The sequence below is a fragment of the Sphaerodactylus townsendi genome, linkage group LG10 (assembly GCF_021028975.2).
Source record: "Sphaerodactylus townsendi isolate TG3544 linkage group LG10, MPM_Stown_v2.3, whole genome shotgun sequence".
Taxonomy (NCBI): domain Eukaryota; kingdom Metazoa; phylum Chordata; class Lepidosauria; order Squamata; family Sphaerodactylidae; genus Sphaerodactylus; species Sphaerodactylus townsendi.
The window spans coordinates 8,525,260-8,597,348 of NC_059434.1; the positions used below are offsets into that span (position 1 = coordinate 8,525,260).

A 72,089-nucleotide genomic window follows, 5' to 3' on the forward strand; every position below is an offset into this window, starting at 1 on the left:
TCACCCTCTGCTGACTACGCAGAGGGAGCTGAGCTGGAACATATGGGGTACTGCTGTCCCGGCAAGAGTCTGAGGGTCCCGGGGTCGCTGTGAAAGGGACCTTTTAAAGGTCAACAATTCCACACCTCTGAACATGGATTCTGGAATTCGATAGGGTAACCAATGCAGGCGGCGGTACAACGCACAGGGAGGAGATAAAGTGTTCTGAAAGGCTAGCACCCTGTGGAGCAACCGGGCCGCCGCATGTTGGACCAATTTCAGTTTCTGGATCAGGCGCAAGGGAAGGCCCATGTAGAGCGAGTTACAATAGTCCAGTCTGGAGGTGACCGTTGCATGGATCACAGTGGCTAGGTCAGTGTTGGAGAGAAAGTAGTGTTTATTGGAAGGCAACGAAGCACCCAGCTTGTAAAAAGCCAATTTTGGCAAACCTGGATTTTGCTATCCCATTTATTCAGAAATAATCCCCCCTCCCATTTCCCCAAAGAATGTGATAAAGATTTACTTCGGAGCCAAGGCGCCCCAAAGTTGGCAACAGATAGAGATAAAGTCACCTGGACTCCTACCCCCACACAGCAACAAACACATCCCGTTTGAGGGTGTCAGGGGTAAGCCTAGTTATCTACAAACATGTGAAACCATAAAGAAGAGATCAAAGGAAGAATGTCCCATTGCAGCAGGGGTAACATATAGCATATATCTTGTAGCGATTACATTGACAGGAGTGGATCTCAATCAACCAGACACAATCACCGCTCATATATTTTGTAACAATTACATTGAGCTAGAAATGCATCTTAATCAACTAGGTGCAATCCCTCACACACTGCACTCCACACAGCCATCTCATCGCAGTCAGGAAGAGTGCTTTCCCAAAGCTTTCAATTACTGTGGCCCTTTCCGCATGGGCACTGAGTGGGGGTGCGTCGGCATAAACAATGACGACGCACCCCCCTGGGACCGTTCGCACAGATGCCTTCCCCAACCGACTTACCTGCTCCTGCTGGCTCCCGTCATGCTGTGGAGGCCAGGGGAAGCGCCCCGTGGCCAGAGCAACAGCGCTAGAGATGGAGGCCAGGGGGCGTGTCCGCTGGCTTCCACAACATGACAGGAGCCAGCAGGAGCAGGTGAGCCGGCTGGGGGAGGAGGGAGAGAAACGCCACCTTCCACCCACTGCCGTTCGCATGGCAGCGGCTGGAAGGTGCCCCTTTTGAAAAAAAACTCGCTCGTGGAGCGAGGTTCAAAAGGGGCGTTTCCATGCCACGTTTTTGCCGTTCCCTGGGATGCTCTATTCCGCCCGTGCGGACAGAGCCTCGGAGAGGAGCAGCATACATGTTCAAGAACTGATCTAATGTTGAAATTAATCTGTATAGAGTGGAGCAGGGGGTTTATAGTTGTGCGATTTCACCAACCATGAATATTCACTCAAAGGCTATCAAAAGGTCTTATACAACCCTCCAAAAGTTACAAATATTATGATGTTTATAACAGAATCAGTGTTCACTAGTTTCATAAGTGTAAAAGAGAAAACAACAACAATAACGGACTGCAGTCAGCCAAGCAAACACAGGTCGATTCTGCACAGGGCAAATATAACGGGAGCAGGTTATTATATAACCTACTAGCATGCCCAGCCACGCATTGCTGTGGCTGAGTCTGGTGAAGTGGAAAGGAGGAAGGAAGAAAAGAAAGGGGAAATGCCAACGGTTTTGAACATAGCCAATCATTGGGTAGTAACAATGATTTGGGTGGCAGGGAGGGAGAGGCAAGGGGTCCCTCGCTCCCCTCCCTCTCTCATGTTCCCTTGCATGGCAACCCTGCAGGTCCCTCCCTAACGTTCCCCTTCCTCTGTTAGGGTGGATGGGCCATGTCCAGGTGGGCTGGTCCTGTCTCTTTCACTCCTCCGGGTGCAGGCCGAGATGACTATTCTAAGCGTAAAACACGCTTGGGAGGCATGAGCCTACGTTGCCAGGATTCAAATTTCAGAGCGTTTGGTCCAGCAAACCCCTGGACCCTCCCTCACATTCCTCTTCCTCCACTAGCGTGGGTGGGCCATGTGCAGATAGCCCGCCGCATCCCTTTCACTCCATAAGGCAGTGGTTTTCAAGGAAGGCATGGCTGGTTCCCTTGTATCAGAGGGTGTTGCTTTGATGGCCAGCAGATGGCGCTGTTGCGGAACAGAACTGTGGTTCCAACTGTCACAGGTATAGCATGTACACAATAACTGGCACAGTTGTGACATGTACACAACAGGAGGTGTGGAAACAGTATGGAAACCTGGCCGCACGTGAATGTGACGTTGTGTGAACATTTCAAAGCAATCGGTCCAGTAGTTTGGGAGATCACCTGTCAGCAGAAAAACGAACTGATAGATTTTTATATATATAGATTTGTGTGTGTGTGTGTGTTTGGGGGGGACTTAGTACAGCTCCCACCCCCCAAATGAGCCTCTGTGTGAAGGTGTGAAAGCAACCCGGATTGTTTCTGTGGGCTCCAATCTCTTCCTCAACGGCACACATGTGAATGGGAAAAAGGAAAATGGGTTCCTTTATAATTACTGCATTTGTTGTGTGGAATCAACCAAAGATGAAAGTAATGTGGAAAGAAGAAAGGGAACTTAGTCTTTGCATAGATACATGACAAAACATGCACCTCCTAGGTTTATTTTAAAAAATGTTTTGAAATGTTCTTATGCAGAGCTATTCCCACTGCATTTTTGTCTTGAAAATTCAAGGCTGGTTCAGCAAAACGAATAGGAACCCATTCAAACTCACCTCTGTAACTTAAAATAACAAAAGGATTTTTTAAAAAGAAGTCAACCAGAGAGAAGAATATGTTGCACAGTTTGTTTAGGGGCAAACTCTTACCAAGTTGTGTGTCAACCCTTTGGCTGTCTTTTGATTTCAGGATATTACTAAAATCCGGTTCTGTGGGAGAGTTGATTTGTACCTCACAATGCGCCAACACACAGACTTTGATGAAAAATAAATCATTCGTCGTTTTCGATCTCACACACCTTCCTATCTCTGCGGATTGTGATTTACAAGAAAAGTTTTGTGCTAAAGAAGAGGTCAGCAAAACTGTTTGGAACACTGGTAGAACAAATAAATATTGCATGTCTGATGTGTTCTCTCTCTTACTGTCTTCACAAATCTCACAACTTGAACTTCCGCACCTGGCTCTGTACTCTTGGTCTTTTCATTTCCAAACTTCTGTTTTAGACATATGTTATTTGTTCATTTAGGATTGCATTTAGGACATTTAAAAGCCCAAGAAACTTGACTGAGAACAGTGCACTTTGTGATGTTCATTCCTCCTGTATCATTTTATTTTCAGTGGGATGGGATTCCCAGAGTCTCTTGTTTGCTTTTATATTTGTTGCACTTTATGGATTATTTTATTGAGAGGGATGAATCAATTAATTAGTTGCAGTCAAACTTCCAGTTTGCATTTTATTCGTTATGGTGTTCAGCTCTTGATTTTACATTTTAATCTTATTACAGTGATAACAATAAAACATTAAGTAAAATGCATTCAGATTGTTGTGAATTGGCTTTGCATTTCATTTTGTTGTTGATTTTTGCTGTTAAATTAATGATTAGAAGAGGAAGAAGAATCAGAGCTTGTTTTATACTAAGGTGATCAGATTTTCACCTTTTTAAAGCGGGGCGCGCGCGCCCGAGCCCGCATCCACAGGAGCACACTGCCTTTTGGGGCACCCCCTCTTTCCCACCCTGTGACCAGATGGGAAACCGGGGAGCGCCTCAGAAGGCAGTGCGGCAGCCTGCCAAAAATCGGGAAATTTAAAAAACCCTGCGGGATGCGGGACAAATTGCTTAAAAGTGGGACTGTCCCGCCAAAAGCGGGACGTCTGGTCACACTATTCTATACCCTCTTTTCTCAAGCTTTAAGGTGTTCCAAAGAGGCTTACAATCACCTTCCCTTTCCCTCCCCACAACAGACACCTTATGAGAAAGGGCTAAGAGGATTCTGAGAGAACTATGACCAGCCTGAGGTTACCTGGCAAGCTTCATGTGGAGGAGCAGGCAAACAAACCCGGTTCACCCCATTAGAGTCCACTGCTGATGTGGAAGAGTGGGGAATCAAACCCGATTCTCCAGATTAGAGTTTGCTGCTCTTCACCACTAGGCCATGCTGGTTCTAGAATATGGCTAGCGATATGGGATGGGCCACTGGTTTCTTGCTGGCTCCCGACACGCTGTAAAACCCTCCAAAGCCAAATGGACCTTTAAAAGGCTTGGGTACTTTAAAAAAACCCAATGGTAATAATCATTTGGGTGAATAAAAAAGCTTCACCCAATTGGATTTTTCTCTCCATGGAACAAGCCGTCTTGAGAACGGAATCAAAAACAAACACTTTTCAGAGATTTTAATGGCTTCTGATCTAAGTCCTATTATGCATAGAATGCTTACCTCGAGGCTTTTAGCTGCCCAGTGGGGTATAGTGTGGTCTCCTCATGTTTTTTGTTTACACGCAAGGAGACATTTACTGCCTGTCGCGAGACTGCTTGCTGAAGTCTCAAGGGGCCTCTGCTTTTCCTTGTTTTCTAAACTCCACCCATGAACTCCCTCTTAAAGGCACAGATCTCATTGCACCCAGTAGTCGCAAGTAAACAACTTTGCTAAAGCCCTTTAAAATGCAGTTATATCGATATACCTGTGATTGCAGTTATATTGATATTTTAGCCCCTTTCCAAAAATAACCCCCCCCCCAAAGAAAGAGGCAAAGCAGTTCCCTGAACCACACTTTGCTGAAGAAGGGAAACAAGTCCTAGAACTGATATCTCTTCCCCTCCCACACACACACACACACACACAGACACACACAGAGACAATTCCTGCTTTTTATGCAATAAAAGACTGTTTATATTGATATATCAATAAAATAAATAACAAAAACTGAAGTAATAACAAATCTGAAAAGTGTGAAGGGGAGATGTGTGCCTGCAAGTGCGAGGAAGTGAGAAGGGCTGGTGGTGGGTGGAGGGAAGGTGTCCAGGGCAAAGCTGTGCTCACTGGCAAATCTCACCCACTCTGGTGGTGAAGAAAATTAAATTCATGCTTAAAGTAACGGTGCAGGGAAAATTGAAATGGAAAGCGAGGAAATACATCCATACAAGAAATCTTGCTGTGATGGACATTTGCCTCTGCTGCGCAGCATAATGGATCTAAGTGTCCCCTGCCCCTTGTTTGATTAACATTCACAATACCCAGAGGTGGGATCCAGCAGGTTCTCACAGGTTCCTGAGAGTAGGTTACTAATTATTTGTGTGTGCCGAGGAGTTACTAATTGGTGATTTTGCCATGTGATTTTTATTTATTTATTTATTTATTTATTTATTTCATTTTTAAACCACCCTCCCCCGAAGGGCTCAGGGCGGTGTACATCAACATAATAATACAAATATAAAACAATCTATAACAACTTTAAATTAATAGAATTTAAACAGTTTAAAATTTACAATTTACAGATGGCGACTTTTGCCTTAGTTACGCCCCTCCTCTCAGCAGTAGTGTGCAGAACTTGAAGCAGTCTAGCAGGAGATGCACCAGCGTGTGTGGCAGCCTGCGCCTGCGTTTATTCGTTTCCCGCCCAAGGACCGGCGCAGCAGCTGCATCCTTGCCACAGCCCCGCCCAGGAATGCCCGGCCATGCCCCTGTCGTGCCCTGTCCAGCCCCATTGGCGCTATGCCACAGTTTGAATTCCCCCACCATGGGAACCTGTTACTAAAATGTTTGGATCCCACTACCGACAATACCTTAATGTAGGGTTGAAAATTCTGGGTTGGGAAATTCCTGGCAATTTTGGGGCGGAGCCAGTGGTGGGATTCAAATAATTTAACAACTAGTTGTTTACAAGCACCATTTTAACAACCGGTTCTGCCGAAGTGGTGCGAACCGGCTGAATCCCACCACTGGGTGGAGCCTAGAGGGGTCAGGGGTCTCAGCAGGGATATGAAGCCTAGCCTTTCAAACAGCCGTTTCCTCTAGGGCAGGGGTCTGCAACGTGCGGCTCTCAGATGTTCATGGACTACAATTCCCATCAGCCCCTGTCAGCATGGCGAATTGGCCAATTGATTGGCCACCCCGGGCATAGAGGAATGACATCCTGGGATCTCTCATAGCAATACAAAAACACAATCGGGACCAGACAAAATACTTGCTCCAGCGGAGAGGCATTAGAGAGACATTTGCTAGTCAGGAACACAACGGAGGAGTGGTACAAATTGCCGCATCCCATTTGGAAGGCATACACAGGGAGCACAATGGAGAAAGTTATTGAAAAGGAGTTAAAACTTGAGCATTTAGGCTGCTGTGATAAAAGCATAAGAAGGGGGGGAAAGACGGATTAGCCTCCGATTGTGCCAATCAGGACAGATTATAGACTAGCTAGCTAGCTTTTAAATTGTTAGCATTTTACCTACTGTTTGTTTGCAGTTCTGAGCAATAGCACATGCCTGCCAGAAATGGGACCAACACCTTCAAAAATGACCCTGGGGAAAAAGTTACTGCGCACAATTTGCCAGCAACTTATCCTGTACAAGCTCCATTTTAATAGTTATCGGTTAAGCAATCTCCATTTCTTCAACCTTGCTTCTGCAGAATGTGCTGGTAAATTGTACCCATTTAATTTAATGCTCTGGTCTTAATATTTTTCACCATGCATCTGACAACAGGTAAACTTTAGGTAAACAGTGGCTGTTGGTAGTGTGATCCACTGAGGCCAGCCTGCTTCCATTATCAACTATGGAAGACAAAGGGCACTTTCGCACATGCCAAATAATGCATTTCCAATCCACTTTCAATGCACTTTGCAGCTGGATTTTATTGTGCGGAATAGCAAAATCCACTTGAAAGTGCATTATTTTGCACGTACAAAAGTGCTTTAAGAACCATGGGTACAGGTTACAGTGCCCCCCAGTGGGGCACTGTGATATCTATCTATCTATCTATCTATCTATCTATCTATCTATCTATCTATCTATCTATCTATCTATCTATCTGTCCGTCCGTCCGTCCGTCCGTCCGTCCGTCCGTCCGTCCGTCCGTCCGTCCGTCCGCCCGCCCGCCCGTCGCCCTGTCGCCCAGCCCTTCGCCACGCCCGCTTCGCCGCCCGCCATCACTACCAATCTATCTATCTATCTATCTATCTATCTATCTATCTATCTATCTATCTATCTATCTATCTATCTATCTATCTATCTATCTATCTATCTATCTATCTATCTATCTATCTAATTTGATCTGTACACCACTCTCCCCATAATGGCTCAGAGCAACTTACAGTAGTAGATAACATATGAAATATAATTTAGTAGACAATTAAAATGATTAAAACGATTAAAATGATTAAAACAGTGATAATAATTAAACTAAAATTAAGTAAAATCTTCATTTCAAATCAGAGTAAAAATAAGATGGGCAACAGATGCCCCATAAAGCAAACAGGGAATTAGAATTTGGGCCGGCAACAAGTGCAACTGTGAATAGACAATTACAATTTCGATCTCAGGCCCTTTCTGCACGGGCGGGCGAGAAGGGTGCACCGACATAGTTGCAGTTGGTGCCCCCCCGGGGCCGTTTGCACGCCATTCTACGAACGACCCCAGTGCCTTAGCAGCACAGGGGGCCACCTTCACACGGGGCCATCGCTTTTTCCCCGCCTTTACCTTTTCTTGGCTGCCACCGCTGTACAGAGGCCAGGGGAAATGCCCAGTGGTGGGATTCAGCAGGTTCGCACCACTTTGGCAGAACCAGTTGTTAAAATGGCGCTTGTAAACAACCAGTTGTTAAATTCTTTGACTCCCACCACCGGAACCGGTTGTTAAATTATTTGAATCCCACCCCAAGGCCATGGCAACACCTCCAGGGATGGAGGCCAGGAGGCATAGCCCCTAACCTCTGTACAGCGATGGCAGCCGAGAGGAGGTAAGAGCGGGGGGAAAGCGGCGCAGGGAAAAGCACCGCCTTCCACCCGGTGCCGTTCGCTCGGCACCAGGTGGAAGACACTGCTTTCCAAAAAACTCACTCATTGAGTTTTGAAAGCAGCATTTTCCTGCTGTTTGGGAGGGGTGAGCGCGGCGCTGCTGTGCTACAGCAGCGGCAGCTGTGTGAACAGCATCCCAGGGACTGTGTTTTTACCATCCCTAGGGCACTGTTTTCTGCCCATGCAGAGACAGCCTCAGTTTCCAGTTTTTCAGGCCTCAACCAAAAGCCTGGCAGAACAGCTCTGCATTACAGGCCCTGCGGAATTGCATCAATTGCTGGGGGTGATTTGTGAGAGATTTACATGCTTAAAACCCACTTACACTTGCTTGGAGTTAACCTGTTTCTCAGGTTAACAACTGACTCATAGGGTTGGTGTGAGGACAAAGTTAGGAAAGAGAGTTGGTGGGGAGAGAGCCATGTACGTTTTGCTGGGGGTGGAGGGTGATTTGTGAGAGATGATGGTGACATTTGTTTGGTAAATGTTTTGCTGGAGGTGATTTGTGAGAGATTTACATCCTTAATACCCACTTGCACTGTTTTGGAGCAGTTTCTCAGCCTACATCATAAGGTTTCTCAACCTATCTCATAGGTTGAGAAACCTTATGACGTAGACTGAGAAACTGCTCCAAAACAGTGCAAGTGGGTATTATAGGGTTGGTGGGAGGACAAAATTAGGAAAGAGAGTTGGTGGGGAGAGAGCCATGTATGTTTTGCTGGGGGTGGGAGGTGTTTTGTGAGCTGGTGCAAAAAATCATTGTTTGGTTGTGGTGGGGGAGGGTCGCCACCCATACCGGGGGGGAGACAAACTCAGGTTTTGTCCCCAGGCTCCAGTTTGCCTAGATACGCCTCTGCAATATCCCACAGGTTGCTACCCACTTTATCCTCACTGGCCTTTATTAGCCTAGGCCAGTGATGGTGAACCTTTTCGAGACCGAGTGCCCAAATTGCAACTCAAACCCCACTTATTTATCGGAAACTGCCAACATGGCAATTTAACCTGAATACTGAGGTTTTAGTTTAGAAAAAAACGGTTGGCTCCGAGACGCGTGTTACTCAGGAGTAAGCTTGGTGAAGCAACTGTGCAACCCTTTGAATGGGTGTATTATGACCCTAGGAGGGTTTACTCAGAAGCAAGCCCCATTGCGAGCAACCGAGCTTACTCCCAGGTAAAGGATTGCGCTTTAGTTCTTCCCATGAAAATCAGTGGGATTTAACAGCACTTAACAGGGTTACCTACACTGCTTTTCCAAAACTAGGTCTTAGGTTTAATGCTAATAATCTCCCTGAAATAATTAAACTATTATCACACTGGGGGTCTGGCGGGGGAAGGAGGAGGGGTGTGGGGGGAGAGGGAAGTAAAACTTTCACTTTCCAAAACCCAATAACCCCCCACCACAAAATAGAAGTAAAAAGGCAGTCAAGGAAGGCAATCCTAAGCAAGAATGCTGTGCGAGGGGTGGGATAACTTCAGGAAAGCAAAATTGGTGGAGTAGCCATCTGATGTGTGGTTTTTTCTTCACATGTCATCACAGCACTTGACTTCTCACAAAAATGCAACAGGAGCAGAAAAATAAAAGCAGTTCTAGCAAAGACCTTGGTGTGCTTTTTAAAAAATCCTAAATGCATCTCGGTTCCTCCACCCTAGGCTTGATCCGCCCAGGCAATCGGCAAAATCCTGGGTCTGAGCGTTTTCCTGGTGTTAAGAAAGGCACACGTTTTGTTTGTTCAACCCTTCGAGGAGCAGTAGCTAACCTGCTCCAGCCTCCAGCAGGTTCTGCATGCACCTGCCGTTTTGCCCTGTGCTGCTCCAGCGCCTCCGCCCCACCCCTCTTCCTCCGCCCCACCCGCTCGAGCAGGGGCCAGCCTGTTCTAGCCTGCAGCAAGTCCCATGCACACTGCTCTGTGCCTCTCTAGCATATCTGTCTTCTCTGCACCCACCCCCCGCAGGCAGCAGCCACCTGGAGCACAGGCACCAGTCCTCCTTGCTCACCATGGCGCGCGCATGTCATGCCCAGCGGCCCAGGCCAGCCTAGATGAGTGTCTGTGTGGGGGATGATTTTCCACCCCGTGATGAACTCTGTGTGCACATGCCCACAGAGAGGGCTCCAAGTGCCACCTCTGGCACCCGTGCCATAGGTTCGCCATCACTGGCCTAGGCGGACAGGAATCTAGGAGGCAAGTAGAAGAAGAAGAGTTTGGATTTATTTCCCCCCTTTCTCTCCTGCAGGAGACTCAAAGGGGCTTACAATCTCCTTGCCCTTTCCCCCTCACAACAAACACCCTGTGAGGTGGGTGGGGCTGAGAGAGCTCTGAGAAGCTGTGACTAGCCCAAGGTCACCCAGCTGGCGTATGTGGGAGTGCACAGGCTAATCTGAATTCCCCAGATAAGCCTCCACAGCTCAGGCGGCAGAGCTGGGAATCAAACCCGGTTCCTCCAGATTAGATACACGAGCTCTTAACCTCCTACGCCACAGCAGCTAAGACCCTGTTGACGTTGTCTGGGGAGAGTAAAGAGAAGTGGTCAAAAATGGGCTGGAAGATGGCAAAGGAGCCTCAAATTCCACAACTATATCAAAAGTGGCAGGAAGATCATGGCGGAGGGACGAGACTTAATCCGCAAAGAAGCTCACAAATGCCTCTCAGCTAACAGCCAATTGATCATGTTTTGAACTCAATAATGTCAAAAGTTGCTGAATTACCCTAAATAATTGAGCTGGGCGAGACCTAGCAGATGCAATCTAGATGCGAAGAAGTCCTCTTCGCATCCTTGGTTGTCATCTCATACGAGGCTAATGATACCGCTGTGCCATTCAAGGCCATTATAAGGATTACTCTGATGATGTCTGTGGAAAACTGAAAGTGGTACAGAAATGCTAAATAATGCTAATAAGCCATATTTGGCTGCCACATGCGATTCCCTTCCTGGATTACTGTCATTATCTATCTTATGCTCAGTCAAGCATGACAGGGGTTTTGCTGAAATCTGAGAATGTGCAAATATTTATTTATTTATTTATTTATACTTTGGGCTTCTAGACCGCCCCATCCCCGAGGGGCTCTGGGCGGTGTACAGCAGATAATAAATACAATTTTAAAACATCATAAATAGGCTAAAACTTATAAAAGCAGCGAAAACTAGCTAAACATTAGCATTTAAATGTAAAATAAATATAGGCATAGGTGTAGGTGGCGCCCGGTGCCTAATATTAAATTCTTCCACCCCCAGGGAGAACGGTAGGTCTAGATAGATGTTATAGGCCCAGATGTAGAGGCCGGCGGAAGGGCTAAAGCAAAAAGGGGCCAGCGGAAGGGGGCTTCAGCTGGAAGTAAAGAGCACCATCAAGCTGGCTGGACTCTCCAAAGGCCGGGCGGAACAGTCTCCGTCTTGCGGTGGCCCCCAAGCTTGGAACTCACCAAGGTCCCAAGAGGGTGCCCAAGGAGCAGCTGAGTGGGAGAGCTGCTCCATTCAGGCCGGGGCCAGGGCTGTAAAGGCCCTGGCCCATGTGGAGGCCAGCCGCATCATCGAGGGGCCGGGGACCACCAGTAGATTGGCCTCTACCGAACGAAGAGGCCGTGTGGGAACATATGGGGTGATGCGGTCTCGAAGATATATATAATTACGATGTGAACGAAAGTAGCTCAATATAATATAATTACGATGTGAACAAAAGTAGCTCAATAGATTTGTAAATTTATCATTTTTGCTTCCAAAGCACTCAATCCGCCCCAGATTCTGCTGGGGATCAATATTTCTATAAACTCCAGTAACCACGTTGTTATTGGCAGTGTGTAAGGAAACATCATTTACAGAAGCAAATGATTGTGAAAGGCTCAAAAATTACTTCAGCCCCCCCCCCCCGTCCCCCGCCAACAAGTTTCAGAAACAATTTTCAAGTATGATGGGTCACAGGCTCCGGCCCCTCCAAGTAAAATCAATCTGGAAAAGTGCTACATGAGCTATTTCGTGCTGGCTTTTTTTAATAAAACGCTGCAAGATGCAGAGTTCGCTCCGACAAGGGGCACGTTCAGTACGAAACATTTTGGAAACTGGAGATCGGCAGACTTGTTCGTTTAGCAGATGTTGGAGAAGCTAAGGACCACTACTACAAATTATAAAGGCAGTAACACAATACACGCATTAGGTTCCTCTGGCAAGTATCCATTATCAGGAGTTAATGAACTAGAAGATGAAGCCGGGCATTTTCTCTATCTCGTTTTCTCTCAGCAACGCTCTTTTTCATTTCATTTTGTCATCCTAACAGCGAGGGAGATCATTGTCTTCCGAGGTTTCATCCCATTTCCTCTTAGAAATGTTTTTCTCTGGCAGCAGTAACAAGCAGCCACAGCAATTGCGGCTGGGTGTGCACCCCAGAAACTAAGGATGGGGCACACTGGATGATCTTTAAAACACCAAGCTCCAGACTACAAGAAAGCAACTAGTGGTCCATTCCAGATTGTGTGTGTGTGTGTGTGTGTGTGTGTGAATTGGCTGGGGAGCTAGTATGGGCTTGCACCAGTGGATTTGCCCCCTTTGGGGCAGTTACCCCAGCAGATGAGCAATCACACACACAGGTGGCTCCCGCAGCCCTCTAGGGTGCTTGGGTGTGGTGTCCGGTGTCCAGGGGGTGGAGCGAGGGGGAACTGCATCCAGGGCACACGTGCACCCCTGCCCCTGCCATGCCCCTGCCTGCCCCCAGCCCACCACGGAATACACCCTCCACACAGGCGCACGACTGGGGCGTCCCCCCTTGCTCCATTGGTGCTCCGCCACTGCTGGTGCCACACCAGCAATCCCACAATGGCAGACATGAAAAATTTCCAGGGGATGAATACAACAAACATTTTGCTAAGGGTGAGGGGATTGAAAATGTTTTTGAAACGTTTTCGAAGATTTGTGTGAAAAGGGTCTATGACTGGCCAAGGAAATGAAGGTTGGAAAGATGAGATGTAGATAAAATGAATTCATTCACAAATGACTGATGTTCTAATCATGCATTTCTTGCAGGATTGCCAACTTTTAGGTGGCATCTGCAGATCTGGAGTTACAAATGATCTCCAGACTATAGAGATTCATTCCCGCAGTGGAAATGGGGGCTTCAGAGGGTGGACCCTGTGATCTCACATTTCTACTGAACTCCTCTCCTCAAACTCTACCCTCCCCAAGGGGTCAAGCACTGACTTCAAATCTCCACGAATTTCCAAGCCGGAGTTGGCAAACCTAAGCAGATTTGATTGTTGTGGGTTTTCCGGGCTGTGTGGCTGTCGTCTGGTAGATCTCGTTCCTAATGTTTCGCCTGCATCTGTGGCTGGCATCTTCAGAGGTGTATCACAGAGGGAAGCATGTTGTTTCTCTCAGTGATACACCTCTGAAGATGCCAACCATAAATGTTAGGAAGAAGCTCTACCAGGTGAAATGTTAGGAAGAAGCTCTACCAGGTGAAATGTTAGGAAGAAGCTCTACCAGGCCACATCCACACAGCCCGGAAAACGCACAACAACCAATTGACTTGACAAACTGTGTTATGGTGTAACACAGGGGTAGGGAACCTTTAACACTCAAAGAGCCATTTTGACCCGTTTTCCACAGGAAAAGAAAACACTTGGAGCCGCAAATAATTTTTGACATTTAAAATAAAGATAACACTGTATATATTGTGTTTTTTTTACCTTTTACTCCACTCATTCTGAGAAGCGCATGGATGCGCCCGCCCTGCTGCCTGCAGGGCGGGCAAGGATGAAGCCAGTGGCTTGGCCTCACCGTCCGCCGGGAAAGTGCCCGCCCTGTCCCAACGGGGCGGGCAAGAGGGAAACCCCAGGGCACGGCCCAGCCGTCCGCAGGCAGTTGGTGCGCCTGCCCTGCTGCCTGCAGGGCAGGCAAGGATGAAACCAGCAGCTCGGCTAGTGGAGCCGCAGTGCAAGGGCAGAAGAGCCGCATGCGGCTCTCGAGCCGCAGGTTCCCTACCCCTGGTGTAACACCTTGATTAGGGAGATCAATCTATTCTCTACACCCATTTTTCCAAGTTTAGCCCATAGCTTATCTCTTGGGACAGAATCAAAGGCCCCCTTGATGTCCAGGAATGCTGCATACAATGGCCTTTTGATTTTATTACAGGTTTTGGTTATTAGTTGGTTAATGACCATTATGTGGTCAAGGGTAGATTTACCTTTGCAGAATCCTATCTGCTCGGGTCCTAGAACTCCATTTGAGACGACCCAATTATTCAATCTGGTTAGTAAGAATTTAGCATAAATTTTCCCCAGTATTGATAGTAGGCTAATTGGCCTGTAGTTTTCTGGAGCAAGATGGTCACCTTTTTTGAAAATAGGGACTATTATAGCCTTTGTCCAGGCCTCTGGGATTAAGCCAGTTTTATTGATTGCACGACAACCAATTGAAAGCCTTCAATGATACACTAAACAAATTCGGTCCTAACAGCAGCTTCAGATATCAAAAAAGCGATGGTTAGGCTTCCGCTTTGTTGTATGCCTATTCTTTATTTCAAACAGAAAATCTGGTATTTAGGGGGGGAAACGACAGGATTCTTTTTATATACAGTTTGTGGCTCGTAACAGTTGGGAGATTATCATTTATCTCAGTCAAGGGCTCAAGCAGGCAGTAAACAGTCTTGAAGGAGGCCTCTCGCCTATTCAAAAAGGACACATGCTTGAATACAAACAGCTTTGCAAAACAGTAGGCTGGTTACCAATGGTGCCATCATTCTGGATGCAACCCAGAGTCCGTTGTCTTTAAAAAGCTCTCACACTATTTTGTGTTGTTTTGGTCCTGATAAAAGGCACTACACAACATTGGCTTTAGAAATAAAACCAGTGGGAGATCTGACATAGAATCCAGCAGAAGCAAAGCCCTCGTTGGCAGAGTACCGTGGAAAGAAATGAAATCCCGCCCCGAGCCTTTTTCAAGAAAGGAGGATTACTTTCCATTTAGGCTTCCATAAGCTTATTTATTATATTAAACTGAGAATTAATTCTATTCACCCAGTGCCACCAGACAATTACAAGAGCTATAATGTGTCACAGCTTTCAAGTCTCAGGGTGTTATTGAATTAACAGGAGGATATCCAATTTGTCTCCGCACTTGGATGCTATTGTAGCTTCCTCATTTTGTATGTAGAAAAAAAGGCCTTCTTCCAACCATATCGAACAAAATGTCGGATGATTAGCAAATCCAAGAAGAAATATTATCCATTTATGTATGCTGGGTTTATATTGTCTTTGTAACTAGGGGACGGGAGAAATTCTCGCTAAATTCTTTTGCTCGTTGGCAATTCACTCACAATGGCCATCTAGCTTTTTTTTTACTTCACTTAAAAATATGGCATTTTAAGTAAATGGTATTTTAAATGAAGTATCCCTCTCAAAGTCTGTGGCTTGTTTCTAGGCTTGCCAATCTCCAGGTGGGGCCTGGAGATCCCCTGCTATTACCATTGATCTCCAGGCCTCAGAGATCGGTTCCCATGGAGAAAATGGCTGCTTAGAAAGGTGGACTCTATGGTACTATAGGCTGCTGAGGTCCCTCACCACCTCAACCTCCACTCCCTCAAAAGGTTTGGAAGGTCTGTGTTGGGAAACACCTGGAGATTTAGTGGACGGAGTCTGAGTTGGGAGACATTTGGAGAATGAAAGGATTTCAGTACTGTACAATGTCATATTGGGCTATTCCCCACTGCAGAGACAACTTAGGTTCGACACGGTTCCTTTAACTGGTACTGACCCTAGGCAAACTCTTGTCACTCCCCACAGCAACTGATTTCAACTCAGTTTGTCCAATTTGAACCGAGCTCAGAGGACAGGATCATCTTCAGTACTTCTTTCGCTCCTCGTTCCCAATTGGCTCTTGTTTTACGGCGGGAAACATGAGCGTGCGTCCTTTTAAAAAAAAGTTTTTATATGTCGCAGCTACGTAGAATTGGGAGAGTGGTCGCATCATCATAGCTTTGAAAATAGCCATTGAAATTAAAAAAGGCACGCTTTCCCACAGACTCTGCCGTTCATGCATGCCTGTCACAGCTCTTTGGATTGGCTGGAACGGGAGAGCTAAGCACGGATGATTCCCCACTGTCTAGCTTCCAACTGAGTTCGACCTAGGTTCGGAGGAAAAGCTGTACCTCAGAACTGGGAACCAGCCTCCAGTGCCCGAGTGGTGAATTGAAACGAACTCCAGGTCGAACTCCAGCAAGTGGGGAGTCAGCTGGGACGAATCCTAGGCTCTAATCTAGGTTGGGATTCTAACCAGTGGGGAATCACCCAAAGCATCCATTTTCTCCAGGAGAACTGATCTCTGTTGCCTGGAGATCAGTTGTAATAGTGGACATCTTCAGTCATGATTTGGACCATATTTCCCAGGCAATACAGATGCCAGCCTCCAGGTGGTACCTGAGGATCTCCCAGAATTACAGCTCACCTCCAGACTATGGAGATCAGTTCTTCTGGGAAAATGGATGCTTTAGAGGGTAGCCTCTGTGGCCTTGTACCCCACTGAGGTCCTTGTCCTCTCCAGGCTCCATTCCCGAATCTCGAGGGGTTTCCCAATCTGGATCTGGCAACCCCATCCTCCATTCCCCACCAGTGGTCAGGGGGACCTGGCAACCCTACCCAGAGTGGGCAACCCCGCTTGTTTCCCACCACTCTGCTCAGCCACAGTTGAAATCTTCTTTCAGCTTAAGGAGCATTCTAACAATGGAATTAACTCAGTTCACTTTATGATGGAGGAAGACTCCATGTGCTGGAAGAAAGCATCAAAAGATTGCTGAGCAGAGTGGTAGGATGCAAGCCATTTGTTTGAATTTCCTTGGTGACGTGCAACGGAAGAAAAAACAACACACCTACTTTTTCCCCCTTGAAACAACGGATTGCTGATTCTGAGCCTGAAGATGAGTTAGGCCTTCAAGGGATGAGCAAGGGATGAGTTAGGCCTTCAAGGGATAAATCGAGAGGCAGGAAATGAAATAAAGGGGGGGCAAAGTTTCTGGAAGGGATTGCTGGGATTGTGTATACAGCCCATTGCTAATCCCACATTTCCGGACACATGACCCCATTTGGTGGACATCTGGGTTCAGTATTCAACACAATTTGTGAATAGGGTTGCTAGGTCCCCTCTCCTGGCCATTGGCGGGGGGTAGGAGATAAGGGTGCCCGGTCCAGGCTGGGGAACTCCTAGAGATTTGGGGATGGAATCGGGGGAGGGATCTCAGTGAGGTTGCAATGTCATATAGTCCATCCTCCAAGGAATCCATTTTCTCTGAAAGATCTGGTCTCTCTATTATGGAAATGAGCTGTAATTCAGGAAGATCTCCAGGTCATGAAACGAGATGCCTCCTAAAACAGAAGGCTTCATTCTGTTTCACGTGGGCTTCGATCCAGACAAATCCAGATGGAATTCTAAACTCCGAAGATAGTTTTTTCAGCAAGATGCATCTCCCTCTGGCCAGAAAAACTGAGACATCTGTTAGCAGTAAAGGATACATTTCACTGGACTGAGTGAGTTTTTTCTCCTCCCTCTTCAGATGTACAATTCTCAGGAGCTTCATTCATTCTTTGAGAAACCGAACACGGACTGAGCTTCATTATACCCAAGTGAGATGGCTCAGTCCCCCAAGGTCAAAGTAAATGCATAGGATGACCTTTGGACAATGCTGTAGCTTTTTGCTCAATTTTCTATCTCTGGAACTTTTAGCATTCCTTGGAGAGTTTCTCATCTGTGAAACTATGGTAGAGTACCCATGGCTGGCTCTGCCCCACACTTGCCCTGCTCTGGTGCAAAAGCCATGCCAGAAGTACTCTCGCTTTCTGTGGGGAAAGCAGGGAGCACAGCCAGGGCAAGAGGAAGCATGTCAGACCAAGGAATCTTGCCCTGATGAGCAGCAGAGATAAAGAATGTCAGGACAAGATTTTTTGCCCCGATGTGCTTCTGCTCTCTGCATGCACCAAGGAGAAAGTGCATCGGGACAAGATTTCTTGCCCCAACGCACTCAAGCTGCCAGCATGTGGCAGCTGCCCTGTGGGTAATCGGCAAATTGGAAATAGGCCTCGTTTCTGTAAGGCTGTCTTCAGTTCTATGTTACAAAGTTCAGAGTGGAACCAAAATTGTCTGGACCAAGGGTTCCCAAACTTTTTGCACCTGTGGGCACATTTGGAATTCTGTGACAGTGTGAAGTGTGCAGCACAAAATGGCTGTCACAGGATGTGGAGGAAGCTACCCCACAAAATGCGGCACAAAATGGCTGTCACAGGATGTGGAGGAAGCTACCCCACGAGCCCCCTCCCCCCTCTCTGTGGATTAAAAAAACCCATGTAGGCCCACTCTGCACAGCACAAGGAAGACATCCAGGTAACATCTTTTTTAAAAACCTTCCACAAAGGCAACAAAAATGCTCCCCCACACCACCACGTCATCCCACTAAGTTTAAAGCTCTTGCGCCTGATATTAATGGTGATGCAGGGATTCTCTGTGCCTGCTGCTCCTTTCCTGAACATTTCCCCCAGACGTTTGCTCTGCAGGCTCCGCTGCTGGCTGTTTTTTCAACCCAAAAAGTACATGGTTTTGCTCAGCTTGTCCTGTTGATTCTGGCGATATATAGTTTCCCCGACAAATATCCAAGCAATACTACTTTTGCGAAACAACTTTTCAAATATCCAAGCGATACTACTTGGCAAGGTTTTGCAACTCTTCCTTGTTTCTCAGCTTCTTCCTCGGAAGTATTTTGCTTTAAATCACCCAGGAGAATCTTAACTTATTCCACAGAAGTCTTTCAGATTCTTAACCCTGGTTCCTATACAAAGTAAAATATACAACATGAAATCTTTTTTTTTTAAAAAACACCATGATTAAAACATGACAATACCAATACATTTATTATACACAAAGTAACAATGCTATACTTACCCAAGCAAGTATTCAGTCAAACATGATGGACCATGCTGAATCAGGACACAAAGGCCGTTTCCGCATGGCCACGATGGGGGTTGGGTCGGTGTACACGACGTCGACCCAACCCCTGGGACCGTTCGCATGAACGGTCCCAGAAACAACTGGGAAGACGGTGCCGCGGGGTGCCATTGCCTTCGTCGACTTATTGTCTCTTAAGGTTGTTTGAGCGCATCGTTGAGTTCTGGGGACACGCCCCCCTGTTCTGCGTGATCATTCAAGTTTCGCATACAGGGGGATATGTCCTCAGGTTCTTCGCTGATGTACCGGATGGCCGCTATGAGATGGTAGGTCGACTGGTCACAGGGGGGAGGGAGGGCGCCTTCGAGCTGCTGCCATTCGAACGGGGAAGCGAGGTCGGAAAACGGTGGGGGAAGCGAGATCGGAAAACGGCGGCTTCGCAGCAGCTGCGTCCCCTGTGCGAACAGCTCCCTGGGGACGGCATTTTTGCCATCTCCAGGGCGCTGTTAATGGCCTGTGCGGAAAGAGTCTCTTTCTCTTTCACAGATGTCTGTGCTTAGCATTTCCCTTACTTTAAATTTATACCTGTCAGTCCTTAATTATATTATTATTTGTATTATATTATTTTTGTTGCATGGTTATTGGGAACCATGGCTACATATGTAGATAAAAATAGTGCTGCAAGAAGGATTAAGCATGGATTATGAACACAGATATGAACATGTATAAATATTTATTGAATAAATATTCAAAGGTGTCCATTTTTATATTTTACCTAAAATAGATAAATAGGGTTTTCCAACTTCTGGTTGAGACCAGTGGTCCATCAAGTCCACAATCTGATTTCTCACAATGGTCAACTAGTTAAACTGGATGATTTACAAATAGAATAATATAGAGAATTAATGGACATTTGCTTGGTGGGAAAAATGATTGCAGTAAAGGAAGGCAAATTATTCCCTTTATAAAGATTCTTGTTATAACAGCAGCAAAAGTTGTTGGAGAAATTTATCACACTAGAATCCATAGTACTTTGTTTTACGATAGCAGATTATAATGTATGAATGTTAATAAAGCGAGTACTGTCTTATATTCAGTTGAGTCGGAATTAAGAAAGGCTGCTAGGGAGCCATGTGGCATAGTGGTTAAGTGCTTGTTCAAAGAGGTCTGTTTCTGATGCCTCTTTAAGATTTGTCTGAAATGGGGCAAGACATTGTTGTTAAACAACTTGCAGACATGGCCTGCAACAGCTTTGTCCGGGTGATTTTTCTCCACAAACCCCTGCACCTTACTGCAAATCGACGAAAACCGAGGTAAATCGATGAAAACCGAGACAAATTTGTCACTCAAAAAATCGATGAAAACCGAAACTGATGAAACCGGAGGCAATGAAAACCGAGGTTCCACGGGCAATGAAAACCGAGGTTCCACTCACACGGTCAGGAGTTCAAGCCCCCTGTGGGTCGGATATCCTGGCAGTTGGCTCATGGTCAACTCAGACATCCATCCATTTCTTGGTTGGTAGGGGGTAAAGCTAGGGGGGTAAAGCTAGGGGGGTAAAGAATAGTCGGGGAAAGCAATGGCAAACTACCCCACAAAAACGGCTTGCCTATAAAACCACTGCTTGCAGCAGTATCCCAGGGTCGGATAAGACTGAAGGGGAAACTTTACCTTTATTAGATGAAGCTAGTTGGACGTTTACAAAGGAGATGGGGCTTTTTAAACAGGGTACAGAATCAGTTGGCTGCACTTTCTCTGGACTGTTTTACTTCAGGAACAGAGAGGGTCCTCTACATTTGAATGCTCCTCCACCAAACAGCAATGACAACTGCTGTGGAGAGGGCTTTCTTCTTGACATTCTTGTTTTCCAGATCCAGGAAATCCTTTTCATAAGGAGCGAGGAATGCCAAGGCCATGCCCAAACTCCCTGGGAAGCTGTTAAGGAGGTGGGGTCCAGAAGGGGAAGTTATCACTGGAGCTTTGATGTCACTTGCAGAAAATTCCCCATCTGGAATTGACAACTCGGAGGTGAACAGACCCTGAGCAGTTTTCCCAATCTGTAATGTCCTTGAAGGGCTGCTGTGCACCTCACATGGGTGAAAATATCCGAATCCATCCGAATCCATGCAGATTCGGTCAAAATCCAGATTCGGACCATCCAAATCTCCAACTCTAATGTGTATCCATAGATAGCAGTAATTGAGATATGCCAAGTTAAAATATTAGGGTAGATAATTCTCTGCGAAGCAAGTGACTGTCAAAAATGCTAAGCAGAATAATTAATAAGAATCCCCCTAAGCTCTGGGATGAACTGATTGGGGTGTGTGGGGAGGCATATACTGCTGGTTGTCCTTCCCGGCATGTGCTCAAAGTGAAAAGAAAAACACTCCTGTCATACTTCATCAATGTGTTTTTCTATCCATCCGGGGAAAATGACACATCTGCTTCTCCTCCTAAAGGAGACGAGAAATCTATTAAATCTGGCACCAAAAGGTCTCCGAACGGCTGACCTGTGCTTTGAATTCAGAATTAATAATTAGTATGCCATTTCTGGGGGGGGAATTGAAACATTCATGTGCACGCTCATATTTCTTGTGTGTAAAATAAGCAAAACAGCCCAGTTCCGAATCACAGAGGACATAATGCTCTGCCCTGGGTTTCATGTGTGTTAGAGTTGGTTTTCAAGGCCCTCACAGAGCATTCGAAAATAGAAAGTATGTGCTAACTTAACTTCCTTCATCAGTAAATAAGAATTCTACCCATAGAATCAAGAATACTTTTGTACAATCTGAGTTCCAGCATCTCTCATTAGAAATTAGACACCCCCCCCCCCCGATTTGCTATTACATTGGAAAACCAAGCAAGCATATCCACAGCTAGTCAGGGGCGGAGTGAGGGGAAACTGCGCCCGGAGCACGCACGCACCCTGCGCCCCTGCTGCAGAGCTGCCCGCCCATGCCCTGGAACACCCCGGCCATGCCCCTTCCACGGTGCACGGCCAGGGCGTTGTGCCTCCCCGTCCCGTTGGCGCTACGCCACTGCAGCTAGTGGAAATTCAACTTCTAACAATTATAGGGTTGCCAACTCTGGGTTGAGAAATTCAGAAACCTTGGAGTAGAGCCTGAGAAGGGGATGGTTTGGGAAGGGGAGGGACCTCAGCAGGTAAAAATAGCATAAAGTCCACACTTCAAAGCAGCCATTTTCTCCAGGTGAACTGATCTCTGTAGTGAGGACAGCAGTTGTAATTCCAGGAGACATCCAGGCCCACTTGGAGGTTGGCAACTCTAAGCAATGGGATTTTTTTAAAAAATAAAAGTCCTATACAACCTCAATCACTGGACCAATGGCCTGGGAAGACTCACTGCAAACACTGAATCTATATCTTATATATTTTTGGTTGTTGTAGTATTTTTGATTTCTAAATATGGCTATTCAGGTTATGCCTGGGTCAAATACAGACTGCTGGGTTAATATTTTTAAATATTGTGTTGTCTTCGCGGCAATTAGGATGTTATGGATTACAGTTCTTACCCATCCCCTGCCAGTATCATGCTGGCAGAGGATGATGGGAACTGTAGTCCATAACATCTGGAGGGCTGCGAGTTTGACATCTGTGCTTTAAACCCATATTTTAGAATACTGGTAGTTTGATCAGGAATGACAGGTAGGATCCTGTGGTTTATATTGTGTTGGCTCTTTCAAAAGATATGGAAGGTGGTGGTATAGAAAGGATCTTTCACTCATTTGCCGTTCCTGTCTCCATTACATATTTTATGTTAGATCTTTGAATATTACTGAATTTTCAGTGTTTGTAGGCCAGCCGTCTAAGGGGTGACAGCTTCCTGCTTTGTTATTAATAAAAAATAAAAAATATGAATAACAGTTATATTTAGTATCAATCAGGTCTTGCTAACCGAGAAAGTTGTTCTTACAATGTGCTCATAAAATAATTATATCACAAGCCCACAAGTTACAGTTTCTTAATAGCTGGAGTTCTTATTTTCAGCATGAGGGGTGTTTTAGAAGGTATTTTTTTTAATCGCTAAATTTTGCTGTGAATTGAGGAGATGAGGAAAAATGAACATGGGATTTTGATGGAGAATTGCCTGAACTAACTTGCGAAGTTCATTTCCCCCCCACTTTTCTAAATAGGCTCTCAGCGGTATTTGTAGAAACTGAAATAATTTATTGGTAGCGGAAAAGTGCCATTTATAAACTGACAAATAGAAGGATAGATGCCAGTGCAGTTTGTTTATCAGTAAGACTGAAGACTACACCTGAATAAATCTATACTGTAAATTTTGTTACCTGTAGAAGTTTGTTTGGCAAATTAATACATAGTGCAGGTTTTTGTGACCTTTTACATAGAAGTTTCATGTGAATTCTGTATTGAAAACTCTTCTGAAATATTTCTGTCAAGGAACTATGGTTATATGGGTTTAGTGAAATGGCTGCCATCCTATGAACAGGTTTGTATTCATCTTTCTAACTTATAGCTGTTATGAACTATATTTATATATGTTTGCCATAATGTATATAAGTGATAACACTGAGAATAACAGCCTCAATTTTTTTGAGAACTTGTAACAGACAAATTTTTTTTTAAAAAAAGGACAGAGCCATTTAGGATATAGGACTGGCTGTTCATTGAGAAACTCTGTAATATGTACACAAATAACTAATGTTCTTGGATGTGCTCAAGATCGAAAATTGAAAACAAATCCAGGCCTTGATTGTTCTAGAACAGGGGTCTGCAACCTGCAGTGTAGTCTTGACCCACGAGGCCCCAAGGAAGAGATGAGACGTGGAGATTTTATCTGGTGGAGAGAGCCAGCAGCAGGAAGCGCGGGATCCCGTGATCCTGGCAACTCTGCCGTGTGCTCGCCCCTCACACCTTTTATTAGGGTTTCAATGGGGGCGTGTAAAGGGGTCGGGCAGGCGAGAGAACGGGAGGTCGGGAGAGCGGGAGGATCGGGAGATCATCATCATGTGGAGTGCATGATCTCACTCAGGCTGCTACGTGCGGGAGGAAGAATCCGTGTCTAGGTCTAATCCCCACCTGAGGGCAGGAGCCCTTTTGTCCCTTTGTATGGGACACCTGGTGACCGCGAGTCAGGCAGTTCATGACCCGTGACTCATGGGGGATCGGGGGTTGGGGATGCGTGTGCGCTTCAGAAGGCCCCGGAATGCACCGGCATGCCTGGCGCCTCTTCTAATGTTCTGCTAAGGTTCTCAAGTGTCCTACATCGCGGCTCTCCAGATGTTCATGAACTACAATTCCTATCAATTCCCAATTGGACATGCTGACAGGGGCTGATGGGAATTGTAGTTCATGAACATCTGGAGAGCCGCAGGTTGCAGACCCCTGTTCTAGAAGAGTGGAGTGTTGGATTGAGAGTCTTTAGGTGGGGCCTGGAGTTCTCCTGGAATTATAACTGACTCCAGACAAGGGACGTATTTACAGAAAATGGCACCCAGGGCAAGCACTGAAATTGCACCTCCCCAAATCCAACAGGTCTTCCGCATCCTGGAAGACCAGACCTCCAGAAGCCATGCTTTCATGCTTTCTCCATGCTTTCAACCATGGGTAGATCAACTCTCCAGTCTTTAAGAAGAACTGAACTATTACTTTCAACTGTGGGTATACCAGTTCTCCAGAGAGGAGTTGGTAGACCTGGTCTCCATGGACTCCACCATGGAGGTCAGGTCTATCCATTACTATCTGTGATTTTCAACCCTGAGTAACCAGCTCTCCAGAGGGCTGGTCTAGCCATGGTTAAGATGAACTCCTTGGCAGTCAGGTCTACCCACTGTTTCTTAACTGTGAATAGGCCAGCCCTCGAGGAGTAGCTGCTTCCTGATTTGGGTAGCTTGAGAACTCCAGGCAGGTAGTGCCTGGGGCTCACAGCCAGGCTTGTCCCATTCTAAATATGCCAGTGCTCCAGACTACAGTTTGCCTGGAGGACAATGGCAGCTCCGGAGGTTAGGCTGTAAAGCAGCACATCCCTTCCGAGCTTTCTCCCCACCTCCAAGACTTCTCCCTTTCTAGAGTCCATTCCCCAAATCTCCAGGAATTTCCTTACCTGAACTTGGCAACCTTAGTTGGAGCAGCTCTTTTGGTAGCATATTTCCCAACCTGCTGTTTTTTTGAAAGGGTGGCACTGGGGAATGGTGGACCCCAGAGGCAACGTGGAGGCTGTGTGAGAAAAGGGCAGTAACAAAACTTCACTCTCTTTTTCCACCAGTGGCAGTGTCTTCCACTAATGGAAAACACAGCCTTTGGTCCCAAAAACAAAGGGGTTTCTTTCAGCTGAATGCAACTTCTCTGCCTCCCCCTTTCTTCTGCAAAACCAAATGTTCCCTAAACTATTGCTACTGGGGGCCAGGACAGTAACAGGCGCAACATGGTTCCTCTATATTTTAATGTGTTGGTAGGCGTCTTCCCCTCCCTTACATGCCATCCCTCCCACCCTCCCCTTCCCTTGCATGCCACCCCTCCACTAGGGTGGGTGGGCCATGTCCGGATGCTGGGCCTCCTTCCTCCCCTGCATGCCACCCCTCCCTCAGTCCCCTCCCCTCCCTCCCCTCCCTTGCATGCCACCTCTCACTCCTTCCCTTTGGGGATGAGGTGGTCTACGAAATCCAATATAATAATATTGGCCTTATGTATCTTCTTAATTATTGTTTCTGCTATTTTTAAAATGGCTTTTAAAGTCTGATGTTTTACCCTGTTATAACTCGATAATTGAAATCCACTAAGCTGTTCTAAAGGTGTGAATAGTCGTGTTTTACTGTTACATATTTAAGGTTTCTTTCACTTTTGTGAGATATTTTGAGAACCTTCTTCTCCCCAGAATAGACACTTTGTAAGGCAGGTGGGGCTGAGAGAATTCAGAGAGAACTGTGACTAGCCCAAGGTCATCCAGCTGCCTCATGTGTTAGAGTGGGGAAATAAATCCAGTTCACCGGGTAAAAGTCCATTGTTCATGTGGAGGAGTGGGGAATCAAACCTGGCTCTCCAAATTAGAGTCCACTGCTCTTAATCAATACACCATAAATAATGGCAACTACATACCTTGGAAATATTAGAAATAAATAATAAATAATAAATATTGTAAGATCTGGTTGTGTCAGGATCACATCCAAGTGACTACTGTCACTTTTTATCTACTGTAGAAGGAGGAAGAAACAGCTAACAAACCACTGATGTTGGAAATGTTTTCTAACTCTTTTATGATGCTGGCAGAAGATGTCCATTTTCTCTCTTCCCTTCTCCCCAGTTTTCTAATTTTAATGCACACTAAACATGCTGATGGTTCTTCCTTATTTTGCTTCTCGGTATCATCGGCCTTGTGGATTTAAGTGCTTATGTTGTCTTATGTAAACGTTATGGCTGAGACACTAAAATAGAACGAGCAGTAAGACATTAACAAAAGAGGAACTACACCACTGAAAGTTTACAACCACCAATCTCATAAAGCAATACTTGGAGGAACGCCTGCACCCGCATGTACCTGTCCAGGCACTGAGATGACAGGGGAGGAACTTCTAGTGGTACCTCCCCTCACAAGATGATGGGGGTGAAAGCACGTGAGAGGGCTTTCTCTGTGGCCCTTTCCGCACGGGCCAATAACAGCGCCCCAGGGACAGCAAAACCGCCATCCCGAGGGAGCTGTTCGCATGGGGGGTGCAGCTGCATCGCAGCCGTGCCTCTCTCGTTCCCCCCCCAGCAGCGCAAAGCCGCTGTTTCCCAACCTCACTCCCTGAGCGAGGTTTTTGGGAAACAACGGCTTCCAACTGCTGCCGTGCGAATGGCAGCGGCTGGAAGGCGCCATTCCCCCCCTTTCCCAAATGCCTTACCGTGTCCTCCGGCCTCTGGCATGTCGCACAGGCCAGGGGACACGCCCCCCTGCCCTGCAACTTCCGAGCTGTCGCGCAGGGCAGGGGTGTGTGTCCCCTGGCCTGTGCGATGTGCCGGAGGCCAGAGGACATGGTAAGGCGTTTGGGGGACGGTGCAACCTGCAAGGAGGCTGTGCCGTCTTCCCCACCGAAACCGGGACCGTTCGTGCGAAAGTCATGTACGCCAACCCAACCCCCAGCGTGGCCATGTGGAAATGGCCTGTGATTGCTCCCAGGGTCCCCTCAGAGATCTGCCATGCACCCACCTCAAAGGTAGAGAAAGGCAGAGTAAAAAAAATCCCCAAGTCGTCTTCTCCTTCATTGTTTGCCCTTGCTCTGCTGAACTTTCAATCTTGAAGAAATGGGGGCGGGGGGACAAAAAGCACTGGTGTTTCAATATCACATTCAGGAGAAGACTTGGATGTGGCACCCTTCCCGCTGTGATGCTCTAGGACAGGGTTCCCTAACCCTTTTTGGTCTTGGAATTCTGACACAAGATGAGGGGGGCACAACCACAAAGTGGATACTGCACAATATGGAGCCAACCACATAATGGCTGCCACAAGAGGTGGAGTTAGCCACGGAATGACCATTTTGGCTGCCATTTTGAGGGATGTGCGCAGGGAAGGAGGAATGGGAGATATTCTGCCCCACCTGTTGCTACTGCATGAGGCAGGAAGCTGGAGGTAGAGGGGATGCTGCACTTGATTGAGGAGGAATGGGAACTGTCGACACCACTGCGAAAACCAGACAGGTGAAGGTAGACTAGAAGAAGGCAGGCATACAAAAACCAGGCAGCTGGTGATGGCTGTGCCATAAATCGGCACGGAGGTGTGGAGCGTGGTTGCAGGAGTTAATGCCACTGAGCTGAGGGGGAGAGATGGGATATTTCCCCCATTTGTAGATTCTTCATGCCAAACTTCAACCTAGTATGATGAATAGCCTAGAATTTTGCAACAAATAGAATTTTCAGGCTGGAGCCCATTGATTCGTAGGGTTGCCGTGCATTGGAAAGGACTTGATAGCACTTAACACACACGCGTGCACCGTCTCACCCCATATGTCCCAAGTAGGCCTCTACGGTCGGCAGGGGCCAATTTACTGGTGGTCCCTGGCCCCTCCATGATGCGACTGGCCTCTACCCGGGCCAGGGCTTTTACGGCCCTGGCCCCTGCCTGGTGGAACACCCTTCCATCAGATGTGCGGGCCCTGCGGGACCTTGGAGAATTCTGCGGGGCCTGTAAAATGGTTTTGTTCCACCGGGCTTTTGGTGAGGCCAGTCGCGGACCCCCCCTCTGGGATGCCCCTATGTTGCGTGCCAATGATCGGCACGCCCAATATAACATCTTTGACACTGCTACCCCTGCTCGGTTTTGGGATCGGGCGCCACACAATTTTATACTTATTGTTATGTATATTGTACTGATGCTGCTAGTTTTATGAATTTTGTAAATTGTTTTAACTTGCTCTAATTTATTTTAGTTGGCGTATTGTTGGTTTGGCCATTGTATGTTTGGCCCAGTGTATACCGCCCAGAGCCCTTCGGGGGTGGGCGGTTTATAAATTTGATAAATAAATAAATAAATAAAATGGCAGAACAGCAAAAAAAACCACAGAGCTCAACTATGCAGTCAGTCCCACGGCTCTATGATCTATGATTCAAAAGCAAAACCCTTCGCTCCAAATGGCCAGAAGCAAACTCGTCTTGCACATCTTTTTCTTTCCTTCTAAACTGAAACATATTTAGCAAGATGAAAAATATGAGGCATTCATTAACGTTCCTTCATTAGCAACAATTCGTTGCAATGCCGTGACCAGGCCCACAACATTAACAGCAGGAGAAATGGGATTTCTACACCATAGAAGGGAGAAAAGAGATGTAGGGTGATTACTGTTGTCAGCAACCTACTCCCTGGCCTCAAGAAAGTCATATGTGGTACCATTACAGTCAAGATACCCTGTAGAGATGCAGTATCATCTCTTCAGTGCGTTTTGCCTGCAGACCCAACAGCCATCAAGCCAAGTGTTAAAATTTACAGGAAAAAAAGAAGTCATTATTTTGTTTTGTCTCTCTGTCTCTCTGTCTCTCTCTCTCTACCCCGCCCCCCCTTCCCCATATACTGTGCAGGCAGACTTCTACCACTCTAAATTGTGGTACTAGCAATGCATTATTTGCATGCCACATTCATACTAAATTAGTTACACAATCAAAGCCCGAGATGGGTAGCATTCAGGAGGTTTGCTGCGGTGAGAGAAATAAAGCGACATTAAATTAAAGCACGGAAAATGTGAATTGGCAAACAATTACAGCCCCTGCCAACTTCCCTCCCAAATCTGATAAGAGCAACAAACTACTGTGAGCAGAAGCCACAGTTCTGGAAAGCCCCATGGCTTTAGCTGAAGAGCTCGGCCTTCAGTATTTTAAAATAAGGCCTCCATAGCCTTTTCCTCAGCTACCACAGTGAAGAGAGACTCCTTTGGTACTCTCTTTCAAATCACATTGATTACTGGGTTGTCATAGGCTATTTATGCATGCAGCGTTTACCTCAAAGTGTGTGCTTTGCAGTAGGGCTTTCAACTGTTTTTCTTCTGCTGGGATGTGAATGGAGCTGAGCTAATCTGCCCTTTTGCCCACCCTCCATTTCCTTGTCCTATCTACATCGGGAGGGACTGCTGTTGTGTGAGTGTGGAAAGCTGGGAGAAACTCGGAAACCCAAAGAAAGCAAAACACATGCTAATTCCCTTCACTTTCTCTGAGATGGGGGTGGATTTGCATTTTGCCAGGTTTCAAAAAACTGCAGGGCTTCTTTGATCTGTGGCACAGTGAGTTCAAGAAGGGGGAAAATGTGTGAGCAACCAAGAATCTGACCGGAAAGGAATATATCCTCGCTGCAGGGCAAACCACAAGTGCATAAATGACCATACTAAAAATTTCAAAGACTGTAGGTTGATCTACTGACAAATTCCCAAAGAACAACACCATATAGACCCTCTGAAGATGCCAGCCACAGATGCAGGCGAAACGTCAGGAGAGAATGCTGCTAGAACACGGCCATACAGCCTGGAAACCACACAGCACCCCACAACACCATATAATTTTTCTTAGGATTAACAAAATCGTATCCCAGAATTTTTCATCAAGCTGGATGGTCAGCACAAAACAAAAGCAAACAAACAGACCTGACAAGGAGTAGGAAAATGAGCAGCAATGACAACTTACTCAGTGGCTCAGGAGCCATGAGTGACTCCTTGACAGGTCACTTGTGGCTCTTCTCACCTGTGTTCCCCAATGTAGCACATGAGGTCTTGCCAGCCAACAAGCAGAAGGGCACCAGATGTGCCAGTGTCACATGCAGTGTGACATCTTTTCTAGGGAAAAACAGGAGTGATGTCACAATGCCCTAGTAATCACCAGAACCATTACAGTGAAACCATGGACTTTCTGGTGATTCCTAGAGCAACATGATGTCACTTCCTGTTTTTCTCTGGAAATGATGATAGGCACAATGCCAATGGCTATTTTTAAAAAATCCTGCTACCACTTGGGAGATCTGGCAATCCTAGGCCCCTGCTCTATGTTTCTAGAAGAGATAGCAGATGATGGAAACCTACCTTTGGGGTCACACCAATCATATGATGTCAGTTCCAGAATGGCCCAGAAATTGACATTTTGAGGTAATGCTGTAGATCATTGACAGAAACAATGATGGGCAACTTTATACAGACCAGGAAGTCATCAATGTGCAAGAACAGAAGGGGCTGTGCTATATTCATGGCGTATATATGTATGTAACAGAACAGCCTGCTCATCCCTTATTATTTGTGTGATTTAGTTTGGCCTCATTAGGTGGAATTCTTGGTTTCATTTCCCAGTTCTTGCATGTTAGTAAAAGCTGATGGTTGTAAGAGCTGCTCTCCATGCAAATAAATAACTGTTGCTTTGGCAGTCTGAATGGACTGATGAACCAGTGCCTGAGTGCATGCTATAGCCCAGAGGATACCACAGAGGTGACCTATTTTCAATACTAGTCAGACTAGTGTTGATAACTGTAGCTGGCAGCCCACTGGGAGATCACAGGCCCTCTGGGAGATCCTGGGGACGGGGGACAGTTGTGCTGGCATTGGAGTGATGTGACATGTCACTTTCAGTGCAAAACAAGAAGAGGTGTCACCACATTATGCTGATGCTCTAGGATTTGCCCAAAGCTACATCCTGCTGTAACGGAAGACCTGTCCTCTCTCAACTCATACAGATGCTTCCAGAAATCTCAGAACATTGACCAAGGTAACAGCCTTCCCACCAACCATGAAAGAATCCTTTAACAGCTGCTGAGAACTTAGAAAATATGGGATAAGAAAAGCACACATTCCATATTTTGGGAAGCCAACTTTTTATTCCTAGATTCAAAATGATTTCCTTTATTGGAGTATTATTGCTGTGTTTGTGATAACATAGCCAGTGGCATCTCTGCTATTTCACATCTAAGGGAGAACAGATAGGGTTTCTCAGAGTGTGCAAAAATCTTCATGACTGCCAAGAAGTATTCTGTTTTGCAAAAACATCACAATAATGAAGAACAGTTCAATGAAAAACTCGAAAGAACTGCCAAGAACTAAAAAGAAAGCTACGGCAGGCTTTTATCTTTCTTTGATAAAAGACAATATGTTGTTTGTGTGACAGTCCTTTCCTATTTGTTTTTAGCTTCGTACACCATGAAGACTACTAAACCTTCACAAAACAATATTAAATTAAACATATACTTTTTTTGTTGACCTTTATCCTGGCCATCTTTGTGCAGCTCTTTGACAAACATTTTTGTTCTGACATCTTGTTCAAAATGCCTAAAACAAGATAGAAATATTTACAGGCAATCAGTCAAGCCATTTTAATTGTCACCTTAGGTCAAAAACAATTTGTTCAGAGCCCAGATTTTATCTGATTTTCTGCAAGATGGATTGGAAGGCCAAATTCACAACTGTGATCCCCATATATCTTACCATGTCTACTTTCTGATTTCACTGACTGCATGAGATTGTCCTTGATCCGGCATTGTTTGTTTGTTTTCTGTCATATAGCACTGCCAACTCCAGCTTGGTTTTATCTAGAGATAAGGGGGGCAGTGACTGGACAGAAGAAAGAGATCAGTGAAGATGTGCTGTTATAGATTCCACCCTCCAAAACTGCCATTTTCTCCAGAAGACCTGATTTCCATAGTCTAGTAACCTGTTGTAAAAGCAAAAGAACTCCAGGCTTTAGATTGATCCTAGGTATTAGTATCTTCTTTTGGGTCTGTACCAGAAATGTCCTAGGAAAAGGGCACCTGTAAAATTTGTGACCCTTTGTGACCCAAAAGCAGATCAGCAGGCAGAACATTAAGAAACCAAAAAATGGGTAGCCCCATTCAAGATGCCAGACGGCTGACTGTGGTGCCATTCCCATAGAGTACAGGTGTCAAACTTGTGGCCCTCCAGAAGTTATGGACTACAGTTCCCATCATCCCCCACCAGCATGAAAAAATAAATAAAATTACCAGTACTTCCAAATGTTTGGTGGAAAAAGCTGTGTGGAATTCCAGCTGGAATTTTGGGTGGTGTCTGCTGAACTCTTTTTCTTCCCTGTTATTACACATGTAGCCTTTGAGTCTCGTTCAACAAAAAATAAAAAATGAAGACAACTCTTCTACCGATACCTCTGTTGACTTTCATTTTATGGTAGGAAGGCCCTGGATAATTTGTAATCTAATGAGGTCCATAAACCTAGGACAGTTTTTACAGGTGTTAGCAGGAAGCTGCTTTATTTTGTCAACCATTATAGTTCCATGTCAAAAAACCAACCATATGGTGATAGTCTCTTATATACCATGTTTGTGTGTGTGTGGTGTGGAATGGGCCAATGCCTCCCTCTTCTTCAATAGCTTCACAGATGTAGTTCTGTACAAAAGTTCCACAGGCCCAAACGATCCACAGATATAGTTCTTAAAGCAATTGAGATCCTCCTGCTGATACCCACAAATAAACTCAGGTAGCAACTTAACCAAACTCTCATGTGACAACTATTCAGGAAACCCTGTTTGGAACTGGTAACTGTACTTCAGTCATTATCTAGAGAGCTTGGTTTAATGCTAACTGTTAATCTCAGTTTGCACTTTCAAATAGATAAAGTACACATTTTGAAAAAAATGTTATATCTAAGTGATTACACTTGATGCCAACTTTAAGGTCAAGGAGCAGCTAACGTTACACAATATCCACAGAAAATAATGAATTTTTTATTGATCAGTTTACAGAGATCAGAGAGGGAGTACACCGAGGTTTCCAAAAATTACAAGCCTTTTCCTTCTGTCTTCCATGTTTCCTTTGACTAATAGCCTGCATTTCAGTGGCATCGATGTGTGAATCTGCCTAGAAACAAATTTGCTGTAACTTTAAGGTGAGTTAAAAAGTTTCTGGTATTACTTCAAATGGCATAGACCACTTATAATATCATTAAATCTATTGGCAGTAAGTGTGACATATCTGTCCTTCATTCTCTCCATCATGAACTGTGAAATAATCAAGATTTAGTTACACCTTTTGCTAATATCGAAATGGTTAGTCACTTCAACATTTCCTGTTGAATCACTCAGAGTGAAACTTCTTTATTTGAAAAATCTACCCCGAAGGGAAAAGTCAAACAATTGAAGTAAAATGATTCTGAAGCATGAAGCATTCAAAATGTTTCTTCCTGCTGTTTTCACATAGCTATTATGAGGAATATAAGGCTCATCTCTATTCATTCACTATCAGATTATAATATGTTCAGGAGTGACACAATAAAAAGAATATCTAGAACGGAAGACTTTTTGATGTCTAACAGTTCTCACGGAACCCTTGTATCAAAAGGAATGGCAAAGTTTAAAAGTCTAGGTCATGTTTGAATCCACGCAGATTTCAGAACGGTATTCACAATAGACACAGATATCTACTTAAATCTGATGTGTGTGATGAGACATGTATGAAAGCATATCAGAATTCAAATTTATTTTTCCAGGTTTTTACTCAAAAAATTAAAGGTCGCCGTTTGAATCAGCTGGGGAAAGAATATATGTCAATCTGTTATTGTCTTTGAATAATGATATATAACACTCTGCATTACGTAGTCACTATGTAACCCCGAAATTATTAAAGCTAAAACAAATTTGCCTTCGGCTTATGCAGTGAAGTATTTACTTAGTGATGCATCTTCTGAGATAACCTTTAGGGTTGCTACATATCTAGTGGAAGTAATATCTCAAAGACGGTATTAAAATGTGTCCCTCGATGTATCAATTCATCTAAATTACATTGATTTAATGTCTGAGGCTCAAGTCATTGTGGTAAACATGAGAAGTCGTTCAAATCTGTTTTGATTAACATATGGATATCACAATAGGTCTCCAGAAAGTTTGTGTATAATTTGTCCTAACTTAGTGTGTTGGATTCCTCGTTGTATTGTTGTTTATGATACGAACATGATATATGCAGAATTATTTATGCCTAATAAAGGTTTACTGTACTGTACTGTACTGATATATAACATAATCAATCCCCAGCGGTCTTTTCAGGGCTAAAAACTTAAAACTTCCATTAATACCAATTAAATCACTTTTGGAAACCACAATCTATAACACTTCACATGTTTAGAAACTATTGATGGAACCCTGTCCCAAACTTTCAGATGAAGCATCAGTATGTATATGACTTTATCAAATCTGGATGAACCATACGTGGAGATTGTGTGAAGATATCAAGTGACTTTTCTCAGATTGTCTGTTTTTAAATATTGGACTATTGATGAGTAACATCTGGGTACAGACCCTTCAAGACTCAAATCTCTAGAGATGTGCCAGATCTAAAGCAATGATTCCCTCATAATCAGGCTGACCAGACGTCCCGCTTTTGGCGGGACAGTCCCGCCTTCAAACAACTTGTCCCACGTCCTGCGGGTTATTTAAATTGTCCCGATTTTTGGGAGGCTGCCGCACTGCCTTCTGGGGCGCAAGGCAGTGCGGCAGCCTCCCATGCGTGCGGCCGCAGGAGCACGGCCTTCTGGGGCTTGCCCTGTCACAGGGCGGGAAACGGCAAGCCCCAGAAGGCTGTGCGCTCCTGCGCATGCATGCACATGCGCGCGCATGCACGCGCGGCCGCCTACCCCCATCCTAGTTAACAAAGGTGACAATCTGGTCACCTTACTCATAATCCATCTGATGCAGCTTTGAAATGAGGAAGGGATTGCTATTTAGACTCAGTCTTTTAAGTTAGCTCGTTGTAGTTAATCAATACAAAGGTATAAACTATCATCATTTCCAATTTCACAGACCACTAGTAATGAAACCAGGAAAATATCAGCAAAAAGTTCTGATCCAATTATTACTTAATGCATTAAGTAATGGCTACTGCAAGATGTAATGGCCACTGCAAGATGTAATGTGTTGCCATCAGCTCTCCTGGAGGGAAGATTTAAGAATATAGAACGTTCCAAAAGGGTTTGTTCTTGTGATCTGATTACGGCTGAAACACTTGACCATTCTCTGTTTGTATGCTCTAAATATGATAAGAGACGCCTGAAATATATGAATTCTATTTTCTTGCAATGTTCCCAGTGGCAAGAGTGTTACAAGATACCCAACCTCCTGAACAGCTCTGATGTGCTCTTTTGTGAGACTGTTGCAAATTTTATACTGGAAATTAGTAATTTTAACTGTGCAGCAGTGGCATAGGAGATTAAGAGCTCGTGTATCTAATCTGGAGGAACCGGGTTTGATTCCCAGCTCTGCCGCCTGAGCTGTGGAGGCTTATCTGGGGAATTCAGATTAGCCTGTCCACTCCCACACACGCCAGCTGGGTGACCTTGGGCTAGTCACAGCTTCTTGGAGCTCTCTCAGCCCCACCTACCTCACAGGGTGTTTGTTGTGAGGGTGGGGGAAGGGCAAGGAGATTGTCAGCCCCTTTGAGTCTCCTGCGGGAGAGAAAGGGGGGGATATAAATCCAAACTCTTCTTCTTCTTGTTTTACTCTGAAATTTTTTCCTGTTTTGTATGCCAATAAAGACTTGTTGTTGTTGTCACTTAATGCATTACAATCCCAAGGGCTGAGTAAATTCTGACCTGATTCAAATATCTTTTAACAGAGGTTTTCTTGCAAAATGAAGGCCAAAATTCAGACAGTTATTTCTACCAGAACTGGTTGAGGCTAAGAACTTTTCAGGTCTAATTTGAGGGTTGAATGGGGCTGTACAAACCCTGGTTAACACATATTATTCAATTTAATATGGTCTAATGATAAGAAAATGTTGCTTTTTTTGCCAGCAACAATCCTTTCCATACAAGGCTTTTAATTGGTGACATGAATATATGGCAAGATGGCAGAAAACCAGACTAGAACCCGGCTGTGAGCATTTTCAGATCATTCAGAAATTTGAAATCAAATGCAACCTGATGGAGGGGCATGTTATTTACAATCAACATCCTCAGAACTGGCTGTCCTTTCATGTATCTCAAAGTAAGTGCCAAAAGTCCCTTTTTGATTATTTAGGTTAAGGATTTTTCAAAATCAGGTTGTTTCACATTCTTGGGGCTGAAAAAAACACGGGAGCTGTGATAATAATAACCGCATCTGATTAATCTAATAAATCACATAATTCCCAACGGTTTCGATGAAGCCTGCGTTGGCTCAATTGCATTTCCTACTTTAAAACGCTTAACCTAGAAAGATAAATTTAGCCACCCCAAAATGACAGACAGAACTAACAGTAGAGTTCACTGACTACAACAGTTAGCAAATTAAATTACATCCAACGCGATTTAAATGTGCAAGAACTCCTGGTTGGCCCTGTCCTGAAACGTGCATTGAAGGTTGATCGAAATTTCACTGAACATTTTGGCTGAACCCTGCCTTCTCCAGCCCCCTCCCTCCCCCCGCAATTTTCAGGAATGTCCCAACCCAGAGTTAACAACTCTAATGCAAATCAGAGCCTATTCGTCTCCACTGTTACAGACAAAAGCTGGGGGTAAGCTCGAAAATGGTTCAAGATTCAATTAAATCTTTTGGGAGGGGAGAAAAGTCATAGTTTAATTACTTAGCAGGATCTGAATGCCGTTTCCTCCAGACGACTGCTTGACCCTTTTAATTTACTGGCCTTGCATCGTTACATCCAGCTACTCATTGTTTGGCCAGCATTTCCCCATTTTAGCATAATATTTGCAAGTTAATTAAACACTAATACAAAAGTATGGCTCATATCACCTACAGACCAGAATGTAGGCGGTTCAATTACTTCAAAATTTACAGCTCGTCGAGTTGTGAAGGACGAACAGAAACCTTTTTTTTTTTTAAAAAAAATCCTAAACATCAATTAGCACAGCATGAATACGGCAATAAAGTTCTGAGGATACATTCCATTTAAGTCAGACGGCAAGATAACAGCACTCCCAAATCCTATTAAATATAAACAAAATAGATTGTCTTCCTTACTAAAAAGAACATGAAATCGGAATATACAACATTTGAATATTATACAAGAGGCTATGTTAGTTGGCCTTTCATGGTTGTGAAATGCATGCTCTGAAACAGATGTCCACCGCTTTGTTGAACCTGAGGACACTTCTGAAATTTTGAGAACAGGAACTGCGAGTCACAACAAAATGGTTGCCATGAGGTCCAACCAGTGGTGGGATCCAAAAAATTTAGTAACAGATTCCCATGGTGGTGGGATTCAAACTGCGGCGTAGCGCCAATGGGGCTGGGCAGGGCATGATGGGGGCATGGCCGGGCATTCCAGGGTGGGGCATTCCTGGGCAGGGTTGTGGCAAGGATGCAGCCGCTGCGCCAGTCCTTGGGCGGGAAACGAATGCACACAGGCTCAGGCTGCCACGCACGCCGGTGCACCTCCTGCTAGACCGCTTCAAGTTCTGCGCACTACTGCTGAGAGGGGGGGCGTAACTAAGGCAAAAATCACGTGGCAAAGTCACCCATTAGTAACCCCCTCTCGGCACACACAAATAATTAGTAACCTACTCTCGGGAACCTGTGAGAACCGGCTGGATCCCACCTCTGGGTAAATTACTGTTAATTTCAAACGGACACACCTTTCCTATTTGGATGTCAGCAAGCCATCATGATATACATTAAGGGTAAACAAAAATGGCTGAAATACAGTTTAAGAGACCTGGGTAGTAGTTTTATGATGCATTAGGTTGGGAATAGAATGACAGTTCAGATGTGGTATAATTGCTTATTTTTAAATTATGTACGGCTGGGTATGCGTTCAAAAAAAGGCCTCTCTAAAATGCAGATGATGCTCAAATGCTACAAAAGCCGGTGCACCTCCTGCTAGACTGCTTCAAGTTCTGTATGCTACTGCTGAGGAGCGGAGGAGGGGTGTAACTAAGGCAAAATCACCAGTTAGTAACCCGCTCTCGGCACACACAAATAATTAGTAACCTACTCTCGGGAACCTGTGAGAACCTGCTGGATCCCACCTCTGGGTCCAACCACAAAATGTTAGGAGGTTCCAAGCTAAACATCCTCCTATGAGGGAAGCAGCTGTATTTAAATGAATTCCCCCTTTGGACACAAAGGAAATGGGGAGCAGGGGCCTAGCTTCAGAAAATGATGCCCAGGGAAAGTGCAGAAATTGTGCCCCCCCCCCAACATCCAACCAATCTTTTGGATAACTGTACAATAATATTGGCTTATTTCTCACTTCTTCAAATATTCCCAACACTGAGGCAGTGTTGTTGTTTTTTTGTTAAAGTGCAGAATTAGAAATGGGGACATCCAGATTTGAATCCCCACTTTGCCATAAAACTTGCCAAATGACCTTGATTCTGTGTCAACGGGATGCTAGGTGATTGAGATATCAATCACCCCTCTCCCCTCCTTGGAAGAAATCTATAATGCCCGAAGCCTAAATAAAGCCCAAAATATTCTGAGGGACCCGTCTCATCCAGCACACTCTCTTTTTGAACTGCTACCATCCGGCAGACGATACAGGGCCCTCAGAACTAGGACAGAGAGGCTTAGAGACAGCTTCTACTCTAGAGCTGTGGCTATGCTAAACTCCGCTGCTTCATATTGATGTATTTGGGGCTGTGTAGGGATGGGTGGAGGATGATGATGTATGAGTCTGAAATTGTGTGCATCGAGGAATGCTGCTGTAAATTTCGTTGTGCGTGCACAATGACAATAAAATGCTTATGCTTATGCTTATGAGATATATTCTGAGAACTGTGCTACTGCTTAAAATAACACATTGCTGATGCTAGGAAAATACATGTAACCAGCCTTCTTGGTGTATCCACTGTCATCTGTGCATCTTTCCTTGACCTTTACTTTATGGCTTCACACACTTTGTAGATAGCTAGGCTTCCCCTGGTACCTCTGTCCCATGGGAACTTTGTTACATCCGTTATCTTGTAGGGCAGGAAACCAGGTGGCTTTCTCTTGCTGTCTGTCACCGACCTTGGGGTGCCTTAGCAATAAAAGCTAAATGAGAGGGGGGTTCTCTATGGGGGATAAAGGGGACTGTGAATGCCAGCTTTGTCAGAATTGGCTTTGCCGAGTGTGGTACTTCGATGCCTATTCAATAAACACTACTGATCAATACTTCAGAGCGCATTTATTAGCTCCAGGTTGCAAGACCTAACCTTCTGTCACTCCCTCAGTCTAGCCGACTTCACAGGCTGCTGTGACAATAAACTAGAGTGGAGAGGGACAGATGTTGAGATCAGCCTAATAAGTTGGACCCAACAATCTCGTAATGTTATTTTGAAACAATAAAGGTCATTTCTACCATATTTTATTCAGCTATTTGTCAAACATATCCGCTGAGGCTTAAATATCACCAGATATCACCATGCCTTTTTGGGTCAAAAAAGAAAACCCGAAGAACTCATAAAGCTAGGTGTTCCCCAAAATAAGGCCCCTTCCGCACACGCAAAATAATGCGTTTTCAAACCACTTTCACAACTGTTTGCAAGTGGATTTTGCTATTCCACACAGCTTCAAAGAGCACTGAAAGTGGCTTGAAAGTGCATTATTCTGCATGTACGGAAGACAGAATGGAAAAGTATAGATGGGTTATCAGCTATGGCTTTTGTAGCATTTGAGCCTCATCTACATTTTAGAGAGGCCTTTTTTTGAAAGCATACCCAGCCATACATAATTAAAAAATAAGCAATTACACCACATCTGAACTGTCATTCCATTCCCAACCTAATGTATCACAAAACTATTACCCAGGTCTCTTAAACTGTATTCCAGCCATTCTTGTTTACCCTTAATGTATATCATGATGGCTTGCTGACATCCAAATAGGAAAGGTGTGTCCGTTTAAAATTAACAGTCATTTAACCAGAGGTGGGATCCAGCAGGTTCTCACAGGTTCCCGAGAGTAGGTTACTAATTATTTGTGTGTGCCGAGAGGGGGTTACTAATGGGTGATTTTGCCACGTGATTTTTGCCTTAGTTACACCCCTCCTCTCAGCAGTAGCGTGCAGAACTTGAAGCAGTCTAGCAGGAAATGCACCGGCGTGCATGGCAGCCTGCGCCTGTGTGCATTCGTTTCCCGGCCAAGGACCGGCGCAATGGCTGCGTCCTTGCCACAGCCCTGCCCAGGAATGCCCTGCCCCGGAATGCCCGGCCATGCTCCCGTCGTGCCCTGCCCAGCCCCATTGGCGCTACGCCGCAGTTTGAATCCCACCACCATGGGAACCTGTTACTAAAATTTTTGGATCCCACCACTGCATTTACCTGACCACCAGGGCTGTTTGACAGTGGAATTCACTGCCTCGGGGAGTGGTGGAGTCTCCTTCTTTGGAGGTTTTTAAACAAAGGCTGGATCAGCATATGTCGGGAGTGCTTTGATTGTGTGTTCCTGTATGGCAGGGGGTTGGACTTGATGGCCCTTGTGGCCTCTTCCAACTCTATGATTCTATTCTGTGATTCTACCATTGTATCGTATCAGCTTGCCAAGGACTCAAAGTGTAGCAAATTCTCCTTTGAGTCTTAATTTCCAACAGAATTTTGAGAAGACTTCAACAATAAGACTTGAACATTGCTTGGGAAGTGTTCATCGGGTACACACCATACTCAGACGCAGGATGCTGGGCTTCTGATTCATTCAACTGATCCATTACCTACTTCTTAAAAGTTTTAGTTCACTCCGATGTTCTGGGGGCTTGGATGAGGAGGAAAAGTGGTGGAGTCCTACTGGCTTGACAATTTGAACTAGCAGCATCCCATCTTCCACAAAAAATATCCTCAGCATGAGAAAGTATACAGAAAGGCTGGGCAAAGAATGCTACATTGGTGTGCATTGTTTATGGTATTAGTTAGGGTCTGCAATCTGCGGCTCTCCAGATGTTCATGGACTACAATTCCCATGGGTTTTGTAGTCCATGAACATCTGGAGAGCCGCAGGTTGCAGACCCCCAAGAAGAAGAAGAAGAGGAGGAGGAGGAGGAGTTTGGATTTATATCTCCCCCTTCTCTCCTGTAGGAGCCTCAAAGGGGCTTACAAACTCCTTGCCCTTCCCCCCTTACAACAAACACCCTGTGAGGTGGGTGGGGCTGAGAGAGCTCTGAGAAGCTGTGACTAGCCCAAGGTCACCCAGCTGGCGTGTGTGGGAGTGCACAGGCTAATCTGAATTCCCCAGATAAGCCTCCACAGCTCAGGTGGCAGAGCGGGGAATCAAACCCGGTTCCTCCAGATTAGAATGCACTTGCTCTTAACCACTACGCCACTGCTGCTCCTGCTGCTGAGAGAACTCAGTTTACATGCCCAAAGAGAACAATTGCAGATGGTAGGTGGCAACTGAGTCAAAGAGCTCCAGGTTTGTAGCTGGGTTCTCTTTGGGAGTGCTTTTCTAGACATAAAAGGGAGAAAGAATGGATTTTCCTGAGCTGAACAGACTGATAGATGTCTGTTAGATTTTAGGGGAAAACGTTGCAAACTTGCTGTGAGCAGGTCCCCACTGCGACATCCGGTCTGAATAGCCTACAAAGGTATTTTGTCACTATTAAGTTTGGGCTACGAGTTCAAAACAAGGGGTCTGCAGTAGAGAACCTTTTGAAAATATAAATCGTTAATTAAAAGAAGTCCCTAGGTATCTGACATAGCCCCATAGGAAGCCCCTGCTGTTAGTGGCCTTTTAGGATTCTGTGGAAATATATTTTTAGCTGATGGGAGTTGGGTTTTTTAAATGGATTAATTTCTATTCTCTGCTTTTATATTGCTCTATGTGATTCCTGTAATGTTTATGGTTTAATTTTCTCCCCGCCCCTGCTCCCCAGTGAACGGCCTGGAATAGGTGGGGGACGGATTTAATGTATCTAAAATAGAACAAGGAATTAAAACTATGCAGAGTCCACATCAAGATTGACTATAGATTCTAGATTTGCAGTTGCTTCTTCTATAGTAATAGGACACAAACAAATAACAGCACTTGAAGTGAAAATAGATTATGTGCTCAAAGGACATCTGAAAATACCGTATAAACTCATGTATAAGCCGAGGCACCTAATTTTACTACCAACACCTGGGGAAACGTATTGGCTCCTGTATAAGCCGAAGGTGGGAAGCCGGGAGGCAAAGGGAGCTCCTTATTTGGGCAGTGACTTCCCCTGATGTCATTGCCCAAATAAGGAGCTCCCTCCACCTCCCGGCTGGGTTTGAGGAAGCCCAGGCAGGCTGGCTTTCTGAAACCCAGCCGGGAGGTGGAGGGAGCTCCTTATTTGGGCAATGACATCAGGGGGAGTCACTGCCCAAATAAGGAGCTCCCTCTGCCTCCCAGGGTTTGAGGAAGCCCAGCCAGCGAGGGTTCCCCTTCACCCTCGCAGGAGGGCAGCAATAAGCGGCTTGTGCAGCCACAGGGAGGTCGTCCCAGCCATGCCCCCAGCCTCGGCAGAGGCCTGAAGAGCCGGCTGGTAAGCAGGACTCGTGTATAAGACGAGGGGGCATTTTTCAGTCTTAAAACAGGGCTGAAAAACTGGGCTTATACACGAGTATATACGGTAGCTAATAAATACATACACAGCTTGAGGTTTACAAGGCAGATTTACTTTCTCTGAGTCACAGACTGGTTACAAACTGCTTTATGAATTCACTACATGCAAAATTACCCTTACCTTACTCTGAGCTTTACTTTCTTTCTAGCCAGCAGGAGACTAGGAGGAAGGGAAGGAGTTTGTAAACTGCCTTTAATCTCCTTTCAGGAGAGAAAGGCAGGGTATAAATCCAAACTCCTCTTCTCTTCTTTATTTAAAAAAATATTAAATTTTCCAGAGTTGGGAAGGGGGCATCTAACTCCTTGTTCATTTAGTGTTTGAGAACACAGCTATATCCTAGCATTGATTTATAGTGTTTAAACAACTATATGTGCATATATAACAATATGTATGGCGCTCGGAAAAGTTTGTTTGTTCAGATTATCAGAGAACATATACTGTATATATAAGTCAACCTGAATATAAGTCAAGGCACCTAATTTTACCACAAAAAACTGGGAAAACGTATTGACTCAAGTATAAGACTAGGGTGGGAAATGCAGAGCTACTGGTAAATTTCAAAAATAAAAATAGATGTCAATACAAAATGTTTTTGAATATTTATTTCAAAGAAAAACAGTCTGGTATCAACAATAACTTTAAAAGTTCTGAAGTGGAATATATAACTCTCACAGACTGTATCTCTTCAGAGTTTCATAGGGAAGATGCTCAACAAGATCCCCCTTTTAAAAAGTCCCTACAGGTCCTCCTTCAACAGGGATAGCTTATCATTACACAGTGAAGATGCTTGCGTGGTGATGGCAGCCGCTGCCCCAAAGCAAGTCTTTTTTGCAGGTCTGCAAGCTCAGCTGGACAGAAGTCCCACCTGCTTTCCAAAAACACTGGGTGGGGGCCGAGAAAAGTGCTGGCAGTGGCTGCACCCCAGGGCACCCTGTGTGTGTGGGATTCCTGCCACATGGGCTCCAATGGTGCGGATTTCCCAAATGAGTATGGCTCCCTAGCGTTCATGGAGCTTCCTGGCCTGAACAAAAATTCTGTAACGTATAAATGTAATATTTAATATTCACACTTATTTACTGAATATTCACTGTGAATGAAGCTACTGGTCACCTGTAGTGCAGCGAAGCAACAGCCCAAGGCTTACCTGGGACCTGCCTTTGCGTCCACATAGCAGGGAGCAGGTGCAGAGAAACACCCTCAGTTCCCAGCCTTTTTTCGCTCACCACCCGTTCACTTGCGTACAAGTCGAGAGGGCTTTTTTCAGCCCAAAAAATGTGCTGAAAAAGTAGACTTAGGTCGTTTCCCCATTTACCTTGACCACCTTTTGCTGCGTGCTACTCTCAGCATGCGTCAGTAGCCATTCGGAACGGAGTGGCGAAGAGGCACAGTATGATTCCGCCCTCCGAGCTGGGATCAAGCTGGTTGCAGTGGGGAACAACAATGGCTTCGACCTAGGTTAGTACCCTTCTCAGGGATCTGGGTCGAACCTATTTTACGCCTGTGCGGAATCATCCTCCATCAATAGAGGCTCATTTTGAAAGGACGCTGGAGGGTGTAGCAGTCCCGGACTCCAACCCAAGAGAACTGAATCCTGACCCATGCCCATTCCCCCATAGCAAATACAGTAGCGATGGATACACTTTCGGAAGGAAGAACCACATTTTGTCAAGCATGAAGTAACCAATCCTAGAAAAATTTGATTTTTCCCAAAGCAGGAATTCAACCTTGAGAGGGTGACATAAAGCAAATGGCGAACAGTGTTACCGCATGTAAACCCAATGACCGTCAAGACCCGAGGAAAAATGAGATCACGCCTCAGTGAATCAGGGATTGATGGGTTGCAAAACACCGGAGGAAACCACAGCAGTTGTTCAATTACCCGGGAAAACATTCAGCCAAGATCCAACTTCCACACTTGCTGCTCCTTCTAGCCAGCATACCACTGCCTCATTATGGATCTTCTTTGCTGTGACTCGGGAGACATTTGTGAAACTTTCTGAGGGAAAGGATTTCTGATAGACGCCGCTGTTGGAAAGGTATGGTCCGCACAAGTTTTCCCTCCCATTTCCGTCTCACCAGTTCCTCCCTCTTCCACAGTGTGAAAAACTACACGAGAGAGAACAGAAGGCTCTACAGAGCATATAGAAGGGTCCGAAAGCCAGGTCAAGTGTGCACTGGCTGCCGGGTCAAATTTTCTTGAAATGCACAACTGCATTTCATTTTTTTTCTTCTACAGGACTTTTTGAAGGAGTGCAGAGATCAGTAACTGGCAAGTCAAAACACAGACATTATAAAAATCTCCTCTTGAGGATTATACAAAATCATAGCTGTCAGCTGCATTTCTAAAAAGTCACACAGGGATATATTTTTTTTGCTTGCGTTCACATCACTAAAATGCTTATCATTAGAATGCCTTATACCGCCCCGCCCCCCTTTATCTCATGTAAGGAGACTCAAGGTGGCTGAGGAACTCCATTCCCTTCCTCTCCCCACAACAGACACCTTGTGGGGTAGGTGGGGCTGAGAGAGTTCCGAAGAGCTGTGACTAGCCCAAGGTCACCCAGCAGGAATGTAGGAGTGCGGAAACACATCTGGTTCACCAGATAAGCCTCTGCCACTCAGGTGGAGGAGTGGGGAATCAAACCCGGTTCTCCAGATTAGAATCCCATTGCTCTTAACCACAACACCACACTGAAAAAGGGGCAGCATTGCTGAATGAAGAACTGGAATGACCAGAGAGTTTTCTTGCAGATCAGGAACCAACCCAAAAGAACAGACAGGGTCTCTGAATCTGTTCCCTCACACCACGCAGTAGAAGTGGCTTGATTTATTTTTCCCACGCCTTTCCTGAACTGATGTTGAGAAAGTAAAACTGCACGAATCCATTACAGGAGCAGCAGTGGCGTAGGAGGTTAAGAGCTCATGTATCTAATCTGGAGGAACCGGGTTTGATTCCCAGCTATGCCGCCTGAGCTGTGGAGGCTTATCTGGGGAATTCAGATTAGCCTGTACACTCCCACACATGCCAGCTGGGTGACCTTGGGCTAGTCACAGCTTCTCAGAGCTCTCTCAGCCCCACCTACCTCACAGGGTGTTTGTTGTGAGGGGGGAAGGGCAAGGAGATTGTCAGCCCTTTTGAGTCTCCTGCAGGAGAGAAAGGGGGGATATAAATCCAAACTCTTCTTCTTCTACATTGAATGTATTGGATGGCATAGATTACAGTTTCCTGTGCAGGCGGTGTTTGCTTGTGTGCTTTAATTCTTTGCAATTTTTGCAAGGTGACATCAAATGCAAGCGTTCAAAGTATACAAAAGCTGCTATCAGCATCAATCGCCGCCCCAAACTTTCTGCTTCAGGTGCCACCTGAACTTGTTTCTGATAACGCTTGCTTGGAGTTCCAAAGTCTCTGTGACTGATTGAGCTCCATTCAGCCGCGATTCCTTTGTGCGTCAGGAAGAGCAGAACATTGTTCACAAAGGAAACAAGTTTGGCCTTTAAACGATTTCTAATTAAAGGAAGAAAACACTCCTTGGGCAAGTATCATCTGAGATAAACCTGCTATCCGGCACCCGCGCAAGAGAATGGGCTAGAGATAAATTAATACCCTTAGAAGGATACTCGTTCAAAATCATTATCCTAAGCTTAACTCTCATGGAAGTCTCATGGAGGAATTCTGCAAGTCCCACAAATTCTTGCAATTATTTCCAGGCACCTGTCACGTTCAATAATCATTGATATAATCATTTGAAGAGCTTCTGTCTCACCCTTCAACCCTAATATGAATGACAGTGGATTCAAAGACAAGTCAACAACAGTATATAAAAGAAGAAGAAGAAGAGTTTGGATTTATATCTCCCCCTTTCTCCCCTGCAGGAGACTCAAAGGGGCTTACAATCTCCTAGCCCTTCCCCCCTCACAACAAACACCTTGTGAGGTAGGTGGGCTGAGAGAGCTCCGAGAAGCTGTGACTAGCCCAAGGTCACCCAGCTGGCATGTGTGGGAGTACACAAGCTAATCTGAATTCCCCAGATAAGCCTCCACAGCTCAGGCGGCAGAGTTGGGAATCAAACCCGGTTCCTCCAGATTAGATACACGAGCTCTTAACCTCCTACGCCACTGCAATGATCTTTTAAAAAATCAAATTAGATAACCCCTCCAGGGCTGTCAGAGCCTTCTGGTGGTAGTCCTTGTGGCCCACCTCCTCTCTAAGCATCGATGGCAGGAAAAAAAATACAGCATTGTGTGCTCTGTGACATCTCTTCCAAAGAGAACCAGGAAATAATGTTGAGTAGCTCTCAGAATTGCCAGGAACTAGATAGTTTTATCATAGAGTTTCAGGTGATTCCTAGAGTTACCCAATACCACTTTTGGGTTTTTCCCTTGAAATGACATTACAGCATACATGATGACATGCCCTCTATGTCCCCACCTCTCAAGCTGCCACCTTTTGCTCGGTCTGGCAACTCTAAACCCCTCTCTCAAGCCAACACTGCCAAAAACAATAATAATTAAATGCATTTAAAACATGAAGCTAATGCCATCAATCATTTTCAACAGCCAGGTCTAGAATGTGCCAGCTGAACTATTGCTAAAAATACCTCCAAAGCAAGGATACAAATAGCATTTCTGCCAATGGAAGAAGAAGCAGGAGACCCTTTTGACCACCCAAAAATAAAACTCAGGAATCTAGTAGAGCTGCTTGCATCTCAAAGAACATATTTTCGTTAAAAGCTAGCTACTGATCATTTTATTTGGGCAGCAGTACCAAATCCAAATCCAAAATCTTTATTAGGCATAAAACCGGAGTGTGTCATGAGTTCCAAATCCAATAAAAAGATCATTATTGCACAACTTGCAGTACACAGAGTAAAAATGTAGCAACAGCTTCAGAGATTTCAGCATTAGAGTTATTTAGAAGCTTAGCCATTTTTATCTTATCAGAAAGGAGCATAAATCCTGTCAGTACCAACAGCCTTCTATCTGAGAATTCTGATAAAAACATTTGAAAATGTAACTTACTAACAAAAAATATGAAGGAGACGAATACACATAATTAGCAGACTTTCAGAGCTATATTAACCACGTTTGGCATCAGCCATTTTGATAGGAACACACAATTCTCGCACAAGGAAACCTCAGTGGAAACAGATTCAATCAAGGCTGAAGAAGACATCCCTATCACAATTCTTTAAGGCTTGTCAATTGAAAAGGACAAATGACTAGTACACCTTGGACTTCTGCAGAGGCGTATCTACCTGAAATGGCACCCAGGGCAAACCCAGGTGCCAGTGTAACCTCTAACTGTGGGTTCTGTGGGGCAGAACTTGGAATGAGTTTGCAACAACACATTTAAAAAAAACAAAATGGTTTATTTTCTTAACATATAACATACAACATCAACATTTAACATCACACTTCAAGGTCCTGTTCAGGTTGCATTTTCAAGTGCTTCTAGTTACAGTCTTGTAATGCAAAGTCCATTTCTTCTTGCAAGTGGGTTGGCTCCTGAAGACTCCAAGGGCTTGGTGAACAGGATTCAACATGGTGAAGGTTTCCAGGAGAACTCTCACCCATTACAAACATAAAAAACCCTAAAACAATAAACTCCAACATTTACAACATAGCAAAAATAAACTACCACCTTCCCAGTAGTTCCCAACAACATTGCAGTTACCTTAACAAGGTGTTAAGGGCTTATACAACCAAGGTCCAAGTCTGGTAGCCTTGTCTCCTCCAACTACATGAGGTCTGCTGCAGCCTCTTGCTGCTTTGAGTCTCCACCCCTTACTGGGTCAACCCATTCTGAGCATGGGGGTTACACCAGCTCCCCCCCACACACACACACACAGCTGCAGCTCCCCTGTTGGGTGGGACACAGTTGAAGGCCAGTGAGCAGGGCTCACCCCCATTCAAAATCTCCAAGTGGAGACTGTGAAGGGGGTGAGCTAGTTAGTTCTGTCCACCCTCCACATGGAAGTCGGGCATGGGGCTGGAGACGGGGGTGGAGCAAGCAGGGCTCGCCCTCTTTGCAATCTCCATGTGGAGATTGAGAACAGGACTAGCTGGCTCATCCCACCAGGCTTGGATCCAGCTCTAAACTTGAACTCCACATGGAGAGGGTAGTAGCAGGGACCCATTCAAGCCTTGCTTGGGTCAGGCTTCGAGCTGGCTTCGAGCTGGATCCCAGCCTGGCCCCAGCCTCGCTTGGACTGTAGCCAGTTGCTCTGGAGTCTCTAGCTGTACACTGTTGGCTCAGCCCCAAACTCCTCTCCATTCAGCTGGAGCTTGGGGGTGGAAGCAACAGTGTAAAGCTAATGGGATCGAGAACAGCCAGCTTCAGTTTGAGCTCCGTAGAGGCCAGGTTTGGATCTAGATAAGCTACAGGGTGCAGCTTAGATCTGGGTCCAAGCCTGGCTCTTGCTGCTCCCATCTCCACATTGAGATAGTGGCACACCCAATCTCCACATGGAGATTGGGGCAGTGTGACCTCAGCTGGCCCAGCAATCTCCATGTGGCGATTCTGAATGGAGAGTCCTGCTTACTGTCCTTCAACTGTGCTTGTGAATGGGACGTTCCCAACCATGGTGCAGTTGAGGGGCCTGGGCGCGGTTACAAAATGTGTATAGAAAGAGCCTGGTGCTTCCCAGATCTTAGTCCAATCCTCAGTCCACAACACATAAGAACATAAGAACAAGCCAGCTGGATCAGACCAGAGTCCATCTAGTCCAGCTCTCTGCTACTCGCAGTGGCCCACCAGGTGCCTTTGGGAGCTCACATGCAGGATGTGAAAGAGGATCAAGATTGGTAGCCATAAATCGACTTCTCCTCCATAAATCTATCCAAGCCTCTTTGATCTGAGATTGCAAATGCCTTAACAGACCAGGTGCTCAGGAGCAACAGTCACAGAAGGCCATTGCTTTCACACCATCCTGGCTTTCAAAAGAGGAAGGGGATTTAGTTCCCTGTACAGATTTCTTTCTTGATTATTACAGCTTTCGCGGAAAGGGGTTCAAGCCATTCAGGGATCCAGGTTGCTTCCAGATTTCAGCTTCTCCAGCGAGTAGACCCTCAAACTAGGAAATAATACCGAAAACATGGATTATGTGTTAGTTGATTCCATCCATGAAAGTCGTTGACAATATATTTGGTGCAATGATTGCTGTTCCCTTACAATGATCCAACCAGAAGAAAAATCTATACTATTTTGGCCTACAGGGATCCAGCATGCCAACATAACAAGGTAGCATGATGTTCAGTGTTGCAATGACTGGCAACATTATGTAGCAACTAGGGTTGGAGATTCGGATTCGGAGCTGTCTGAATCCCATCTGATCCGAATCAATGGGATTCAGATTGGCAGCCAAACCGCATTTTTTGTTTTTACACATTTTGGCCTGCAGGGGGCGCATTTTTAGATGCATCGGCACCAACATTTCAGGTTATCATCAGGAGACTGTCCTGATGATACCCCCCCAGGTTTGGTGCAGTTTGGTTCAGGGGGGGCAAAGTTATGGACCCTCAAATGTGTAGCCCCCATCTCCTATTAGCTCCCATTGGAAACAATAGGGGACGGGGGCACCCTCATAGAGGGTCCATAACTTTGGCTGTCCTGAACCAAACTGCACCAAACTTGGTGCCAATACATCTAAAAATGCACCCCCTGCAGGCATCCCCAGAAATTTGCCCAAGATTCTTTGTTCTGCAGTGACTTAGCTACACTGCTGTCAATGGGGAATTTCTGGTAGAGGGCTGTGAGGTGCACATTTCTGAAGGTACAGTCACAAAATGTTCAGGGTATCTTCAGGAGAGTCTCTGTATGACACCACCCAGGTTTGGGGGACTTTGCTTCAGGGGGTTCAATTCTATGTGTACCCAAAAATGGTAGGGCCCATCTCCCACTGCCCCCTGAAGCAAAGTTCTAAAAATGCACCCCCTGCAGGCCAAAATGTTAAAAAACACCAAAAAACGGATCCGAAATTCTCGGACGTTTCCACAGGTTTGGGGCAGTATGAATCTGCAAGGTTCAGAATTCGGCCAATCTGAGCCCATTGATCTGAATCTGGTCTGAATCCGAATTGGAACGAATCAGGCTGGTATCGACCCACTCTAGTAGCAGTTCATGTAGACAAGCACTCATCGCTTTTTATAAGGTAACCACTGCAAAACTAGTTTTTGTTAAGGTCATGTTTTAATCCTCCCATGCTAAGTAACATATCGGGCAACAAGTGCTCTCCAGCAATTTCAGTCTTGGACAAGTGTTTCAGACTCTTTCCATGCAATATTCAGTACCTTCAAGTCTTGCTCAAATGTTCTCCTCCAGGTGTTTCGAGGGCATCCTTGCTGTCATTTGGCATCAGGAGATATCCACCTCATTGCCATCTTTGGGATCTGACCATTCTTCATGCGAAGGATGTGGCCAGCCAGTCAAAGTCTCCTGCGTGCAACGATAGTATGAAATTTGCACATGCGCTCCTTCAGAGCACCTCTTTGTTAGTGATGTGGTCATCATATCAGACCTTCAGGATTTGGCATAGGCACTTCTGTTGAAAGACGCCAAGCCTGTTGTTGATACTTGTCGATGCCTTCCAGAGCTCACTGCCAGAATTGGCTGTCGGGATCACAATAGACACGAGTAGGCGGAGCTTGGTCTTTAGGGCAATGGTTAGTGAGGACCAGATCTTGTTCACTGTCCAAAAACCAGCTGCAACCTTCCCATCGTGGCAACCGGCAGCAAATATTCCCAAGAAAAAGGAGTGGCTAGAAATAGTCAAAGATCGTTTTTAAGTAATTAAATGCATGGCTTGTAAAAAAAAAAAGTCAAGATATGCATAAACTGGGAGAAAATATGAAGGGTTATGTTGATTCAGATGGACTCTGTGCAACTGCTTACATTTTAGTTGCTTTTCATATTAATTATTTTATTTATAAGTACAAAGATGAACAGGGAAAAAAATTAAAAATGGAGAAAACCAGTGCATAGAAGAGGTTTGATAGACCAAAGGCTGAATTTTTAATCGTGCCTGGAATCCTAAGGACACCTCAGAACCATTGTGGCCATTGGAGGAGGAGGAGGAGGAGGAGGAGGAGGAGTTTGGATTTATATCCCCCCTTTCTCTCCTGCAGGAGACTCAAACGGGCTTACAATCTCCTTGCCCTTCCCCCCTCACAACAAACACCCTCTCAGGTAGGTGGGGCTGAGAGAGCTCCGAGAAGCTGTGACTAGCCCAAGGTCACCCAGCTGGCATGTGTGGGAGTGCACAGGCTAACCTGAATTCCCCAGATAAGCCTTCACAGCTCAGGCGGCAGAGCTGGGAATCAAACCCGGTCCCTCCAGATTAGATACACGAGCTCTTAACCTCCGACGCCACTGCTGATCCTTTGTCTAAGTAAAGGTAAGGAAGACTGGGGTGTTGCGATATTTTCTGCATTGCGAGAAGCGAGTTTACCAGTGACCTGTTCTAAGATTCACTTTCTACAAAAATCAGTAGAAAGGATGCCTGCCGTTCCAATTTGAAAGCTATTTTCAAAAGTGAGCTGCTTGCCTGCTTCTGCTCACAAAAGGACAAAAATTAACTCCCGTATCGCAGAGCTTCTACATTTATTTTGAACTTTCTGATAAGCACGATGCTTGTCCAGCAGTATGTTTTTAAAGCTTTTATGCGATTTAGGCTGCAGTCTTCCCAAGAATTTCCAAGGTAGTAAGCCCCACGGAATAACAGGAACTTATTTCTAAACAGCCGCAGGGCTTCCAAGAGCAGTCAGGTGCCCCCGTAAGACAAAGATTCCAACTGCCCCCATAAGACTCTGATCTAAACCATGTGCCTGATTTAGTAACTTTATATTTGTACACCCATATATAGTCGTACTGATACAGGATACACATCTTACATCTGATGAAGTAGGCTGTAGTTCAAAAGCTCCATGTCACAGTAACATTCTAATTTAAAGAGCAGTGGCGTAGTGGTTAAGAGCAAGGTGCGTTCTAATCTGGAGGAACCGGGTTTGATTCCCCACTCCGCCACCCGAGCTGTGGAGGCTTATCTGGGGAATTCAGATTAGCCTGTGCACTTCCACACATGCCAGCTGGGTGACCTTGGGCTAGTCACAGTTCTTTGGAGCTCTCTCATCTCACAGGGTGTTTGTTGTGAGGGGGGAAGGGCAAGGAGTTTGTAAGCCCCTTTGAGTCTTCTACAGGAGAGAAAAGGGGGATATAAATCCAAACGCTTCTTCTTCTTCTAAAGAGGGGGGGAAGTAGAGCGGTGCTGGGGGACAGTACCATGACTCTGCCTCCAAAGAGGCAAATGGCGGCACGGGCACTGGGGGAGAAGAACAGCCTCTTTTCCCTAGAGAAGCTCATCGCCAGGAATGCCTTAACACCACCCTTTTGGATGGCACCAGTCTGCATTACAAAAAGGGGATGTTCCTGGACTGAAACTACACTGGGAGCTGCCCATGGAGCACCCCCACAATGGTGGTGCTCTCTCCTGTGGCAGGGGGCATCGGTGTACATGGCAGCTTCTGTGTTTGGGTGCCGCACAGTTGCTCAGCCCCCTGCCACCGGATAAATAGCCCCTCTGCTACTGAATCTGCTCCTTATGCTAGATGTCCAAGGTTTCCAAGGCACCATGCAGCCTCCCTTTGAGTTGTACTCAAAATCTTTAGAAAGTAATTCAGTAAGAAATCTAGTTAAGTTTCCTTTTGTACTGTTACCTAGCACAAAAACAGGGGCAAATTGATTATGTAGTGGTGCCTTGGGAATTTTGCCCTCCAAGGCCTCCCTTAGGTGGTCCTGAACAGGCCTGCTTAGAGTTGCTCTTTCAGTGCTGTGCTTTTACCTCTACTAGAATGGCACAGCTAAAGTGTAATTGATTTATCTCCCACCGCACTCATGAAACTGCATGTATTGTGCCCCATCGCTCCAGTGGTGGGATCCAAAATTTTTAGTAGCAGGTTCCCCTGGTGGTGGGATTCAAACTGTGGCGTAGCGCCAATGGGGCTGGGCGGGGCACGGCGGGGGCGTGGCCGGGCATTCTGGGGCGGGGCATTCCTGGGCGGGGCTGTGGCAAGGACGCAGCCACCAAGCGCCGGTCCCTTAAGCGAGGAAACGAGATCGCACGCGGGCGCCCAGGCTGCCACGCGACGCCGGGCGCACCTCCCGGCTAGGACGGCTTCTGAGTCTATCGCAGCGCTACTGCTGAGAGGAGGGGCGTCACTAAGGCAAAAATCACGTGGCCAAATCACCAATTAGTAACCCCCTCTCGGCACTCACAAATAATGAGTAACCTACTCTCGGGAACCTGTGAGAACCTGCTGGATCCCACCTCTGCATCTCTCCCAGTTTCACTCAAGTTAACAGTGATAACCTTACACTCAAATTCTGTGCAGGGTCACTCCATTGTCGGCCCACTGAAATCAAAGGTCTTATTTAATTCAGATATTTATTCATTTAATTATACTCTACCTCTTCAAAAAGCAGACAAAATCAGCCTCATACCATAAAGCTAGATAAAATCATAACATCAACAAAACAGTAAAATTTGGAAAACCTCGAAAAACCTGGCCAATAAAACCCCAAAGTACACGAAAACTCAGAGCAGAAAATGTTTAGCAGCCTAAATGTTGTAAGGACAAGAGAGAAGAGAGAAGCGGTAAGTGGCTAAAGGGGGAGTGGGGTATCAATAATATTCAGGAAACTTACTTATTTAGGAAATGTATATACTGCTTCTCCAGAGTCCTGTTCAAAATGGCGAACAAATCAAAACAATACTACAACGTCATAAAAATGTACATTATCAGCCTGAGAACAACACATTCAAAACAAGCCATTTTTTTTAAAAGCGAGGGGCATGAAACACCCCCGGAGCACCCTACACAAAAATCAGAACACAAAAGAAAGGGAGGAGGGAAAAAAAGAAAGGCACCATCATTCCTGCCTCATTTTATGTTTGTCGACAGGGTAAGCCACTGTGCAGTTTACATCTCCATATGCTTGACAATAAATTGCTTTGGTCTGGTGCAAAGGACATCTTTCTCTCCTGGAACTGCAAGCATGTCCCCCCCAGTCCAAAGACCTCTTGCTCTCTCCCTTCCCCTGTTGCCCCACTTTTAGAGAGGGGTTGGCAGAACACAGGTTGCCCAAACTACTACCTGCACAGTCCTACAGAGAGCTGCTTCAGTTTTGCTTAGGCCCCTTAAGAACATAAGAACATAAGAACAAGCCAGCTGGATCAGACCAGAGTCCATCTAGTCCAGCTCTCTGCTACTCACAGTGGCCCACCAGGTGCCATTGGGAGCTCACATGCAGGATGTGAAAGCAATGGCCTTCTGCGGCTGTTGCTCCCGAGCACCTGGACTGTTAAGGCATTTGCAATCTCAGATCAAAGAGGATCAAGGTTGGTAGCCATAGATCGACTTCTCCTCCATAAATCTGTCCAAGCCCCTTTTAAAGCTATCCAGGTTAGTGGCCATCACCACCTCCTGTGGCAGCATATTCCAAACACCAATCACATGCGTTCGCGTAGAAGAAGTGTTTCCTTTTATTAGTCCTAATTCTTCCCCCCAGGCATTTTCAATGTATGCCCCCTGGTTCTAGTATTGTGAGAAAGAGAGAAAAAATTCCTCTCTGTCAACATTTTCTACCCCAGGCATAATTTTATAGACTTCAATCATATCCCCCCTCAGCCGTCTCCTCTCCAAACTAAAGAGTCCCAAATGCTGCAGCCTCTCCTCATAAGGAAGGTGCTCCAGTCCCTCAATCATCCTCGTTGCCCTTCTCTGCATTTTTTCTTTCTCTTCAATATCCTTTTTGAGATGTGGCGACCAGAACTGAACACAGTACTCCAAGTGCGGTCGCACCACGGCTTTATATAAGGGCGTGACAATCTTTGCAGTTTTATTCTCAATTCCTTTCCTAATGATCCCCAGCATAGAGTTTGCCTTTTTCACAGCTGCCATTCATTGAGTTGACATTCCCATGGAACTATCAACTAAGACACCCACATCCCTTCCGCACATACAGAATAATGCACTTTCAATCCACTTTTACAATTGGGTGCTGTGTGGTTTCCGGGCTGTATGGCCATGTTCTAGCAGCATTCTCTCCTGACGTTTCGCCTGCATCTGTGGCTGGCATCTTCAGAGGATCTGATGTTGGGAAAGAAAGTGGAGTATATATATCTGTTGGAGTGTCCAGGGTGGGTGGAGAAACATTGTCTGTGAGTAACAAAGAAGGCAACCAGGTCAATAGTTGAGGGCATCTGAATAGAAGTATGAGTAACAATGAAGACTATAGCATGGGAGTAACCCAGGAGATAGCAAGGTCACTGGTGGGAGCATCTGAATAGAAGTATCCTGGCCTTTGTTTCTTTTGTCTATGGTCATCCTGTGTTTGTGTGGAGCTGGTTAGACACTGTCTTGACTCTAGTATTTTTCAACACTGGCAGCCAAGTTCTGTTCATTTTCATAGTTTCTTCCTTTCTGTTAAAATTGTCCATGTGCTTATGGATTTCAATTGCTTCTCTGTGTAGTCTGACGTAGTGGCTTTCAGAGTGGTCCAGAATTTCTATTTTTTTCAAATAATATTCTATGTCCAGGTTGGTTTATCATGTGTTCTGCTATTCTGCTTACCACACTTTCACAATTGTTTGCAAGTGGATTTTGCAATTCTGCACAATAAAATCAGGCTGCAAAGTGCATTGAAAGTGGATTGAAAGTGAATTATTCTGCATGTATGGAAGTTACCGGTCATTTACTGACAACATTTACACTAAACATAAAAAAAAAAAAATAGCCCCTTGGATTTTTTTTGGAGGGAGGGGGAGATATCTCAAAAATCTTTTACAGAAAGACTTCCCATTTTCATTTCTAGTTCAAAGTATATCATTGCTGCTCTCTGCTGGTCAAAAGGATTAAACCAAACTAACTAAAGTTCAACTGAGCAGAAGTGATTACTACCCCCCCCCGGCCCCCGGCCACATTAAAGGAAATGCTTCTGGTAGCATGCTAACAAGTAGAATTGCATGCAACTTTTATTCATTTATTTGCATTTTTTAAAAAAGCTAGATTTGGTTTCAATCCATTAGTCATTAAAGCCCTTTGTTTTTATTATTCAGTTTGATCTTAGCTTCCATGGCTGTAACTTCTTCCTACATATCCTTGGGTTGAAATGTTCAGGGAGTGTGGCCCTAACACAGGGGATCTCCCTTGCCTAATTTCAGAGAAATAGAGGAAAGCTTCATAGGTAACAAAATTGCTCACTTCAAAGGCAGGAAGATGACTTTGACGACGACAGAAAGCAGGCAGTTAAGGGGGCAAAACTGCTATATAAGAATAACTAGGAAGACCTTTGTGGATGTACAGGAATCCTCCTGTTCAGGAAAGCTAGAGCTGGGGATCAGTTCTTATACAGCAGTGAATGTCTGGGCAAGGAGATCTGCCCTCCCCTGTATCTAGCCTTGCTTCAATCTGATTCTTAAAGCATTTTTCTCCCAGCCCAGTTCCAACAGCGGGAGCAAGTCGGGGTGGGAGAAGAATGTTGTCAACACAATCTCAGCAGAGTAAGGTGCTAAGGGGCAGTGGCGTACCTGGCTAGAGACAAGGGGTACCCCTTGTCCCCGGGCGCCACTCTTCTGGTCACATGGGGGTGCAAAATCGGCCCCCCACGTGACCAGGAAGTCCTGCCATCTCGTCGTTTTCGCGTGCCTTGACCCTGTCCGAGGCACGAAAAATGATGAGACAGCAGGACTTCCTTCTTTTATAAGCACTGAGGCTGGGGGGTGGGGCTTGGGGAGCAGGAAGGGGTCGAGCCCAGCTGGCAGGGGGAGTCTGTGGGGGAGGTGGGCACCCTAAACCTTGCCCATGTCCATGGTGACATTGGTGGGGTCGAGGGCAGTAGGGGCAGAGCCTGAGTGGGCAGGGTGGGCGCAGAGCCTGGGGGTATCCTGGAGACAATTTGTCTCCAGGTGCCATTTACCCCTGGTATGCCTCTGCTAAGGGGTCAATCAATATCCAGTTCTCCTCAACTGCATGCTTCATTTCTGTTTAAAAATAGATGCCCACCATTGGCTTTCCTAAGAGAGCCAGTGTAGTATGGTGGTTAAGAGCAGGTGGACTCTAGAGAACCAGGTTTGATTCCCAACATGAGCTGCGGACTTTTATCTGGTGAAGCAGGTTTGTGTCCCCGCTCCTACACATGAAGCCTGCTGGGTGACCTTCAGCCACTCATAGTTCTCTCAGAAGTCTCTCAGCCCCACATACATTACAAGGTGTCTGTCATGGGGAGGGGAAGGGAAGGAGTTTTGTAACCTGCTTTGAGACTCCTCCCCCCCCCCAAGCATTCATTTTCTCTCAACCTGGGATTTTATTCCTCTCAACCTGAGATTTTCAAAAACCGCTAAACCAGTGATCCTTTTGCACAATCCTGGGTTAGAGGCGTCCTCCATGAACACAACTGGCAGGAGATGCTTTATTTCCCTCCCTTCCACCTGTTCACTGTAACTTCTGCACCCTCCACTATCAGAGAGAATCCACTCACCCACCCACCATTCTGTGCTAGTCACCCAGCAGATTGTTGGTGAATTCTCTGGGCGATTCCGCACATGAGTAAAATAGGTTCGACTCAGTTCCCTGAGAAGGGTACTAACCTAGGTCGAAGCCATTGTTGTTCCCCACTGCAAACAGCCTGATCCCAGCTCAGAGGGCGGAAGCATCCTGTGCCTCTTCGCCTCTCCGTTCCGATTGGCTACTGTTCTACGGCCATGTTCTGTCTATCCCCACACACATTATTAAAAAACTGCCACAGGAATGGAGGGACGAAGGTGGCGTTTTTTGATTGGCCAGCTGTACGCATGCCCAAAACACTCCGCTGTGATTGGCTGAATGGGGGACTCCTGGCACCAGAGATTCCGCACTTTACTGGAATCGAGCTGAGTTCAAGCATGGTTCCCTGAAAACGTAGTAATTCCCAACTGGAGTTGGAAATTTGACCGTTACATGGGGTGAAGCTGGTACAAAACCACGTCAATCCCAGTGGTTGTGTGTCGAACGCAGCTCGAACTTAGGTTGATAATGCAAGTGCAGAATCGACCTCTGAGTGCCTGACAGTGTACGAAGTCCTCCAAGCATGTTTTCTCCCTGTGGCAGCGAGTATGACCGATCTACCACAACACATTCATTATTGCCCCACTGTTGTAGGGAGGACTTTTTTTCCTATTTTTTATTTTGTGTGTTACACATGCGCAGCTATGCAGATACAGCTGATCATATTGTGGGATGACTGGCATGACCATGGGGGTTCGTTTCTGTATGCCTGCACAGCTACGCATGCGTTGCAGGAATTTTTTTTTTAAGCACCTCTGTGGGGAGGTGCGAAAGCAACCCGGATAGTTTCCATGAGCTCTGATTGCTGTCTGAAGAGCACATCTGTGAATGGAAACAAAGGAAAATGCGTTCCTTTATGATGTCTGAACCCGTTATAGATATGGTGTATGGAACCTGCCAAAGAGCGCTTCCTTCCAGGTTGCCCTTTTCTCCAGCTCTCCGTGAGTTGCCCTTTGGCTAGATTAATCAAACTGCTTTCTGAAGACTTGGCTCTCTGCTTCTGCCTACGGTTACAACTTGCCTCATTATCCCAAACATAATCAGCACACGAATCCCACTGAGTGGAGCAGAATACTGGATTTCTGGCGCAGAGAAGTCGGAGCCCCTATGTATCGGCGTGTCTTCTCATGGCGGAAGACGCGATCAATTAAATAACACCCTTATAATCAAGACGTTAAGAACATCGCAAGAGGATAAAAGCTCGGCCGGGCTGAAAGGTGACATATTTGCAATTAGCAGTGTCAAGATTAATTTGAGTCATGGCTGTAGTGTTATCATTAAGTCACCTTCAGGAGTTCCTGGCTTGAGAAGCGGAAGATCTTGCTGCTAATGAACAGGCAGCTGTGCAATGGCTGGGCCCAGGCCGGCCACAGAAACGATAACTGCCTTTCTCCCTTACATTTAGAAATAGTCCTGTCCAGGAATTGTTGGTACAGGCAAGGGTCAGCTCTTCAGTCATGAAAGCATTAATGATGCTGTTTGTTAGTAAACATTAACTAGATTAGCGTAACCAATGGGTGTCGAGTAATAAGTATTATCAGTCACAGACCAGGAAAGGGATTTGGGCGTCTTAGTTGATAGTTCCATGGGAATGTCAACTCAATGCATGGCAGCTGTGAAAAAGGCAAACTCTATGCTGGGGCTCATTAGGAAAAGATTTGAGAATAAAACTGCAAAGATTGTCATGCCCTTATATAAAGCCGTGGTGCGACCGCACTTGGAGTACTGTGTTCAGTTCTGGTCGCCGCATCTCAAAAAGGATATCGAAGAGATCGAAAAAGTGCAGAGGAGGGCAACGAGGATGATTGAGGGACTGGAGCACCCTCCTTATGAGGAGAGGCTGCAGCGTTTGGGACTCTTTAGTTTAGAGAGGAGACGTCTGAGGGGGGATATGATTGAAGTCTATAAAATTATGCACGGGGTAGAAAATGTTGACAGAGAGAATTTTTTCTCTCTTTCTCACAATACTAGAACCAGGGGGCATCCATTGAAAATGCTGGGGGGAAGAATTAGGACTAATAAAAGGAAACACTTCTTCAATGCTAACATGTGATTGGTGTTTGGAATATGCTGCCACAGGCGGTGGTGATGGCCACTAACCTGGATAGCTTTAAAGGGGGCTTTGACAGATTTATGGAGGAGAAGTCGATCTATGGCTACCAATCTTGATCTCTTTGATCTGAGATTGCAAATGCCTTAACAGTCCAGGTGCTCAGGAGCAACAGCCGCGGAAGGCCATTGCTTTGACATCCTGCCTGTGAGCTCCCAAAGGCACCTGGTGGGCCACTGCGAGTAGCAGAGAGCTGGACTAGATGGACTCTGGTCTGATCCAGCTGGCTTGTTCTTATGTTCTAATAAGGTATTTGCATTAATGAAATAATTCATAGGCAGATACACACTTTTGCCACTTCCGCACATGCAGAATAATGCAAGTTTTCTCTGTTGGCCCACAAGTAAGATCAAGCCCAACTCTTAGCTCTGAGGTGTATTCTGTGAAGCCTTCCTTGGGCAGCCTTTTCATGACAGAAGACGTTTTCTTGCTTCGAGAAAAAAAGGCCTGTGCCCAAGGAAATCGCTACGATTAACGGAACAGATCCATGGGACCCCACCCATTGTAAACACTCATGGTATTTCTGAAGGAGATTCAGTGCAAAATTAGGTATTTAAAGGTGGGAAGGTCTCATTTTGTTTCCATTCCTTATTTTTTGTTTGTCTGTTCGGCTGGACCTGAGCAATATGATTTATTTATTTACTGGGTTTAAAATTCCACTTCTTAGATCATTTTGGCGAACTTTCACGTACTTCTTGGTAATCTCCACAGGGCGCCTCTCTCTGAGCAAATGCACTTCGGAAACCATGCAGATCATCTTGCTTTCATCCTTCCAGGTGGTCTGTTGCCAGTTCACACAGTTTCTAGCACTCGGATGAAAAACAATCCCAACGCATTCCCTGCTGCAGGGCAAAAGCAGCAATTTAACACATTTATCCTTAAAGGCAGATACCAATGCATAGATAAACAAAAGAGGCTATGCCCATGCAACTCAGGCCAAGTAGAGACACTGGAGCACACTCTGTTTCATTGTGTAAGATTTGCCAAGATCAGAATGACCCAACCCATCATTGCTTCACTCCTATACAATCACTTAACTGATGCTCTTAGGATTCCTTTAATCTTAGATAATCTTGATCCTTACTTTTATGCGAAAGTTTGAAAAAAACATCTTTTAAAGATTGCGACTTCAACGCTAGCTGTATACTAAGCATTTTCGAAGATTTGCTATCTACTCATAACAACAAATAATGTTGCTAACATTAACTATCTGCTACTCGTATACAGTGCCTACCTCTGCCAGCAACCTTTGGGTTCACGGTCACCCAAAGTCAAATAACCTGTGGGTGATTCATTGAGAGATGTCGTAGTTTTGTTATTGATTGCCAGATGGAGTGACAACTGAAGGCTGTGGCAACCTATGGGAGTCAAATCAATTGTTTGCCCATTTCCTCGCCCCCTATCCCTTGTTCTGTGTTAAGTGCCACTGTAACAAACTCTGTGTTTTATAGTGGAGTGTTGATACTGTATGCTGTTGTGATGCCTGGGCTCTGTTAGTGGGTTTTCAGTCTGGTCTGTGGAGAGGTGTATAGGAATGGCACTTTTGATGAGTCCATTTGGACTAAACTATTGATAAGACTCTGAATGGCTGTTGTATCTATCTGTCTCCCATGGACAATTGTTTTATTGTATTTTGGAATGCCAATAAAGGCTTGTCTATAGTCAATTTAACACAGCACTGACTGTAAGTAGCCTGTTCTTTGGGAAACAGGCTGCAAATAAATCATCTGGAAACTGGGGTTGATTCCTCGCTCCTCTCAATGAAGCCTGCTGGTAGTCACCACGTTGGACTATTCGCAACCCTGTATTTTACCTTGCGGCAGTCTGATGCTCAAAGCGTTTTTCTCCCAATCCAGTTGCAATGCTGGCAGAGAGTCAGGGTGGGAGAAGAATGCGTTCAACACAAGGTGAAGCAAAGCACAATACTGAGGGTCAGGATCCAGTTCTCCTCAACTGGATACTTCATTTCTGTTTAAAAACAGATGCCCCTCATTGGCTTTCCTGAGAAAGTCAGTTTTCTCACTCCTGATTCCCCACTCCTCCACATGAGTGGAAGACTAGGCTTCGTCAATACCCTAGAAATTCGGTAAAATTCAGATTCGGATTGATTCGGGCATAAAATTATCTGCATGCCCAAATAAGACAACTAATCGGGTATATCCAGAAAATTCAGGTATATCCGAAAAATTTGGGTCCGTCTGATTTTTTTTGTGTTTTTCAGGTTTTGGCCTGTAGGGGGTGCATTTTTAAAGCTAGTGGCGCCAAAATTGCAGGGTATCATCTGGAGACTGTCCAAGATATCATCTGGAGACCCCAAGAAATTGCCCAAGATTCTCTGCTCTGTGGTGCCTTGACTCCATTTTAGCCAATGAGGGATTTCTGAGTGTGTAAGCAGGCTGCCCATTTTTGAAGATAGAGGCACCAGACTTTCAAGGTGGCTCCAGGAGGCCTTCCAGGAGGAGCAGCAGTGGTGTAGTGGCTAAGAGCAGTGGCAAAGAGCAGGTGCACTCTGATCTGGAAGAACTGGGTTTGATTCCCAGCTCTGCTGCTTGAGTTGCGGAGGCTTATCTGGGGAATTCAGATTAGCCTGTACACTCACACACACACCAGCTGGGTGACCTTGGGCTTGTCACAGCTTTTCAGAGCTCTCTCAGCCCCACCCACCTCACAGGGTGTTTGTTGTGAGGGGGGAAGGGCAAGGAGATTGTAAGCCCCTTTGAGTCTCCTACAGGAGAGAAAGGGGAGATATAAATCCAAAACTCTTCTCTTCTCTTCCTGGTAACAGCGGCTAAGCTTGGTGAACTTTGCTTCCGGGGGTTCAATTTTATGGGCCCCAAAAGGCTTATTTTGTTTCCCTGCTCCTGCACGTGAAGCCTGCTGGCTGAGTTCTCTCAGAACTCTCTCAACACACCCCCTCCCACTGGTGCCTCTACCTTGAAAAATGTGCAGCCTCCTTACATACTCAGAAATTCCCCATTGGCTACAATGGAGCCACTGCAAAGCACAGAATCTGCCAGGCTCTTCAGCAAGTTCTATTGTGGGGAAAAAATAACTTTTCCCCTCATAGACTTCAACGGAGCTTGCTGTTATGCCCAGCTGGCTCTGGGAAGCACATCATCATTGCAGAGACTATAACCCCATTTGATGTCAGGGGCGCTTTGCTGTTGGGGGCATTACCTGATACCAAATAGGATGGAAAAGAGGATTAGCAGTGGTAAAGTTGGTAGGAACCCAATCAGTCAAAAGACATAATGAGTAGTTTGGGCCAAAGATTTATAGCAGTGATTTTCAACTAGGGTTCCGTGGTACCCTGGGGTACCGTGAGCATGTCCCAGGGGTACCGTGGCAATGCTAACCCCCCCTCACTTTTGTGGTGTCTCCTGCAAATGCCAGCAAGGACAGGGCCTGCCACAAGGTCAGCAGCCACTTCCTCCCCCCCAGTTCTTCCCTTCACCCTGTGCAAGCAGGGACACTGGGAGGGGAAGGTGGGGGGATGGCAGGGGTACTGTGAGATATGAAGAGTGAGGTCAAGGGTACCGTGACATCGAAAAGGTTGGTAAACACTGATCTATAGGTTGAAAACATTCTTGGTTACAAACAGCAGAATATTCAGTGGCCTAGACTTAATATGAATACATAAGAATGAGATGGAATCAGTTGTTGATCACTGAGTGGTACATGGGGACAACAGCCTTTTTTAATTACTACTTTCACACCCTCTATTAAATCTAAATGTCAGCTTGACATTCTCTTCAGACCAAATATGGAATATCTTAGAACACTTTCTATTCACACAAAATGCAACGGAAGGACCAGCGTGCCGCTTTTTGGAAGAGAAGGGGCCAAATTAAAACGTGGTTTATATGAATTAAATTCAGGGTGGAAAGAAAGGGCATAGTCAGACACGAAGAGTGGTGCGTGAATATTATAAGAAGTCATAACCTTTAAAAGAACGTCCTTTTTGTACAACACAAAGAAAATATGTTGAGGCCATTAAAAGAAGCGCTTTGGGGAAGAACTCTACAAAGTCTTGAGGATGTTTTATTTCTACTCAACCTGGATTTTTTAGAAAACGCAACATTAGTGATCTTTTCCCCCTAAGAGGTCAAGACATTTCCTCACTTTCGCCCGCCATGGAGAGCAGGAAACATCCTATTTTCCCCACTTGATTTCAAAGTTCTTTTACTTTCATTTTTGCTGCAGCTCACGCCCGCCATTTCTCCTGCTTGTGATTTTTTGTCCTGCCCACCATTTGATGAGGTTTTGCGATGGAGGTTTCCTCTGATCACAGCTCATTTGCCCGAAATTTCATTGTATAAAGTATATGAATAAAATTAGTTTGAACTGGTGATCATGTGTACTCTATGTTAACGAAAACTTATATGTCTGCAAATATGGTAGAGCTAATTTCGACATTACTCATTTTATAATCCAAAAATCCTGCCACTGGCAGAATATCAAGTGGTAACAGATTTTCAAAAGAGCAATAGGATGTCAAAAAGAACAGCAACTCATGAGTCTCATGGCAACCTGGACATTAGCAAAGTCCAAAATTTTGAATAACTTCCCTGTAAATTAAAATGTGCTATTGAGTCACAGCCAACTTAAGAAAAGAGGAGTTTGGATTTATGTTCCCTTTCTCTCCTGTAAAGAGACTCACTTCCTCCGCCCTACAACAAATACCCTGTGAGGTAAGTGGGGCTGAGAGAGCTCTGAAAAGCTGTGACTAGGTCACCCAGCTGCTCTGTGTTGGAGTGCACAAGCTAATCTAGTTCCCCAAATAAGCCTCCACAGTTCAAGTGGCAGAGTGAGGAATCAAACCTGGTTCTCCAGATTAGAGTGCACATGCTCTTAACCACTACGCCACTGCTGCTCTCAACCCTATGGATTTTCAGGACAAGAAAAGAGTACAGGTGGTTTGCAATCGTCTTCTTTTGAATAGCAACCCCAGTCTTTCTTGGCTGTTTCCAATTCAAACACTGGCCCTGCTTAGCGTCCAAGCTTTGACAAGACCACACTAGTCTGGCCAATTAGGCAGTGGCGGAGCTACAAGGGGACGGGGGGGTTCGTGCACTGGGCGCATGCCCCGGGGCATGGGAAATCACCCCAGGCCCCTCCCACTTCCCCCCGCCCCCTCGTGGTGCCCCCTTGCGGCACCCCACCCACCTTCCCACACTTACCTTAGTTCTTTTCCTTTTCCTAGAACTTTTTCAGGCTGAAAAAAAGGCCTGTTCATAGTACAGGCTAAAAATGGCCTGAGGAACTACAGTTCCCAGGAGACCTTGGGGCTCACAAAGTCTCCTGGGAAGTATAGTTCCCATCAGGCTGTTTCTCAGCCTGAAAAGAAATCTAGGAAAAGGAAAGGAACTAAGGTAAGTGTGGGAAGGGGGGATCCCGCGCGGGGGTGCGTGTGCTGCGGGGGTGGTCCCCAAAAGAAATTCTTTACCAACTATATACATAAAATCTTGAAATAATAAATTCTAATATTTCTAAGCATATAGTAAAATAAATAATTCCCTTCTATTTAGTTTCAACAATATTGTAGTTACCTTAAACAAGTTGGTGAGCGTTTAAAGAAGCAATTTCAAAGTTCTGCTGGCAATTCTTGATTCCTCCAACTTCATGAGTTTGGCAGCCTCCTGTTGCTATCAGGGCGTTTCCCCACTCACCACGACCCCCGCTATGCCGCACGCTGCTCTCAGCGAGCGTCATTTCTGGCGCGCGCCCAGACGTCCCCACGACAGCGCGGGGTCATCAAAAGGCGTCGTTTACAAGAGCACCAGGAATGACGTGCGCTGAGTGTTCTGAAACCTGGCTAAGACAGTAGTGGGGATTCGACCGGGGAGGTCGTCCCTCAAACCTGGTTAGTTTGTGTTCTGAAACCTGGCTAAGACGGTAGTGGGGATTCGACCTTCTTCTGCACAAGCCCGGGACTTTTGTATTTACTTTGAAAGAATATCTCAGCGTGCCCAGTGTCCCACATTCCGATTGGCTGTTTTTTGGGGGTGGGGCAGCTGCAAGTATCTCTGCTGGTGTCCCACATTCTGATTGGGACCGGTCCTGCTCCCAATTGGCTTTCGCACAGTAGCAGGCATAAGCAGGGTCACATCGGGATTTTTAAAAAGAACCTCCAAACTGGCAATTTTTGGAAATCCCAAGGTAAGGGAAATATTGTGGGGCAACACCAGGGCAGGCCCCCTTCAGCACCGGGAACCGTGCAAACGTCTCGGCTGCACAGGGATATTTTTCTTGCTCAACCCAGAATATTTTGACCATGCGGAAATGCCCCAAAAGTACTACTTTTACAAAAAAAAAATTCATTCAAATTTACAAAACTAAAAATGGGGTACACGAAGGCCTCTTGGAAATGAGTCAGCTCCAAGAACTGAAACTTTGCCTTTTTGCCATTAAAGATGCTCACGAACGTGGCTATTTAGACCTAAAGCTCAATACTCCTCTTTAGAAATCAATTCTTTCCCTCACTGCTGTGTTTCCTCTGTTCAGTTACAAGACCAGGAAACGTTCTTTTAGGAACTGAAAGCAGGTGATCTAAAGAAAAGGAGAAGCAATTAAAACAAGAATCCACAAGTTCAGAATGATGCAGGGTTTTACCAAGATGCCGACAAGATGGACACTAGTCCTACGCAGGTTGACAAATTTTATGTTATGACAGTCCTCCTGCAATACCCAACATCACCCCACGATAATATTTTCAATCGAGATTTGTCACATAATCAACTGCAATTTTTTTTTTAAATAGTGGCTGTTGTGAATTTTCTGGGCTGTGTTGCCATGGTCTGGTAGTTTTTGCTCAAAACCTTTCATCCACATTGGCAGGCCACATCTTACCCTGACATGGCTCTGAAGATGCCAGCCATAGACATGGGTGAAACATCAGGAGCAAAAAACTGCTCAACTACGACCACACAACTCAAAAAACCCACAACAGAAAGCTTTCGACAGTCCGTTTAAAAACATTATGTAATAATATCAGAAATTGTGACCTAGTCCAGGTTCTATATCTGAAGAAAGACAGAATGCAGGAACGAAGAAGAAGAAGAAGAAGAAGAGGAGGAGGAGGAGGAGGAGGAGGAGTTTGGATTTATATCCCACTTTCTCTCCTGTAGGAGACTCAAAGGGGCTTCGAATCTCCTTGCCCTTCCCCCCTCACAACAAACACCCTGTGAGGTAGGTGGGGCTGAGAGAGCTCTGTAGAGCTGTGACTAGCCCAAGGTCACCCAGCTGGCGTGTGTGGGAGTGCACAGGCTAATCTGAATTCCCCAGATAAGCCTCCACAGCTCAGGCGGCAGAGCGGGGAATCAAACCCGGTTCCTCCAGATTAGAATGCACCTGCTCTTAACCACTACGCCACTGCTGCTCCCAAAGGGCGGCTCATCATGATATTGATCTAGCTCACCCCATCTAGTAGACCTGCCCACCTCCTGGCTGGGACTAGACATCTCCTTATCTGCTGACTCACTGCAGAGATCAGTTTCCCCAAGAAAATGGCTACTTGGGGGGGTCACTATGACACTCTCCCCTCCCCCTAACCTCCCTTTCCCAGGCCTCATCCTCAAAATCTCCAGGAGTTTCCCAACCTAGAGTTGGCAAACCTATCCTCTAAGATCAGATAAGCCCTTAGGGGCTTCGGCAAGTGTATTTCTTTATCTCCTTCTATTTCACTGGTCTTTTGTTTGGATGTTCGGCAGCCCTCAGCATTTAGTGTGGCCCCCCACTCCCACTGCTGCTGATCAGTCTGTAACTGGCCACTGGGGAGCAGGGTCATGTTACCATTCCGTCCAGGCATAGCGGGGGGGGGGGGCGTGTTTCCCAGGTACCCCTGCCCACGTGCCAGCCTAAAGGCATTGCTAAGATGAGGAGCCCATTTTCTGGCCATAGCCACGTTGACCTACAAGAATTGTTTTCTGGTTCTCTGTTTGTCATGACAGCACATTTTTTTGGCTGAACAGCCAAGGAAGAATGTGTCCTCAACATGATACTGAATGGATACTCATTTCCAGTCATAAAGGAGACTCCTGATGTCATTACCTCCCCTGATTATCTTAACCCAGATACTCCCTTTTGTAACTGACTTCTTTTGACCAACTTACAGTGCACTCTATTGTTTGTTTGTTTATTTGTTTATTTGTTTATGAGTTTTTTTATACCGCCCTACCCCCAAAGGGCTCTGGGCGGTGAACAATATAGTAATATAACATAAAATTAAAACCCAGTCAAAATAAACAACAGCGATCAGCATATAAATGCAGCGTCAGCAGTAAATCCTTAACAAAACCCTCCCAGAGTGGGGGAGGGGTCCCACAGATGGTAAAGGGACCCCAACACAAGAGGCTAAAATAGGGGAGGGGAGGGGTGGGAGGGGAGGGGGTGGATGGGGAGGGGGCACATCAGCGGCTGGACACTCCAAAAGCCTGGTGGAACAACTCCGTCTTACAGGCCCTGCGGAACTCACCGAGGAAGAGTGTTCCACCAGGCAGGGGCCTGGGCCGTAAAAGCCCTGGCCCGAGTGGAGGCCAGCCACATCATTGAGGGGCCGGGAACCAACAGCAGATTGGCCTCAATCTCAAACAAAAATTCTCAAACAATCTATCCTCCAAGGGTTGTCCTGACACCCCCAGAGGTGGTCCTTCGATCTACAAATATCCTACTCCCCAAAGACCATTTGCCCAGTGCCTCTGACACCTTTGTTGCTGTGCCCAATGCATTGCACCCCCCGGGGACCAGATGCTGGCCGTTTGGCTCAGAACCTTGGATCTTCTTCACTTCATGATCAGGTCGTATTACTCATATATCCCATTCCCCTTTTCTATTCCAAATCTATTTTCCAATCTATCTGTACATTAGGAACTCTAGCCCATTCCACAAGGACCAGTAAAGTTATAATTATTTATTATTATTTATTAAATTTATATACCGCCCTCCCCCTGAGGGCTCAGGGCGGTTTACAACAAGGTTAAAACATACATTAAAACATAATTTAAATATAAATTACATAAAAACAGAACCCATGTAAAAATGTGTCTGGCGTCTGGCTACCTCCTCCCCCCTTGTGCCCACGGGAGGCCAGATGACATGGTAGATGTATTTTTAACCAGGCTGGCCAAACGCCTGGCGGAACAGGTCCGTCTTGCAGGCCCTGTGGAAACTCTGTAAGTCCCGCAGGGCCCTGGTCTCCCTAGGGAGCCTGTTCCACCAGGTAGGGGCCAGGGCTGAAAAGGCCCTGCCCCTTGTCGAGGCCAGCCTGATCATTTTGGGGGCAGGGATCACGAGTAGGTCCTCCTCTGAGGAGCGGAGGGGCCTACCGGGGCAATATGGGGAGAGGTGGTCCCTCAGGTACCATGTATGTGGCTGTACACCGGCATACATGGTGCTGGTATAGCCCCAGGACCATTCGCATGCTTCTGTGCGGGCAGCCCTGAAGCTGCTGCAACCCGTGGAGGCGCTTCCACATGGAGGCATGTCCTGTTTTTTAAAAACCTACCTTCTCTCCCTGCGCAGCTCCACAGGGACGAGGGGACACACCTTGGAGGGCAGCATGGATGCGCCTCCTTGTCCCTGCAGAGCTGCGCAGGGAGAGAAGGTAAGTTTTTAAAAAACAGGACGTGCCTAAAAGTGGTTCCTCGCATGGCACCGAGTGCAAAACGCTGTTTTCGAAAAACCTTGGCTCATTCTGCACATGCAAAATAATGCACTTTCAAACTGCTTTCAGTGCTCTTTGAAGCTGTGCGGAATAGCAAAATCCACTTGCAAACTGTTGTGAAAGTGGTTTGAAGACGCATTATTTTGCGTGTGCGGAAGGGGGCCTTGCTTCTTGAGTGACTTTTGTAAACAGCATTTCCCCACGGGGGGGGGGGGGAGCATAGCGCTGCCTCATTTTGGAGGTGGCAGCCATGAGAAGTGAACCCCCAGGAATGGTGTTTTTACCGTGCTTGGGGCGCTGTTTTTGGCCCGTGTGGAGGGGGCCTCTGTGCGTGCGTGTTTGCTGAATTGAATCAAATGCTTATGAACGCCTTATCCTTACAATAAAGACTGTCAAATTTGCATTATATTCCTCTCTGTGGATTTTTTTCCTAAGAGCTGATCTTCGTATACACTGGCTCTAAAGCCTCTTGCAACATTATAAGCAGTCTGCTCTAAGCTAATATTTCCCACTCTAGTGAGAGACTGCGTCTCCGTCTTGGGTAACAGACAGGCCAATGATTTTTGAAGCTCAGGCAAATATCCCTGCAGAGAAGCTACCGCCAGCCTTCGACCACCTACATCTCAGACTTCGCTTACACCTGTGTGCTCTGAAGCCCTTTGTTTCCCAAAATCTCATAATTATCATCCATTTTGGATGAGGCTTCTGTGGATGAAACTGAAGGTCAAGAATTCTGTTCCTGAGGCACGGACGTGTGATCGCCTACCGTGGAGATCAAAGAAAGCATTCCTGGTTCAAGGACCTGGTTTTGCATTCTCTCCGTCTTACCTAGAACGGAAGATGGGGCGGGGGGGAGTATGATAGCCAGGCAAGGATTCTGAGACAACAAGAAATAGCCGATAAAGGAGAAATAAAAATGCAGCACGAGGAGAACGATCGAGTCCAAATCTTATATTTTATAATGGAAGAGAGAGAAAATAACACCCAGAAGGTGAGCAGCATTTTTTTTTTGGAAAGCTGTAAATTTCCCATAGTTTGGCTTGATTGCAGAAGTTGACAGGAAACCTACAAAAACTTTGAGATGGTCTCGGCATGAATCGAAGGAACAGGCCCAGTTTGTGAGACACAGAGATGACCTGGAGCTTTATTTCAATATTCCAGATACCTTCATTTTGTCATGCTGAGACAGGCGACAAGGGGATTTGACGAAGAATGTCACCGAGATTGTGGGTTTTTTGGACATTTCTTCATCACATTACCAAGACAGAGAGACAGGTGGGGCACACAGGTAGCCTAGACATATGTTTTGTCTCCTCTTGTTGTCAGGACCAAGCCTGTCAGTGCCCAGATGTCTTGCTGTGTAAGAATTGCAAATGTGTTCCTGTAACTGCTTTTCTGTTTCCCTCTTCCCTTCCTGGCAATTCCCTGGCGCCATCTCTCCTGCAAGAAGGTGTGAACGGTTCCCAGGTTCTTTGAAGCTCTGTAGTGCAAATGTTGTAGAATTTGTGAGGCACATTTGTTGTGGGACCAATGGGGGGGGGGTTGAAGGATATAATCTCTGGATCAAAGCTGGAGAGCTTAGATTCAGCTTTCTATTGTTACTCTACGCGTTGTTAGAAATATACTGCTTTAAGACTTTCTACAGTCTCTGTTATTTCCACGTTCGAGAGCCTGACACTTGTTTCAATCCCTTCTCTTCATTTTTTGTAAACGAATTGAAGTTTTCTGGGCTAGAGTTTGCCTGTCAACATCAGATCTTGCTGTGTGTGTTTTTTTAACTATTCGGAATAGAAGGAATAAACATGGGCACATACATATATACAGAAAGGATTCTGATTTCATACTCCACAAGGCACAGCAAATCCAGTCCAAGTGATAACCGCGG

At 45.7% G+C, this 72,089-nt stretch overlaps 1 long non-coding RNA gene across 1 annotated transcript; it reads left to right on the forward strand.

Annotated features, from left to right (window-relative positions):
* Window positions 1–8,583: 8,583 nt before the first annotated feature.
* LOC125439990 lies at window positions 8,584–49,379 on the forward strand. Its single transcript, XR_007245614.1, has 5 exons — window positions 8,584–8,596; window positions 20,462–20,602; window positions 31,904–31,907; window positions 38,928–38,948; window positions 49,369–49,379. It is a non-coding gene; the product is annotated as an uncharacterized LOC125439990 (long non-coding RNA).
* The last annotated feature ends 22,710 nt before the right edge of the window (window positions 49,380–72,089 follow it).